We start from the raw sequence: 72,089 nt of genomic DNA on the forward strand, positions 1-72,089 counted from the left end.
GGTATATGCTGTATTTCCTTCATTATTTCATGTTGCAAACAAGGCTATAGGAGAAAGGCAACTTCCATGAATGGTGGAAGCACACGATGCTGTACTGCCAGAAAAAGCAACTGGAAAGCATTTCTCTGGAGTGTTTTGCACCATTATAACTTACCGCCTCATCCAGAGGTGATATTGACAGAGAAAATGTCAATAAAATACCACTATTAGACAGTTAGGAGCCTATCAAGTCTGAAGTCCCCAAAAAGGAAGGTTTGCACCGCTATATGGGACAACTCTTCCCAATGTGGTGGTTGGATGTGGAACTGAGGATGCTTATGTTTGGTCAGAGGAGCAGGACTGTGTTGTCTCGCGCAAAAACAAGTGATCAGAGGCTGGGACAACAGGGACTCCAGCTGAGTTTTGGCAGAAACGGGAGCCACCACCTTGCAGAGCATCCAGCTGGGCTCTTGCCTCCGTGACCACCTCTGGTTCCTGCAGAAGAAGGCCACATGGTGCCATCCCAGCTCTCCAGTGGCCTGTGTGGCAGGAGCCCTGCTCGAGAGGCAGGCCCTGGTCGGGGTGGCCCCAAGTGCTGGGGTGGCTTCTGGCCACATGCACTGCCCAGCATAGATGGACACGTACCAATCCACACCAGTACTTCCCTGCCCTAAGCCTCACCCCTAAGTAGGGAACACCTTCATTTTTGTCACGTGAAGGATGTGCTTTTGGGACAGAATGAAGCATGCAGGTCCTGATTGCCTCCAAAAGAGGAGCTAGACCAGGACGAGCTCTAGTCTGGCCTTCTGTACTTCATAGGACTTTACATTCCACCAGTTTCCTCCTGCTCGGTGTTGTGTACTTGACTGGCTCTTATCTCCCGAAGTCACCCAGCCTGGGTCACAAGATAGTTGACGGAGAAGTCAACCACTCAACAGCCTGCTCCTCTGGTTGCTCAGTGACAACAACAAAACACGCACTTGACACTCTGATTTGAACTTGTTCAGCTCTCAAACAGTGGTTCTTATGCCCTCCCCTGCTAACCCCAAAACTTACAACGTTTTTACAGGCTCATCAAGTCACTGCTTAATCCACTTTTTGATAGGCCAGGTGGATCAAACTCTTCAAATTCATTATCCGTGGCATTTTCTTCCCGCTTCAAACGTTTTTACAATTTGTTTTCTAGGCCCTTCAAAAGAGGCCAAGACCTTTTACAACATTTGGGCTGCATTTGTAGCATTTCCATAGCATGCAGGAGCAGTGAGTAAGAAGCAAGATGACTTCTCCCCCCTCCAGCCCATGTGCTGCCCTGGTCGGAGAGTCACGTAAGAAACCTGATGTGGAGGAGGGTGAAACTTACAGCGAGGTGGGGGTTCAGCCACCCTTCCCTAGATTCTGGCTTTAATCTCTGCGGTTTAGGTTCAGGCAAGTCCTCGATTGTTGGGTACGGAGAGTTGTTTCTTCACTGCAAGCACTGAACATACATAAGTTATGGCAGGACACAAAATTCTCAAAACGGCTAAAAGAAACCCTTATCTTCTAGACTACAAGGCCGGGAAAATTGAGATCTTGCTCTTAGTCCCCCCCCCAGCCTCCAGGCAGCACATCCTATCTTTTAACTCCCTGGCAACAAGAAATATCAGTAATCCTGATTCAGTCGACAATTCACCAACGCTGACGAAGTTCCAAAGCCTAATAGGCAGCAGTGCTTCACCCCGATGGGAGGAGGACCCGGTCATTACCGCCGCTTACAGCAGCAGGCTCAAACCATCCTCCTCTCTTCGCTGCTCTCTGACGTCCTGTTGGAAACTTGCATGCTGATAGCAGAGGCTGAGAAAGGGAGGATGAAATTAAGAAACTCCTCGGAGCTCACGCTGCGATGGTATCGCAGGCTGCGTTATTCTTATCTCCCTCCGCTGAGGCTGCCAAGTCGACTCCAAGGAGTTGTCCCTGGCATTCAGATATTCCACCGACCCCGAGCGCTCGTGCTCCGCGCCAGAGCTGAGTACTGAGAGTTGCAAAGCTTCCTGTTCTCACACTGCTGGGCTAATATTTACCAAATACCATTCACGAGCACAAATTTTTCGTTTTCAAGAAGCTCTAAACCTCCTAAAGGTTCTCATAAACCTGGCTGATAACCCTGCCAGCCCTGCGGACTTACACTGACCAATGCTGTACCATCGATGCCATTCTCCTTCCCCACAGCCTCTATTTAACTCTCAAACACACAGTAGTCAGGCAAATCCTGAAGATTCCCACTCGTGGCACCTCAGGTCATCTCTTCACAGCTAAACCTCCCCATTCCACCAAGCTGGGGAGGGGTCTGGAGAACAAGTCCTATGAGGAGAGGCTGAGGGAACTGGGCATGTTTAGTTTGGAGAAGAGGAGGCTGAGGGGAGACCTCATTGCCCTCTACAACTACCTGAAAGGAGGTTGTAGAGAGGCAGGGGTTGGCTTCTTCTCCCAAAGGAATAATGACAGGAGCAGAGGTAATGGTCTGAAGCTGCAGCAAGGGAGATTCAGATTAGATATTAGGAAGAATTACTTTACTGAAAGAGTGGTCAGGCACTGGAACAGCCTGCCCAGGGAGGTGGTGGAGTCACCATCCCTGGAGGGATTTAAGAAACGTGTAGGCATGGCTCTTCAGGGCATGCTCTAGTGCCCAAGATTATTGGTTTGTGGTGGGGTGTAGTGTGTGGGGTTGTGGGTGTGAGGTTTAGTTGGTGGGGGGGTTTTGGGGGGGGTTTTTTGGGTTTGGTTGTTTTTTTTTTTAATGTGGTTGGACTTGATGATCTCGGAGGTCCCTTCCATCCACTAAGATTCTGTGAGTCCTGGGAGAGTCCCCAGGGAAGCTGCCAAAGGCCACCTCCAAGTTGGAGTAGATAATCTTAAAGGTCCCTTCCAACCTGGACAATTACGATTCTGTGATTCTAAGAAGTAAACATCATTAATAAACGTGTCGCCAATCATTGAAGTGTACATTTCTTTGCTTTCACTACTGTAAAAAAAACAGAGCAATGTATATGTAAAAGGGGATGAGGAAAAAGTCCCTCTCACCAAAATAGGACACTGTTGCATCCTTTTTTTTCCTGAGGAGACCGAGAGAAAAAAATAACCTGGCAGATGTTAGTCATTTTGCTTAATGCACTCAGATACTGTGGCGATAAATGTGGTAGGAGAGCTTGTACAGAGTAGAATAAATGGCTTCAGCGAGGTACTGTCAAAACAGTAAAAAGAAGATATGTTTCCTATTAAAATAGAGAGGGAGTAAAAGCAAATGTGTTTTGAATGAGGACGGCTGATATTAGCGATGCTAAAAATAAGGGGAAGCGAAGGGGAACACAGCCCTTACTCCACTGCCAAGAGAAAAGGGAAAATTTTGCTGTCTCTAAGGTGAAATTGCATCCCTCCCCAGTCTCTTCTTTTCTGGATAGCTGGTTGGTGTGGCACCGTGAAGGACATCCTTGGCAGAAATATCTCCTGGTTCCTGAGGTTCCTACGCCCCCCACCGCTCCCCCAGCCAGCAGCGACGCCCCAGAATTTCCACTGAGAAGAAGGTATTTTGTGCAATCTTCTGGGTTTGTTCTTGGTTTGTTCTCCCCCCCCATCCAAAATGTCTCTCTTCAGAGAGGATCAGGAGGAGGTTTCCTGGTACGGCCAGTACCTCCCCCCACAATTGTCTTCTTTCCTCTGTGCCCTCAGTTCAAATGGCTTTGTCATCTCCTCTCCTCTCCCATAAAGGCCTGGGTACCAGACTTGTCATCTCCTCTCCCATAAAGGCCTGGGTACCAGAAAAAGGAATTCAGATGAAAATTGATGGGAGGCTGCAGACTGTTAGGAGATTAATAGGACAGTATGGAAATGGGGGAAGGAAACTAATACCCTCAATACTGTAAGAGATCAATGAATTAATTAATTGGGCAGAATGAATGAATGTTTGTGCTCCTACCTCTGTCCTTTGCTGCAGCTGAAATAGCTGAAGAAGCTCATGTGTATCAAATGCAGGGGAGTTAAATGGGGTATAACAGATGCTGTCTGTGCTGCCCTGGTCAGGCAATGAAATTGACACCAGAAATAGGATAATTGTCGCTTTTCCTTTCCCGAGCTGAGCGAAGAGGGACAAGGTGCAGGGCAGGAGCTCCATCCCTGCTTAGCTTCCTTGCAGTATTATTAGAAACCTGTTTGTGAGAAAGGCACGAAACAGCTCTCTGTGCTGAGAAGGATGGGCTTCCGAGCCCTTCAAAAGTTGATTTGGGAGGCTGGTAATAAGTCTTTTCTCTCTCACTGTGATCGATTCCCAAAGCGTGCATGTAAACAGATAAATATAGCAATCCAGGCAGACCAGCTTCCCTACAAAAGATCATCTGGCTTTCCCTGTGAAAAGGGCAGCAGCATACTAAACCACTGAGGCTCCTTTTATTGATTTTATAATCTCCTAAAACGCAGTGTAGTTTTTTTAAACACAGCCTACTTGTCCGCAGCCCTAAAGCAAAGCTGAGGACGGGAGGGAACCCCCGGAATTTCTCATTGACAAAGCAGCGTGTGGGTGCAGCTTCCAGGGTGTCAGGAGATGGGAAGTTGGACTAGATGATCTCTATGGTCCCTTCCAACTCTAAAATTCAGTGAAATTCAGTGAAATTCAGTGTGGAGAAGATGGCACAAAAGGTTTTGTCATAGTCCAAAGCCAATGAGGATAATTCCATGGACCATTTCTCCTTCTGAAGTGAGTTTGAAAAGCAGAATGTTTTGGTTAAAGACGACAGCCTTTCAGTGCAGAAGTGACACTACAGCACTTCCCGGGATGGGAGGCTGAGAGGGCTCAGACTCCCCTTTTCCCTATAGACTGGGCTCTAGGCTGGGAATCAGGAGAATTCTTAGCCCTGGGCTATGTCCTGCGAAACAGAGGTAACAGCAGACAAAAATATCAGCAGGAAGGTGGATTATTTTGTGCCATTTTGGAAAAGCTGGGTGTTCCCATTGATGCAGTTCAGGGTTCTACACCTTTCACACCAGCCCCAAAAGGGACCCCCTCAACCCCTGCCCCCAAGGGGTGGGTTTTTAGCTGGGAGGACAAGACGAGACTGGTTCCTTCAGGCAAAATATTGAGAAAGGAAGAAGCTTCTGTCCCTCAGCTAGTGGGCTGCAGCTTCTCCCCAGCCTTCTTCCTTGTGTACTGATCATGCTCCTCACTCCTCTTCCTCCCCCTCAGCCGCCCAGTATGAATTGACAAGGCTGTCAGACCCGGAGCTGATTCATATGACCGAGCCTTTTATCAACCTCTACGTCCCCGAGAGGGTTCAAAGTGACAAGTGGTGGTCGGGGTCACAGCTGCCACCTGCAGAGAAACCTGCTGGTGAGTAATCCCAGCCCTCGTGGTGAGGACTCGCCGCCTGGCAGCCGAAAACCCAAGCGTCGATGCATCCAGCCCAGTTTATAAACCTGTGGGAGGGAGGGGTGGTCTGTTGGTTAGATGTTGATGAAATTCTGTAGGAAAAAATAGCCACTAACAATATTTTTCAGCTCATGTCTTGCATAACAGCTCAGGCTGGAAGGTCCTTGCATTTTATGAAGGAACCAGCTGAAGTTCCCTTTAATAAACCGATCTGATCACAAGTCATACATGTGACAGACGCAAGAAATTAAGTGCTGACATTAAAGCATTCTTCATCTGTTGGGAAATGTTTGATTTCATAAGGTGTCTGTAATCCAGCCACTAAATTTAATTAAAAATTAACATTTTACAGGGAACAGGAAAACAGGTTTACTTTGAAATGAATATTAAAGGCTCAACACCAGTACGAAACACAGGTTTAAGATCATTTATCCTCAAGAGGTAGTTACAACTACTAATTTCAATGAAGTTTCAACCCATTATCTCCATGGGCCTTTCTCTTCCCATTTTCCATAGAGGAAAATAATTATTTTGGAAATTAACATCTTAAACTTGTTCATCTACCAAAACCCAACCAGACACAGCCCGGGGCAGCCCAGCCTGTCTAGCCCTGCTTTGAGCAGGGGGTTGGACAAGAAGATCTCCAGAGGTCTCTTCCCACCCCCGCTATTCCATGACTCCATTCACCCTGTGGTTCTTCTGGCAGGATGTTTGCAAATCAGCAACCCAAACTGGATATACGTTTATCCAATTAATCTATTCTGCACACCATTTCCTTACGGCTGCTTAGGAGAAATCATTTTAAGTGATTTTTAAAAAGCCCCAGCTATTGCATTTTATGAGATTTAATGCCTGTTTTATTCTAACATGGACCTCACTGCCTCACCATTCCTCCAGGCAGAGTTCCAAGCCTCCATCCCAAGGTTCTGGGGGCAGTGATGCTCTGGCTGGAGCAGGTCCCATGACAGTAACTGGGGGAGACACATCCCAGTAACTGCTGGACAGGTCCACAGTGATGAGACAAGCCTGACGTGAAACCAGTCCACAGACTGGGACCAGGCTGAGAGAGTTGGAGTTCTTCAGCCTGGAGAAGAGAAGGCTCCGGGGAGACCTTCCAGCCCCTTCCAGTCCCTAAAGAAGGGGGGCTTCCAGGAAAGCTGGGGAGGGACTCTGGATGAGGGAGGGGAGCCCTAGGAGGAGGGGGAAGGGTTGGACCCTGCAAGAGGGGAGATGGAGCTGAGCTGTGGGGAAGAACTTGTTTGGTGGGAGGGTGGTGAGAGCCTGGCCCAGAGAGCTTGGCCAGAGAAGCGGTGGCTGCCCCATCCCTGGAGGGGTTCAAGGGCAGGTTGGAGGGGGCTTGGAGCAACCTGGTGTGGTGGGAGGGGTCCCTGCCCAGGGCAGGGGGTGGCACTGGGGGGGCTTTGAGGTCCCTTCCCACCCAAACCATCCTGTGATTCTGTGATAGCCATGGCCATGTGCAATGAAGCCACAGACCAAGAGCTCCTCCAGCACAGCCCAGGTCGGGGCTGGGGGCCCGGGGCTGAGCTGAAATAGATCCCTTACTTTTCACACATACCTTGCAAAGTGTTTTGCTCTCTCTTGCTACCAGGAAAAATGACAAGAACCACATTGGGGTCACTCTCTTCCATAAGCACGAGGCATGTCCAGCAGTCTCATCCCACCTTTCACACTGTTCCACGTAAAGAAATGGGTGCTTCTTCCCCAGGCTTTCGCCTCCTTTTTCTGGTCTGGACTGGCAAGTGTGACTCTAGACAGATGTCTGCAAACTGGCCTGTGACACTTTGTCTTGGAAGACATCTGGGTGACAGGTTCCTACTGCTTCACACTTCTTTCCTCAGCTCTCGATGTGTTTTGAGAATGTTGCTCCTGAAGAACGGGTGGCTCCAAATGGCCTGGTCAGAGCTACAATTAGATTTGTACATTGCAGTGTTTTTCCTGAGATAAATCCAGCAGGAGGACGAACACATCCCCTGTCAGTGCTCCCAAGCTTCCTATCCCTTTATCCCAGTTGTTCATCTTGACTGATGACATCATTCTCCTTAGGAATCGTGGTCTTTTGAGGATTTGAGCCAACCTTCTGCTTTTCCTCTCCCAGGTCACTAAATGTCACACACAGGGCACGGAGCACTCGGGGCAAGCCTGACCAACCTGCTCCTCATCTGTCGGTGACACTGGCTACAGGAGACACAATCTCTGGGGTTAATCTGGTAAAGCCACCAGGAGATGACTTTTCTTCATGTGAGGAGGCTCACAAAGGTAAGGTCTTATTCAGCTTTCTTGTTCTCATCTAGGTTTTTCATTAGATTTAGAAAATCCTGTCCGAAAAAAATGTGTCTAATTTGGTCAGGGTACAACTCCGCTAACGTAACCCATTTTACCAATCAGTTAATTTTCTAGGCTCAGCAAATTAACATCAGCTCTCTAAAAACATGCCAAAGCAGCAGTAGCCGTTTAGACTTTAGATTCTAACCCTGTGATTTTTTGGAGTGTGAAAAAGAATGTCAAATTGGCAAGAAGAGTCCCACTGACTTTCACGCGCTACGTTTTGCCTACAAAAACCAGCAAATTTTTAAAACAAGAAAACCTTCTGTGCTTTAGCCTGACAGTAACTGATCCAACAAAAAGAAGTTAGAAGAAAATGAGATAAAATAAACAGCAGCTGTTTAGAGCACTGAATGTCAGCCATACTTTAAGGGCTGGCACGACAAGCTTCAGGTTGTGATCTGAGTGGTGTATATTAAACTCAATTCTCATTTTTTGTTTTGCTGATACAGAATCATAGAACTGTCTGGGTTGGAGGGGACCTTTCAGGTCATGGAGTCCAACCACCAACCCAGCACTGCCCAAACCCCCACTGCCCCATGTCCCTCAGCACCACCTCTGCCCGGCTTTGAAATCCCTCCAGGGATGGTGACTCCACCACTGCCCTGGGCAGCCTCTTTCAAAGATTCACAGCCCTTTCCAGGAAGATATTTTCCCCAGTATCCATCCTAAACCTCCCCTGGGGCAACCTGAGGCCGTTTCCTCTTGTCCCATGGCCTGTTCCTTGGGAGAAGAGACCGACCCCCCCTGGCTACCCCCTCCTTTCAGGGAGCTGGAGAGAGCAATAAGGTCTCCCCTCAGCCTCCTTTTCTCCAGGCTGAACACCCCCAGCTCCCTCAGCCGCTCCTCACAAGACTTGTATGGGGCCAGGTGGTTTATGTCCATGGGTGATGGAGGAAGCAGGACGGATGGTTTTAGAAACAGATGCAGAATTTCCATGGTCAACTTAGAACCTGTGGGGCAAAATCTGTGCTTCCGAATCATCATCAAAGCAGAGTTTTTCCTTCCTTTGCCCATTTCAGCTGGGTGGGCTGTGAAGAGCTCCTTTCTTGCTGCCTTTTGGCCCTTCTCGTTTGAATCGGACGCCGATGCTGGCCTGGTTGGTGCTTCTGGTCGGTGTCACTGCTTAATGGTTCTGGGCAGCACCATGAGGGTGTCACAAAGCAGTGCTCGCATTGAAATATTACCTTCAGAGACACGGAATTCAGGCCTCTGCAAAAGCTGGGGCAGTTTTAACCTTGTTAATGCAGCAAGGCAGGAGCTTCAGCTGGATGGCTCCAAGTGGTTTAGAGAGCAATCAATTAAAACCCCAGATAGGAAATTGGACGTTCGTCATCGCAGAGGGATGAGGACAGGGCTCCTAATTCAACAGCTATTTTTGGAAGGGACCTTTTGAGCCCTCCCCAGTGGGGCTCTCCCATGGTCCCAGCGTGGAGGAGAGTGGAGGCACAGCTGTACCAGCTCTTCAGCTGGTGTTTTCCCAACCAGGCAACCGAAAGCAGAGGGACGGCAAGCTGTTCGAGCAAAACAGCAACTTGCTTTTGACATTAAGGCAGGCAGAAGACCAAATAATTATTTCACTGCCAGCATCTTCTGGCCCAGATCTTTAATCATCCTTTGAAGCTTGAGATAAAGTCTCTGAGTGTTTCTTTCCAGCCTGCGCCGTGTCTCCTGCCCGCCCGTCTGCCAGTCTCCCAGCCTGGATTTGGGAGAATTAACAGTGAGTCTGCTCCTTGCCTTTCCCATCACATCCCTTCTTCCTCCCAAAACCACATCACTGACAGCCTGTTGGTTTTCGATATTGAAACGGGTCTCTCTGCTGACAGAAGCAGCTTTGTAAAAGTAGCACCAAAAAGTTTCACATTCATTATCTGTCCTTAACGCGGTGCTCGGGTTTAAAGACATAAGTGGGTGTTTTAAAAGTCACTTCCAGGGACGGGAGATGAGCTTCATTTGCATTCAGAAAGGACCCATGTAGGACTATGCAAAGAGGTGCTGTGCATGGCTGGTGGTAAGAGGGGCCAGACAAGACACTCTAATTACAGCTGAAATGCAAACAGAAGTGTGCGCCGCCGTGACCTTTACCGTACACAGGCCCCACGCAGCCCAGAGACCTCGCTGTCCCAGGCTTTTCATCCACATGAAAAGCCCCCCCAGGATCTCCTTTCCTCCCTCTCTCTTCATCATTTGTTTTTCCATTCATTCCCTACCAGCGGGACGCCGCAGTATTTCATAAGCCATCAAGACTGATTTTCAGATCTCCTAGCGAGAGTTTCTCAGTGCCTTTCCCCGCTTTGCTGATGACAGCTCTTGCGTAAGAAGCTCCTGATGGGTAGTAATTAATTAGAGCCTCACACAGACAATGCGCTCTTCTTTTGTTTAGGATAATTAGGGAACAGAATGACACCTGCCAAAACCGAGCGGTTTCCCGTCCACGAGGGGTGCTGCCTGGTTCCAGTTTGGCTCTTCTTGAAAGGAAATGGTTTTTGTGGGTCCTTTTGGTCCTGGTGGGGCCGGGTGCCAGCAGCGTGGTGCTCCTTTGTGAGAGCCACCGTGCCTTCGTCAACGGCAGCATCTGGCCACGGGGTCAAGCGCTCAAAGCTCAGCAGTTTATTGTCACGCAGCGGAACAAAACCTGTGCACACACCAGCACCTGTGGATTTCATTCTGGCCCTGACAAAATTCATTCCTGTTGCTTTCCCAGCAGAAGGAAGGCCAGAGGAATGGGATCCTTCCTCTGACAGAAGTTCACACCACAAACCTGCAGTTTAACTCCTTTTTCTGCACAAGGGAACACGTAAACTGGACTATCCACAGCAGAACCGCAGGCTGGGTACTGCTGGAAGCGTGTGTTGCTCACTTCTCTATTTTTAAATCACCTCCTGATCACAGCCCAGGGTGCTGGAGGGCTTCCTTGCCCCAGGAGCACATGGTCAACTTGGTGTCCCCCAGGTCCTTTCTGCAGAGCTGCTTTCCACCTTCTTGGCACCCATCCTGTCCTGGTGCTTGTGTTGGGGGACGGTTCCTCCCCAGTGCAGGACTTTGCATTTTTCTTGGTTGAACTCCACGAGGTTCCTGTTGTTTCTCCATCCCATCCTGGTGCATCAGGCCCTCCTCTGTCTGTAGGATGGGAGACCAGGTGATACAAGGGCTGCTGAGCTCTTCATAGAATCATAGAACGGTTTGGGTTGGAAGGGACTTTAAAGGTCATGGAGTTCCAACCCCCTGCCACGGCCAGGGACATCTCCCACCAGACCAGGTTGCTCAAAGCAGAGAGAAATGGGGTCTCTCCTACCCTGTGTAGATTTAGGGGGCAGGAGTGTCCCATGAGTGTCCTATGAGGCTGGTGATTTTATTACAGAAAAATAGTTTTGTATTATTACTGTAAAACCCTGAGTCACACGCTGAGATCATAGAATCACAGAATGGTTTGGGTTGGAAGGGACCTCAAAGATCATCTAGTTCCAACCCCCCTGGCCCTGGGCAGGGACACCTCCCACTAGAGCAGGTTGCTCAAGGCCCCATCCAGCCTGGCCTTGAACCCCTCCAGGGATGGGGCAGCCACAACTTCCCTGGGCAACCTGTTCCAGTGTCTCACCACCCTCAGAGTAAAAAATTTCTTTCCGATATCTAATCTGAATCTTTTTTCTTCCAATTTAAAATTTAAGATTTAACCAGACAGGACAGATCTCACCGGTGGCAGCGAGAGAGGCAGAGCTGGTGTCTCAGAGAGCTGCAGAGATGCTCTGCGAGGAGGTGGGGGGGTCTCCTCTGCCCCCCAGCTGGCGGCGACCCACGGAACAGAGAGGAACAGGGGACATTTCTTCTCTACTTGACGTCGCCATCTCCTGGCCACCAGCTCCTCCTGCGCAGACCGGTGGGGTGTGTGTGTGTCATGGGTTGGCGAGGGTGAGGTGCAGCCTTGGCCAAAGCAGGTTCCAGCACAGAGGAATGGAGGAGATTGAAGCACAAATTAATTCCGTGCGGGGAGGAGGCACAGAAATAGCCCTTCCCACCCGGCAGCTCGGCCCCAGCTGGTGCCCGCAGGGTAATTTCCCAAACTTGCCAGGGGATGGAAACCTGCCTGTGGCCGGTGACTGCCCGTGTCCCCAGGTGTCACCTGCTGGGCTTCTAATTATAAACCTTTGCAGGAAGGCAGGAGACCATGCACTTTCCCGAAATCACGCTCATTACCCCCGGAAATGCCACGCAGCTGCCACGGTCCTCGTGCTCTGCCCGGACCCCCTTGTGTCACCATCTCCCCACGCTTGTCCCTCGGGATAATTTCTGTCAGCGACGGCAGGAATTTACTGCAGTAGAACTAGAATAGAGCAGGATGAAAAATGCAACTATATTATATAGAGTATTACAACTTAAAATATTCAAATGACTATAAAAACAGCAGACTGTAGCATTACAAACAACCTTAGAAAACTCCAAAAATTAACACTCCTGCCCCAGCACACGTATTGTTTGGGGTTTTTGGGGGGGTTTTATTTCCTGGGGGACAGAGAAAAGGAGTGTGTCCTGTCTCCTCCTGCCTCCTGCTCCCTGTCCATCCACTGGCTCCCCAGCTCCCAGGCACTGGGAAGGATGGAAGGAGCTGTGGGTTCAAGTCCTTTCCCAGGGAGACAGCGGCCTTAAAAGAAATACCCAAAAGAGGTAATTTTACCTCTTCTGTGTTTATTTAAAAGCAAAAAGGCCACCAGCCAGTGACAAACCAGCTACATATTTCTTAGGGAAAAAACCCCACCTTTCAACCTCTCCATTGCTGGCTCCATCGGTCCCTCGTCCCCTCCAGCATCCAGCTGCAAATCCAGCTTCCCTCGTAGGACTTTCCTTACATCTCCAGAAATAAGTGATCCATTGGTCACCTCCACGCTTCACCACAGCTCTGTGGTGCCCACAGGGACGAGACAGTTCCTGGGGGGTAGACCCATTCCTAAAGCAGGACTTTTGCTGCTCAGGGTGGGCGAGTGGACAGGGCAAAGAAACACCCAAGGGCTTGTAGAGTTCCCTTGGGGTGGGGACACGGGTCTCCTTCCCCCCACAGCCCCACACCATTGCTCCTCAGGGAAGGGGAGATGGGGGTAACCTGGCTCCTGTGGGACTGGGTGGCTTTTCAGGGCACCCAAGGGCTTCATGTTGGCATTCCAGTACCTGAAGGGAACCTACAGTAAGGCTGGGGAGAACCTGTTTAGAAAGGCCTGCAGTGACAGGACGAGGGGCAATAGCTTCAAGCTGGAGGGGAACAGATTTAGACTGGAGATGAGGAGAGGGTTCTTCACTGTGAGGGTGGTGGAGCACTGGAACAGGTTGCCCAGGGAGGTGGTTGAGGCCCCTTCCCTGGAGATATTCAAGGAGAGGCTCGACGAGGCCCTGGGCAACCTGGTCTAGTTGGGGGTGTCCCTGCTGACTGCGGGGGGGTCGGACTAGATGGCCTTTGGAGGTCCCTTCCGGCCTGGGCAATTCTATGATTCTATGATTTCTGTCCTGAATGGGGCTGCTCATGGCCATGCCTTTGTCCACTCGCTCAGAATAACCCCTGCAGCACCTCATTGCAGGAGAAGGTTTCACTGGACACAGGGAAGGAAACACCAAAACGCAGAGCAGACACCGAGCAGGTGACACGTGTGGTGGCAGCCACACTAACGAGGGAGGGACTCGGGCAGGGACAAGGACAAGTAAATAAACTCCTTGCATCAGTCCCACACCTGGGAGCGCGGACACAGATGGCCCAACGAGCCAGATGATGGGACCACGGAATCATTTAGGTTGGTTCAGATCCTCCATCCCAGCACCTACCCCCCCAAATCCGTCGAGCTCTGCCCTGTGTCTGGCCGCACGGCGTGGGACGCTGCAGGGTGACCGTATGTCACAGCTCAGGAGCCAGCTGATGGCAACGCCATGTCTTACACAGCGACTCCGGGCTCCTCCAGCTTCCAATAAACTGCAAAGAGAAACTCTAAAGATTTTTCCCCATTTAAAAACCCCACCTCAGGGATGGCATTAAGGAGTCCCAGGGGGGGCAGGAGGGGCTCTCTCCTGGGCTGCTGGCTCCCGCGCCAGGCAAAGGCTTGCAAACACCTATTTGACACCAACCACAGACAGTTTATTCACAAAATTAATTACAAAATGACTCTGACGCTGTTGGAGAGCGGTGTTTCGCGTTACACGCTCATCAGCGGGAAGTAATTACCACAAACGCTCCAGAAGTAAAAGCCAGGAATGGAAAGGGAATTAGTTGGCAGTTTACACGTGGGGAGAAGAAACCCCCCCCAAATCTAGTTGGCAGTTTATGCACGGGGAGAAAAAAAAAACCCCAAATCCCATTTTGCTGTGGACTCTGAAAGCCAAGGCTGATTGTGCAGATCCACAGCTCAAAGACAGACCAACAACCTGCACCCCAACGGAACAGGGACATTCTGGCTGCTTCCAACAACAATTAGAGTTTAAATTAAAAAAAAAAAAAAAAAAGGCATTTAACTGTAGCTGCAAGCGACATGTTAAAGGAAACATGACACATTTGATTAATTTTCTTAGCAAAACAAGCTATAGTCCTGAACGCTTTTGAAAATTAATTTGCAAGAGCTTAATATTAGGGCTAATTACATAGGTCAGAAGCTGCACGTGGTTCCTCCCGAGTTGCTTCTCTAGTTTAAACTGAAGAGGCCTTTCCTGGTGGGGTGGAGCCATGGCCAAAATAAGTTAAAATCTTTGCAAAATGAGCATATTTACTGGGAATTGGCACTGGATTATTTGTAGCAAAGGCAGAGGGGTATTTATGGGGAAGCATCAACAGTTTCACTATCAGAAGCAAACGGACACCGTGCAGGGTTGCTCCCTCAGCCAAGCCCAGGCTGATGGTGGCACCACACCCTTGGGATGCTCCAAAATGTGTTTCTGCAGCATTTCCCTCCCCACACCGTGCTCAGGAGTGGCCCTGGCTGGAGGGGACCATGTCAAACAGGGACAATGATGAAGGCCACCAGCTGAAACCTGTTTTGCCCCCAGCAGCTCTCTTCCTCAGGTCATGGCCTGAACCTGGTCCCAACTTTCTCCCTGTTCCTTGGGAGGGATTTCCTGGGTCTCTGGCCAAGGTGGGTCCAGAGCCCAGGAGAGGCACCAAGTGTGGGCTCCCAGCTCCATCCTCCTTCAGACAGCTCAGAGTACGCAACTCCTGAGTTTGAACCTCTTCCTCCAGCCCTTCACTGGGCAGAATAGCTGTGTTCCTGCGCACCCAGCACTGGGAAGACCCTCCAGCCCCTTCCAGTCCCTAAAGAAGGGGGGCTCCAGGAAAGCTGGGGAGGGACTCTGGATGAGGGAGGGGAGCCCTAGGAGGAGGGGGAAGGGTTGGACCCTGAAAGAGGGGAGATGGAGCTGAGATGTGGGGAAGAACTTGTTTGGTGGGAGGGTGGTGAGAGCCTGGCCCAGGTTGCCCTGAGAAGCTGTGGCTGCCCCATCCCTGGAGGGGTTCAAGGGCAGGTTGGAGGGGGCTTGGAGCAACCTGGGCTGGTGGGAGGTGTCCCTGCCCAGGGCAGGGGGTGGCACTGGGGGGGCTTTGAGGTCCCTTCCATCCCAAACCATTCTATGATTCTATGATTTCCGCAGGGAGAACAACCCTCCAGAATTACCTTAGGAAATGCCTTTGCTCAGCACGTTCCTGCCCATCGCTGTCTCACCAGCAGCAAGCAAAGGAGATGTTGCTCCTGTGTAAATCTCACGTATCGGCTGCCCTGTGAAAGGAGGAGACCACAGAATAAGGAGACACAGAATAAAACACAGAAAAGAGTGTGGTAACTGAGCCCAGCTCTTCATTTCCAGCTCCCCTGTGGGAGTGGCTGGAGCCACCGCCGTAACCCCAGAGCAGGGCAGAAGCAGAGGCAGCAGATGGAGGATTCAGGACATGCACATTTCAGCTTCATACAGGAGCGAGGAGAGGGGAGGAGCAGGACTGAATGTCCATTCCAGTGCCAGCCCAAGAGCCAGTTTTGGGGAGTATTTGTTGGCTAAATTCAAACAGCCATATCCCAGCCTTCGCTGTGGGTGGGGACCTGGGTTTACCTGCTCTGTCAGAAACCCAGGGCTCGGAGATGTGGTGTGGAGCTGCTTCAGAAAAGGCACAACGACATCAAGGGATTAAATGGCTCGGCTCTACAGCAACCGTACTTCAAATCTTCTCTTCTGTTTGCTGGTGCTGAAGAGATCAGCCAATATTTGCAGTATTTCTTATTCACAGCAGGGATTTTTATAAATACCCTATCGATTTGTGTTTCTAGAGGGAACCACTCGCTGTGACCATTAGGAAAAGACCACAACTGGGATGGCAGAGGCACCCAGGAGGTCAGGCTGGACTCCAAAGGTGGTGATATCTGGATATCTACCAAATTCCACGGAGGGAGGCCCATTCTGCACCTCTTTTTTCCCCATCTCAAGCCTGGAGCACAGCTGTGGGCAGCACAGAGAGTCCAGGCTGCCACCGCTCTCCTGCTGCCAGCACCAAAGCACGTCAGGGTCCTGCACAACGGGGGACAGAAGAGTAACTCTGGAATTTCTTCATGTTCCCAGGAAAGCCTTCACTGCTTCACTCAGTTAATGGTCCTCCTGTCCTTACAGAGCTACTGGATGAGGACTTTGTACGGTAAAATCAATGTGAGATTTTCATTTCTGAAGAAAGATCATCTTCAAACGCAACTAAATCATTTTTCTGGACACTGTAATTAAATCCAAACCTCATGAGGAATAAACCTCACGCGTTTATTATTCCAGTCTACAGAGAACCGTGCTGCCCTTTACACTTGGACCTGCTGTGGGGGCACTGGGAGGGGAGTCTGTGCTCCCAAGAGATGGTGACACAGTTATACTATGGCAGGTGTCACAAAAACACATCTCAGCAGGTCACATTTCTTCTGCAGCCCAGGGTAATGAGGAGGTGGCTGACGTGCAGGAATCCAGCTCTTCCAATCTCAGCAGGTCACATTTCTTCTGCAGGATAATGAGGAAGTGGCTGACGTGCAGGAATCCAGCTCTTCCACCCCAAATTCAGTGGATCCCCATTGCGTTGGCTGGAGGGGGCTGGTGGGACAGCCACCTACACCAGCCTCCCTGCATCTTCAGCCTTCAGGAGATATTGGACCTGGTGGACACACCATCAGGAGTGGCAGAATCCAGCACCCGAGTCTGTCCCCGGGGCACTCTCAGGACCTGCAGGTTGTGTCATGTCGAGCTCACACACTGGCAGCAGTGAATTTCTTATTTTCAGATGAATTCTAAGTTGAGCATCCACCAGGGCATTAATCCCAGCTTCACTCCTGGAGCTCCACAGGAACGTTTTCAAGACTTCAGTCCCTGCAACCTTCAATCCCATTTTCAAGTGACGAGGAATTCTGGACACTTACACAAAACAAGTTTTAATTCCTCCCACCATACATAGTATTTTTGAAACAAGTACATTAGATTTGTCATATTCAACATCAGAAACAGAGAGACCCAACAAGAGCCAGGTTAGCAGCTGGTCTGAGAAAAAAAGCGGTGGGTTTTTTTTTGGTAAAGCTTGTCTTAAATTCAAAGTGTGGATAAATACTTGCTTTGGTCCCTTTTGCTCCATAGAATTTCTAATCTATAACATATTTTTTCCACACCTCTCCTACCATCTAGTATCATTGCTGGGTTTTGCCCTTCTAATTACCTAAGTTTTACATAAATTTAGCTTTGGAATACACAATATATTAATCTTTCTTAGCTCCTCAAAATAGTTCTTTGAAAAGGCACATATACAAAAATATTTACTAACTATGAAGTAGAAAAAAATAGATTTGGCTTGCAAATAAATGTGGTTTTCTTTACCTGCTTATTCCAGAAAATACTGTTGAGATGTAAGATGTAATTTTCCTCCCATCTGAGGTGTTTCAGCCGAGCAGAGCCGGGCTCGTGAAGACAAACCAACTTCTCCAAGCCCCTAGAGATGGCTGTGCTCACCAAATAACAAAAATACAGGATCCTTGGATGGAATTACTGCTTTTTCTAGTGGGGGCTCTTAGGAGAGGGCTTTGGAAGAGATGTTTGTTTAACATCAGTACCATTTGTACTAGAATCTCACTTCCAACAACAAAAATGTGGAGGTTTGACGTCCAAGTACATCATTTTCCCCAGGCCACCAGAATTTAGATCCTCTTCCTCCTCTTGCAGCAAGATAAATCTTTAGCTACTGGAACCATCACTCCTTCAGGGAGCATTTCATACCCTGCTCAGCATGTCACTGACCTCACAATTTCTCTTACACCTCTTTGATGCTACTGATGAATATTTTCTGTTTACTTTTTTTATATAAAAGAGATCCCAGAACAGCAGCTACATTCACCATTGTCATTGGTCAGGGCCTCCCTTTCACCACCTGAAATGGAGCCTTCTGACTGCTTTTCCACCCAGACCATCTGTGTGTATTCACAGGCTCAATTTAACCCAGATAAATACAATAAGTACATCAGGATTTTGGAGAAAAAAAGCCTAACAAATAGATTTGGTATTTGTACCCTGCATCCATTTACCAGCAGTCCAAGTGGACAGGGATGCACTGTACCCTGGCAGCCTTTCCCAGCATCCAGGGGCTGCGCCGCATCCAGGTCGATTTGGTCCATAGCACTCAGTGTCCCAAATAATTCTCACTGAAGTGACACATTTGAGCTTTTTCCCCCTCCAAAACACCACACAAACGTATTTCAATCCACGTATTAGGTCACTCCTTTCTGTCTTGCCCTTGGGGTCCCCAAGCAAACCCTAAAATAAGAAAAAGCTCTTTTGACACCCAGTTTGGGGATGTGTTTGAAGAGAAGAGATACTTTACTCCTGAGCAGAGAGAAGAAAGGTGTGTGTGGGTCTGAGCTCGCCCCTGTGGAAAACACGGTCACACGTCTGACAACACTAAACTGGGAAAAGCCACATTGGGACTGCGAAGGGACAATTCAGCAAATGCACGAAAAAGGAGCTGTGCCCATTTGTGGGGTGTTGATAGAATCCTTCCCAGCCCTTGAGGAGCGTTTGGGAAGCTCCACAGCAAGGCCTTGCAAAAGCCCTGACTCCTCCCCCTCTCTCCAGCTGGAGGAAGAATCTCTTGTCCCCACTGGAAGGTGCTGTGATGTGATGGCCGTGTAGGTTCGTGGTAGCCAGCTGTGGCTATAGAGGGCTTCCAAACCTGTGGAGAGCTCTGACCTGGGGACAGACCACGGCACAGCACAGAGCCTGGCCCAGGTTGGCCAGAGAAGCTGTGGCTGCCCCATCCCTGGAGGGGTTCAAGGCCAGGTTGGAGGGGGCTTGGAGCAACCTGGTCTGGTGGGAGCTGTCCCTGCCCAGTGGAACTCTATGATCTCCAAGATCCCTTCCAACCTGAACCATTCTATGATCACATGTTGGCAGAGGCAGCATCTTGGATCACATCCCATCCTCTTGCCTCAACACCTACGGCACCAAGTCCAACTCCAAGTGCAGTTATTCACGGAGCGCTCAGACACACACCAACAGGCACCAACAATAGGTAATTTGGCAGTGATCAAATCTCTAACAGAAGGCCTCACATTTGAAAATTAGGTCAATAAATAGAATTTCTTCCTACTGAAATCCTGGCACTCAAATACAGAACCCGTTATCCAGCTTCAAAACAAGATAGCTCCTGAAAGAAGTTAGGAGAGGGGAAAAAGAGGGGGAACGTATTGACATCTAAAAACCCAAACGTTAAGAGTATGAAATTATGGTGTGACAACTTAAGAGTTCTTCTCTATGGTCTCCTGCGCCTTGGCAGCGCTCATCTGAAACTGCGGCACATAGGGCACAATGGCTTTATACTTAAGGCTACTTTGGATAAAGGCATCGAAATTAGGAGGCGTACGCTGAAGAAACCCCACGTCTTGGAGTAGATCTGTTGTGTGCAACTGACACATCACCCCGGAGCTTTCTGTTAAAAAAACGTGATTTTCTCTTTTTCCCAACGACGCTATCCCAAGGTAACACAGGCTCCGCTCGGGACTGTCCCCGTCTGGGAAAGTGTCATCCTGATCTGAAGGCTCTGAGAATCCCTCTGAGGAAATAAGGGAAAGGGAAAGAGTCTTCCCAGGTGGATCGGGTAACAGGAGGAATGCCCCTTTTCCCACCTCCCAAGAGCTGCTGGAGAAGGTGCCTGTGACTAAGGGATCCTCAGCTGGGAAGCAGCTGTCAAATAAACTTCGTAGATTCAGTTTGTGTTCGTAAAGCCCACTTGATCTGGAATGACTGATAAGTGTAGCATATTTAATATCGGACTGCCTTGGCATTTCTCTGCTGGTTTGGTCGTCGCGGGAGCCCTCGGAGAAGCTGCTACTGTGGAAATGGCTGCTAGAGCAAGCAGAGTCCCGTTCAGAGTCTTGAATATTTGTAAACATGGAATCAATCACTAAAAAATCTTGCGTGTCTTCTTTTTTCAAGGCTTTAGTCACACTGATGTCTTCCAGCACTATTTCTGGTTCCAGAAGAAGAGGCTCAAACGACAGCGCTTCCCGGTGCTTGATGAAAAGATGCTCAAAAGTTTCAGGCTAGAAGAAAAGATACGTTTTAATGCTCATCTTTTAGTTACTTAATAGCTTTATTTCAGTATGAAACTACTGATTTTAAGAATCACAGTCAAAAGCCCCATAGTTTTAGTAAGAGTATACAGTTGGAAATCCTCAAAACCACATTTCTTGATGTCTGTGTGTAGATGAAAACTGAGGGACAAGACAAGAAAGTAGGGATCTGTTTGCCAGCAGCTGAATGAGCCCCTTCATTTCAACATTAATAAACACACACATATCATTAAAAAAAAGTAAGTGCTTTACAAGACAAAGGTCTTACATCCACAGATTTCCTTGGGTTTTAATTAGAGTGTATAAACAATAGCCTTAAAAATGTACATGTACAGATTTCCTTGGCTTTTTAATTAGATTGTATAAACAATAGCCTTAAAAATGTACATGTGAACTAAAGTAGCTTTCCTCGTTAGGATTGGATTATTTAGCATCAAATTCAGCCTTTCCATAGTGTTTTTAGAGCACTCCCATCTGAACAGCAGCTGGATGTTTGAACTGCACTAAGAGAAACACACATTTATTTTGGAGAAATGTCTGCTTTGCTACTATCTAATATATATGGATATAAAATACACAACAGAACTGACAGCAAAACTGGCACTCCCAGCTACAAAGGAAAATTCACTTGAAAAAACACGCATTTCCTAATGAATTCAAGACAAAACAAATAGATACAAAACAGATTTTGTGTATATTAGCAAACCATATTTTACGGCGGGAAAGCTGCCAAAACAACTAGGAACATGTCAAAATACTGAGACTAGGATACAATTATAGAAAAGAGTAAACTACCTTGCATATCTCAGGCGAGTGCTTTGGGCTAGATCAGCTGGCACTAACGCCTGTGCCCTCGCCTGGCACAGCTGGTCTCCCACTGCTTCTGTACTTGCCCTACACAACTCCATCTTCCCACACTGGAACCAACCTGCCCACTTCCCACTGCCTCTGTGCTTGCCCTACACAACTCCATCATCTTCCCACACTGGAACCAACCTGCCCACTGGAACCTCTGCTCCCCTTCAAAATGGTGTCAGAAACCACATATAAAATTAACCAGTTACTGAAATGAGCCGTAGGCTGCTGCTGTGCTGCACGCATCAAGCCAGAGTAATCACAATTTATATTGCCTGGTGAAAGCTCTCTATGTTTGAATTGAAGAGGATGACAGATGCTGCGGTGCCAAAGAGAACTAATATTCAGTATATTCATCCAGTGTACACTGCCCACAGCAGCAGTTTCAAACGGAAATCTTTCAGGAATCTTTTTAACAACCAAAAAACCACGTTTCCTCCTGATACACCTGCCCTCCTACAACCAGCAGCTGGTTTATCCCGAGTGGAGATGGTTTATGTTCCTTCCAAGCTCAGCATCTGAGCACCATGGAAAGCATACAGATAATACTGCCAGAGAAGATTAAATACATAGAATCATAGAATGGTTTGGGTTGGAAGGGACCTCAAAGATCATCGAGTTCCAACCCCCCTGCCCTGGGCAGGGACACCTCCCACTAGAGCAGGTTGCTCAAGGCCCCATCCAGCCTGGCCTTGAACCCCTCCAGGGATGGGGCAGCCACAACTTCCCTGGGCAACCTGTTCCAGTGTCTCACCACCCTCAGAGTAAAAAATTTCTTCCTGAGATCTAATCTGAATCTTTTTTCTTCCAATTTAAAACCGTTTCCCCTATCACATGCAAAGGCAGGTATTTCTTTTAGAAATAACAGGCCAGAAAGATTATGAGGTTATTATAGATTATTGTCTTAAAGATTATACAATGTCAAACTCTGGGACCATGAGAAACTTTGCTGGTACAAAGTGGGTAAAGCCCAGCAAAGACTCTGCCTTGTCACTGCCCATCACATGGCAGCTCCCAATTCACGTGCCCAAGGGAGAGGCAGCTTAGTAACCGGCAGAGATTTTGGCCTTTGAGACACACGTGGTACTGACTGTGGTGCATGAGCAGCACACCTATGGGATTCTGCAACTGATTTATTAATTGCCTGGAAATTTAAACACATCCCCCCTACATTCCAAAGAGGTGTTGGGGTCTGGTCCTGACCCATTTCCAGATATTTAGCTTTTTACTGCCAAAAATTTAAACACCCCCCCCACATTCCAAAGAGATGTTGGGGTCTGGTCCTGGACCATTTCCAGATATTTAGCTTTTTACTGCCAAAAGAACCACTGTATTGGTAATTTCAGAGGCTCCACGGTGCTTTGGTCAGTAATTCAGTACAAATTCAGTAACTCAGAGTTCAGTACTGCGCAAACAGCAGCCAGACCCAGGGGCTGTGGGGGAAGAAACATCCCCAGGCAAATACCCACCTTCTGAAAATTAACTCCTTGCGCCCAGGAGCAGTTCTTGGGGTTTGGAACATCTTCCCAAAATAGTTTCTTCATTCTGAAATATGAAGGCAATTCTGGAGTTGGTACCATTCTCCCAGATTCTGCACTGCTGCCCTTTGCTTTTGCGATGTCAGAAAAGGAATCTACGCCATGTTATTTATCCAGAAACACTATGACAATGAAACAACCTCCCACGAAACTCAGATTTTTTTTCAATTGGCTTTTACTCCAGCCCTTAGTTTGTGATGACAATTAAATATGGAACTCTGTGTGCACTGAATTTGCAAAGCACTCTATGCTCGTTAACTTGGCTGCCAATCACTCTGCCAAAGTAAGGAATATGCGGTACAGGCTGAAGTGATTCTGATGCAGTGTCTTCTTCTAAAGGCCACCTGGGACTTCAATATGACAATGACCAAGTTACCTTTGGTGCGAAACCAGCAACGCTCCAAGCAACAAAACTGAGGTTGAAATAATTATTGGCAGAACCACCGAGAGGCTGGCGTTATTCTCATCTTCATATCCACCTGGAAATGAAAGGAATTCAGATAATAAAGCAGTCAAATAATTTGTTGGTGAACAAGGAGTTTGCAATAGGGAAATAACAGAAACAACAGCTTAAGCACACCAAAAACTTGATAAACAGTTTTATTGCACATAACAGAAACAACAGCTTAAACACACAAAAACTTGATAAACAGTTTTATTGCACATCAACAAGCCTTTACCTTGAGAACAATTAAAAAGGAAGGAGCTATTTTAAATACTGAGGTGACTCCTCCTCCACCCCTGTGGGAGGTGCTCACTGATCCCTCAATACTAAGAAATGAAATCAGAGCATATGAAATGAAAGAATAATCCACAATTGGAGAATGAAGAATCACAGAGACCTGGGATCTCAGCTGAAGTTGGATGCATGGGAATTCAGGTCCCTCACTCAACTAATCCCAAAAGAGTTTTCAAATTAAAGCAACTGAAGTCTAGATCGCTGTTCACAGCTATATTACCATTACTTTATTATTGACTTTTTTTCCTGATAATATACTGAATTCTGCATTTGAAGTATACTTTTACAAGCTCCTATTTCATGAACAACAGAGAGAAAGATCCTGTAAGTCACCTTTGGCAAACTGATCCGTTGCTCTGGATTTGCCAACCCCTCCAGCAAACACAGGGTACAGGCTGAACTGGTACTTCTCAATCAGAATAAAGTGATCTGGAAAGAGGAAGTCAGATTTTTTGAATCAAAATTATTATCCTCCTTTTAAATAATTACCTCCACAGAGGCTCAGGGTCACATACCAGAGTTCAGATCAGCCCACAGAGAGGGGAATAACGAAAGCCATTTTTTATAGATACATGCTTTAATATCAAAAGATTAAAATTAATAATCTATACTGGATAATCTAGCATTATTCTATTCTGGAATTCACACCTTTATGGAGCTACTGTAAAAATTTCTAAGATTAAAACCAAAATGCAAATGGAATGCGCATATTAATGGAGACAATTAGCTAGTGCACTCAGTATTCCAGAACTAATTTTATTGCATTGCCAAAAAATGAACATACTCCTGAGCTTCTTTCTATGTTAATCTGATTATTAATGCAAGAGTCAACCCTCTAACCACAGTCAAGAATTGTTCTACTGGTCCTTAACTGAAAAGCCATCAGGGACATAGAGGGGGAAAAATGACTCCAAGAGGTCAACAACGCTACATTTTTGTGTTCTGTAACAATTAACATAATGTATTATATTTTTAAGTGCACACTCACCATAAATATAATATTTACTAATATTTGGAGGAACTCGCACCCATTTCATCTCCTCTTCTTTGTTAAGGTTCTTCCATTCAATAACAAAAGATGTTAGCACATATATTGGAGGTGAAAGTGTCCAAACCAAAACCACACAAGTGCTGTTCACGGGGTAAGCACTTTAATCTGATTATTAATGCAAGAGTCAACCCTCTAACCATAGTCAAGAATTGTTCTACTGGTCCTTAACTGAAAAGCCACCAGGGACAGAGAGGGGGAAAAATGATTCCAAGAGGTCACCAATGCTACATTTTTGTGTTCTGTAACAATTAACATAATGTATTACATTTTTAAGTGCACACTCACCATAAATATAATATTTACTAATATTCGGAGGAACTCGCACCCATTTCATCTCCTCTTCTTTGTTAAGGTTCTTCCATTCAATAACAAAAGATATCAGCACATGTATTGGAGGTGAAAGTGTCCAAACCAAAACCACACAAGTGCTGTTCACGGGGTAAGCACTGAGGGACTCCACTACACTCACTGCCAGAACAAGGAGAGAGCAGCCACAAATTACTTGCACAGGAATAACTGCTGTGGTTTCAGCACTTTATCATTTACTTGCTTCATTATCTTCTATAAAACAAGGCCTGTTCTTCAGTTCACATAGGCAGATGCATTTCTCTTTAAGCCAGCAAAGCTCAGTTTACACCAACTAGTCCCAAACATTAAATAAATCAAGTTTCTTACCAGACATCAAACAAATATCCTGATTCTCATGCACACCTCCTTAATTATTGCTCCTTAACTAAAAAAAATATCAACAGCTACTGAACTGTCAACATTTAGCTAACAAAGCACACACTCAGAGCCTTTAAGCTAAATCCTATTGAATCTAAGTCATACACCAAGATAACAATCCAGTCGGACAAACACTTCCCATCACACCTGCTTCCAACTCCAGGGTTTCCAGAATATGCTTCTACACAGCATCAGAAAGAATTGTATCCATAAAAATGCTTTAAAAATTGCATTACAGCAGTACGGTTCCAAGAAGAGACAGCACTAATGTCTCCAGAGCATAAATCTGCATATGAACGTTACACAATTCAAGTATTTAAAATAAAGTTTTGCTTTTGAAAATGTATTAGTTTTATTAATTTGCTGTTTTATTAATAAAGCAGAGCGCAGCCGAATGAGTGAAGAGGCCGCAGAGGAAGTAAAGCCAAACCTCTGAAAACTATGTACTCTGGCAGCCCATCAGGTGAGCAGCCAGAGAAACAAGACCACATTCCATTTTGGAAACAACAAAACATTCCCCAGCAGGAATGCTGGGTGTTCCCACGACAAAATAGATGAAAGATCAGTTCTACAGGAAGATTTTAGTTTTATTTGATTAATTACTTTCTCTTCTGTCGGTGGAAGGAAGAAAGCCCAGTTAAAGACAACTCTTTTCCCAACCCAAAGATCATTAAGATTTTCATACGATGGAATTTTCATTTTTCAAATAGCTCTATTGGCAAGATACAGAATCTGTTTCCCAAATACAGCTGAATGAATCATCATAAAACATTTTTTATTCTAACAAAGGGAATTTTATTACAAAGAAGGCTTTGTCCAAAAGCATCACAAAGATCCCTAGCAGTTTCCACATCTCCAAGTAGTTACTGAGCAGTGTTCTTACCTGTGCTCATTTGCTTTGATAGAGTTAAATTAAAATTAATTGAAGAAACTCCAATGGAATTCATGGCTAAAATTGTAACGGTGTGTGTGTCTTCAGTCCACGGAAACGAAGAGGTGGTGCCATTATCAACATCCTCTGACCACGTGGTGTTTCCTGATGTCTGATGCTTTATAACGTACCGGCTCACGCTGCACAGTGAGCAATTCTTCAGCAGTGGCTGCAGCAAACATTGGCATTAGCTCATTTCCCAGGCTTTGATTTCAAAAAGCAACTGCTATTTGGGCAGAAGGCGCCGATTCAAATTTAAGAAAACACAACCCAATCAAGATATTCTATAGGCTGGCTACTGTCCTTTAGCAAAGTCCATTTAAAGCCTTAATTTCTTCTGTCACCAAGAGCTGACACACTTCCTTGCTAAGGGAGGGCAGGGGGGGAAGACGGAAATACAGACTTTCTACTTTTCCTGTAGGAACTCACTGTTTTATATTAGTATTTTTCAGGACTGAAAAACCAGAACAGACGACTCTGCATCCTAAACACGGACAAACAGGAGCAGGCAGGCACTGATGTACTTTTTTTTTTTCTCCCCTCTGTCCTGTATTCACCTTTTAACACAGCTTTGCCCAGTTTACAGGCAGTTGCAGTGGTGTTTATACAGGCAGCTGCCCGGGAGTCGGTGGCACATCCTGCTCAGAGATCTTGGCAGCTGAAGAACACATCTCATTGTAACTTACAGTTTTTGATTCCGTGTTAATCTTTTTTTCTGAGTATTAGAATAAATTGCATTTTAAGTCCCTGTTTCATAGCATTTGTCTAACTAACACTGAAGTGAAGGGAGTAAAGTACCAGACAGGCTGACTGAGCAAAGAAGACAGAAGTGTCTCACCTGGTATCACAGTATTAGGATCAATATTCACCAAAAAACTCTAGTATTAGCCAAGGAAGAGGCAGGAACACCAAAGAAGTCATATCCCAAATGCCTTGCCTACAAAGTCCCAGAAACATCAACTGCTTGTGCTTATCATACTCCCTTTTTGGCAATTTCCCCCATGTATTTTGGATCAAAGTGAAAGACCAAGATGTAATTGTTCTCACCTTCCACAGGAGCGTAACGTTCTTCTGCCTCCTCACCGGATCTTCAATAACAATCCTCCAAAATTCAGGGCCTTGTAAGGGAGCTGTAGGATTACAGAGTTGTAAAAGAACGGTGGCACATCTCAGCCTGGCACTGGACAGACCATCAGAGCGTGCTCTGAGACCACACGTACCTTTGATATCTTGTACCAGGGTGTAGGCTGGTCTGCTCCAGTTGCTCCAGTAACCCGGGCCATCCAGTTCTCTGCACCGCACCTGAACAACATACTCCACGCAGAGTTTCTGAACTTTTATCACAACTGATCCTTGTGCATTTGAAACCTCATAAAGCTGTAACAGAAGTCAAAACACTCAGAGTAAGAACAAGGAATTCTTCTTTAGGAAGAATTACTTTACTGAGAGAGTGCTCAGGCACTGGAACAGCCTGCCCAGGGAGGTGGTGGAGTCACCATCCCTGGAGGGATTTAAGAAACGTGTAGACATGGCTCTTCAGGGCATGCTCTAGTGCCCAAGGTTATTGGTTTGTGGTGGGGTGTAGTGTGTGGGGTTGTGGGTGTGGGGTTTAGTTGGTGGGTGGTGGGTTTGGGTTTGTTGTTTTTGTGGTGGTTTTTTTGTTTTGTGGTGTGTTTTGTTTTTTTTTTAATGTGGTTGGACTCGATGATCTCGGAGGTCCCTTCCAACCACTAAGATTCTGTGATTCTGTGAAAAGGCTCAGTTAGGCATCTGTGAAAGCCAAAATTCCTGAAAATGAATCGAGTGAGAAAGTAGCCTTTCTATTAACTATAATTGGTAATATTTCTTTGCTAGATAATGCAAATGAACATTTGCAAGTGATTCACAATCCACAAATTCCACCAAAAAACAGCCAGCACACCAAATGCCAACACTGCAACAATTCAGGCGTCGACCCAGAGGCAAAAAGACAGTACCTCCCATGAAATTTCCTTCCTGTTCAGGGCGTACCGAATCTGAAATTTAAGCTCGTTGTTTGTAAACATTGGGTTTGTCCAGCTCACGTTCAGCAGCCCCACATCCCTGGTGATTTCTGCTTTGACGTTAGAAGGAGGAAGCGGCTTCACTAGAAAATTGAAAGAAAAGAAAAAAAAAAAAAAAAAAACCATGCTACTTATCAATACTCTTTTTTTTTTTTTTTTTTTTCAAATAAAATGATTATTCCCTAAGAAAATTTTGATATTTCACCTAAGGGGTTTTTTTTTTTGGTGATTTTAGTTTTGGTCAAAATTTGAACAAATTTTCCATGACCAAAAAAAAAAGCCATGGGCAAGTTTCAGTCCATTTAATTTTAATTTAAACCACAATAGCTTACATTGGTGCTAGCACTTGGTACCTTCACAGTGCTAACAGAGAAAGATGCAGCCTGTCACTAAGGGGTGCACCACTGTGGGAAGAAGTGGCACACATGGCCCAGAAAAGCAGCTCCTATAAAGGATGGTGACAGACATTCTGCTTAGTGACACGGTTTAGTGATGGTTTTTATCAGAGTTAGGTTGATGGTTGGACCAGATTATCTTAAAGGTCCCTTCCAACCTAGACAATTCTATGATTCTATGAAATATTACATTACATTTTTATTTTATTAATAGGAAATTCCACCAAAATTGAGCTTCTTCAGCAGATTGCACAGGAACGTCACAAAGCCCTAGTTTGTTAACAAAGTTAGAATCAACTTATTTTGACTAATCAGATGGTGAGCGAGGGGATAACAACAAAAAGAAAATGAAAAAGGCTTTAAATTGTGCCCACCACAGACCAACGCTACAGCTGCCAGGCTGACAAGGTGCCAGGATCTCCTGGCAAACGGTCTAAGTGGCAGAAGAAGGATCCCTACCCACCAGCTCTTGCACTACCCTCCTTTCTGACACCCAAGGCCCCCAATACTCCTCTGATGATCAAAAAGGCACAAACAGCTTGCTCTGAACTAGACCAGAGCAACCTTGAAAACCACAAGGCCACTAACTTAACAGTAATAATAATTCCAATACCCCACTTAACTACGACACACTGAACTTTGCCTTTCCTTCCCCTGACCTTCCTTTTTACTTACTCTATTTAAACTTTGACATGCAGAGGATAACTTGTTTTCATTTGTGTTCTCTGCATGTATGTTTCTCCACACACATAATAGATGTATTTTATTATTCTGCTTTATTTCATGCAGCACTTCTGCGGTCTAGCTCTCTCTACATATGTCCACATTTGTGTCCAAAAAATACACAGTCCAATGAGTGCTCTGAGTCATCAACCAGACAATAAGAATTGTTTTGCACATTTTGCAGTGTTTGAAAACACTCAAACACTCTTCTTGCCTCTTGCTTTTATACAAATTTAAGTGCTTTATGTGAAGCAGCTTTGCAAAATCAGGAACAGTCCCTAGGGTTTTAAATGAATATTTAACTGTGTAAGTAATACATATAATGCTACGCTGTATCAAAGTATAAGCTTAACAACTAATCAAAAGCTTCAGAAAAAACAGATAACCAAGGACCTTGAAAATAAGAGTCTTTTTAAATATAATACTTGCATTTTCTGTGGATGTCTATGCAAAACCCACAAGAGGATAAACATGCAAGACTGGATGTTTCATTTCATAGGTATTAGCTGCAGTTACAATCTGCTCCTGCGCTGAGCAAAACGTATGGAAATAACATTTAATCCAATGGCTTTTAGAAGACAATACCAAAGCTCTTATGTTCTTGTGTTCTTTCCACAATCTGATTTATTTGAAATGCTGTGAAGTAGTACTGTGCCTACACCATATAAGGAATGAAATCCAAGGTCACAAGTGAAGAAAGACGTGCATGGATCTTGATTTACCCACATCTGCCGGAACGACACAGGTCGGTGAGGACTCAAGTGTTCCCAGGAAGTGTTTAAACTCTATCCACATGGTATAGCCAGACAAAAGAAAAATAGGCTGAAACATGCACTCATAAGAATGATTCTTCTGTAAATGGCATTCTTTCACCTCTGATTTTGGAGAAGTACTTGGAAAGTCAGAACAATAAATTCTGCTCCTTAAAAGAGGAAAGGAAAAAAAAAACAACGTTCAGTTAATACCTTGCAACTACAACATTGCAATATAGAACTCTGAAGGTAATTAAAATAAATGGTGTCACTGGAACCATTGGGGGGGGTTTGATGATTGTTTGGACAGATCTTGAACTCAAGCCTGCACTAAATGGATAAATAACACCGTGGCGTTAAAGCTTTGGCTTTTAGCCTTAAAAAGCAGGACATGGAAGGCTCTCCTTAGTGCAAAATCTCTTGATAACAGATTAACCACAGGAAGGAACAGGTAGGCCAAGAGCAGGCACCTCCAGGACGTGCAGGGATCTTGACTTACCCACATCTGCTGGAACGACACAGGTCGGTGAGGACTCAAGTGTTCCCAGGAAGTGTTTAAACTCTATCCACATGGTATAGCCAGACAAAAGAAAAATAGGCTGAAACATGCACTCATAAGAATGATTCTTCTGTAAATGGCATTCTTTCACCTCTGATTTTGGAGAAGTACTTGGAAAGTCAGAACAATAAATTCTGCTCCTTAAAAGAGGAAAGGAAAAAAAAAACAACGTTCAGTTAATACCTTGCAACTACAACATTGCAATATAGAACTCTGAAGGTAATTAAAATAAATGGTGTCACTGGAACCATTGGGGGGGGTTTGATGATTGTTTGGACAGATCTTGAACTCAAGCCTGCACTAAATGGATAAATAACACCGTGGCGTTAAAGCTTTGGCTTTTAGCCTTAAAAAGCAGGACATGGAAGGCTCTCCTTAGTGCAAAATCTCTTGATAACAGATTAACCACAGGAAGGAACAGGTAGGCCAAGAGCAGGCACCTCCAAACACTCATAAATCAGGTTACTTGAGTGGTATGGATTAGCAATACACGTAGCAAGGCAGATGTCCAGCCAAGAACTTCCTCCTGCCAGGAATATGACTTTCAAAGTATCAGCTGGTGTCCAGGGAAAAGCTGCCACGTGGACCAATTGGACATGCCCAGAGAAGTCTCCAGGAGATGGAAATCCCATAAAAACAGCAGTTCTGGAGGGTGGTATGAAAATCCCACATACAGCCAGTATCAAATCTGGCAACAGAAGGGAGGAGACCTGGACTCTGGATAAAATGGCACCGGATATCTTATCGGTGATGGAAATTTTTGCAATTTCTCCTAGTTTCTGCTAAGCTTGTGCACAGCTCAGACTTGTGGTGAGAGCAGCCAGAGAGGGTACTAGTTATTCAGCTGAACCACAACAGTTACGCTCAGCTGAATCTCTCCCTGTCAACGTAAAAAATACTGATTAAACTGGTGCCTTGTGCTTTGAAGGTTTAGCTCCCCATTCTCTGTTTTTCCAGCGTGATTCTGTTTCTGTTGGCAGCACCGACTGCAGAGGAAGATGAAGTAACAACCCAAGCAAAACAAAACACCAAGAGCAAAGCTATCACACCAAATTACTGGAGAGCATTGGATTTCACCTGCAAAATGGAGTTGCATCAGTAACTGAGAAGAATAGCTGCCCGCTCCTGGAAAACCCAATGCAACACAAACTTCCAGCTTTCATCCTGACGACCTGTCTCTGTCTAAGCAACTCCAATGTATATATGGTGCCTCTTACAATCAAGCTTGGGCAATTAAATCAACCATTTCCTTTGGTTTCAAGTTTGTAAAACATTCAAGTCCTTTCTGTATTTTTGTTCCCGATATGCAATAGAATGTTATGCAAATGATACTGGTGTTTTCAAAACTATAAATTTTTTAAATGTCTTATACTTTAACTTTTTAGGAGTTGCTGCATTCATGTGGTTCCCCATGATTTATTGTTTTTATTTTTTATTTTTCCTCTTTCAGATCCTACTATTAACAAACACAAAAAAAAAGAACAGAAAGAAAGATCACAATAAATACTAGCATCTGGGAAGCATTTTCAGCCTGTATGAATGTTCACTCTTTGATCTAGCAGGGACGCTGTAACAAATGCGCAGATTATCACCTCCTATTAGAAAAAAAAACATTTCTAGCTAAACCTCAACAGTAAAAAAAGTGGGAATAAAAACTATGGCAAGAGAAGCATGGGTTTTATTTCAAGCTCCCTGCCCAGCAGTACACTTATGATATTCATATTTGTGAAGACAGTTGAAACAAAACCTGCCTTAGCAGTCAGCGAGTCACTAATCCTGCCCTAAAAGTCTCCCTTTGAAATCTCAAACATTCCAGTTCTTACTTTAGTCCACAAAATCCTGAGAAATATTCACCTGGGTACTATGATTGTTCAAGACTTCACCTCCAAGAGAGAAGACAATCCAACTCTCCAAAGAGGATTAGGCCCTCGGGGCTGATTTAAGCTTGTTGGCCAAAACTTTCACATATTCAGTCCAGCAGAGCAGGAAAACTCAAGATTTTTTTCTCAGGAAGGGTTGTCTGTCTGTCTGTCTTGTTTATAGAAAGAATAACACCCTTCTAGGAAACTCTCAAGCTCAATATCCTAGTAACTCTAAGGGGTTTTTTGGTTTCATGGTTAAACAATACTATCACAGGCAATATTTGTGTACATGAATGAAAATGAGGATGATCATAAACCGATTTAATGATCAGTTTTGTATTTTGCAAACAATAATGTGTTTGCCCCACAGCACACCCCAGCTCTCCTGCTCTGGCCAGAAGACAGACAAAATTAAACCAACCATCTGAAAACAAGCTCAGCCAAAACCAAAAAAAACTGAGAAATGCTCTAGCCACCAAAGATGCCACCTTCATAAAGCAATAATCCCTTTGTTGAGCTAAGATTTTATTCTCTCTTTATAAGCAAGATTTTTTTCCATCTGGAATTAATTAAATTCCATCCCTGTATTTTTATCTGCTGCCTGCACATAGACAAAAAGATACAGCATTAGAGAAAAAGCAAAGATTGAATGGAGACTTCAAGAGGTCTGAAGTCCTACCCTCGACTCAAAGCAGGGTCAAGCTAAACTTAATTAACTAAATCTGAATTTAAGTCAGATGAGGCTGCCCATGGTCTTGTCCAGTCGAGATCTGAAAGTCTCCAAAGACAGATTCTACCACCTCCCTGGTAGGGAGTGCTCACTCTCACTGTGAACACTTTTTTCCCTTATTTCCTTACAATTTGTAGATACGAGCAACTAGATGAAAAATTTTTATAACTGATCCAGGCAAACACATCTTTAAGAAACTGGCTTCCAAACTGCATCTACAGGTTTTATAATGCTGAAAAATGTGGTAAATAGAATTCACATTACATACTCAGGTATCTGCGGTCCCCTTTCTGCACATGTAGTTAACACCCCTGGAGCTCCCATTGGGAAAACAACCAGCTTAAAGAAACCAAGCACATTTTGTATTTCCATCTATTCAGAATTGTTTGCTGTAATAGCATTTCCAGAGCAACACCTTCCAACCATAGAGAAAGCATTAAAAGCTCTACATACCTGTAGTATCTTAACTGCAAGGAACTCCCCAGGAGCAACGTGTTTGGGTTGGCAGACCATCTGCAAGTCATTTTAGTTAAATACCCATCCGTTTCACATGTGATATTAATATTCACATCTAATTAAAACACATTGAAAGGTAATTAATAAAGATATGATTGTTTACATGAAAATATGCATTACAAGTCATAACTGCTCAATAAAAGCTAACTGGAGTTTAAAATGGAAATATTCTGACCTGACTATCAAAATGCACCAAAATTATAATTCAAAATCATCTGGAATCTTACCTACTACATATAATTCAGCGTATCTATGATGACATTCCCTATTTTGATGACAACAGTACAATGCGTTATAGAAGAAACTTCCTCTAGGTTTTGTTGCTTTCAAGTTGAAAAGAGTAACTTTGCTTACGCGATCATTCACAAGCGTATACTGACTTTCTGGGATTTCCTCTACTAAATTCAGCCACCAAACAATCTTCTTGGACACTACAATCTTGGTTTTGTTTTTATAGATGCAATGAAAGGAAACGTTAGAACCAACACTGGTCAGTATCTTAGGAGGGAAGTACAGGACTTCACCTACACAGAGGGGGAAAAAAAGGAAAAAACATCCATTGAGATTAGAATCTGAACAAAAAAAACGTAAAAGCACATGTCAACAGAAATATATTATTATTATTATTATCATCACCCAGTTGTATTTCTATATTTCCTACTTCTTAATTCCTATTAACAACTGTAAGGGGAGAGGGGCAGAAAAGAGCCTTTGACTATCTCCCTCCATAACAGGTATTTGTAAATTCTGATTAAAATAACCTTTAATATCCCCAGGCAAACAGGAATTAAAAGAGCAAAAAATCACTGGAGGGTACAGGGAAAGCAATACACAGCAGCACAAGGGAAACAGGGAATTATACGGGCTCCTCTAAATTAAATCTTGGGAAACTAATGCTGCCTTTTACTCAGCCCACTTTTTTAAGGCATCAGGTCAGGTTATTTAAATACCACAACAAGTACTTGCAATCTATAAAGGGTCAGCTTCTGTAACTCATCTCACAAACACATACACCACAGATTTTTAAATTGTCCTCAGGTAAAAATGAGAGAAGATCCAAGTAAGAGAAGAGCTATGTTTAGCTTTGGAAAAAAAAATAAATAATCTAACTATTTGAACCCTGCAAGGATGTTGAAATCACACACCAGCTGAAGTGATATTGGAATGCAGATTTTGAAAGAATTGCTATTCAGAACTGGAGGAGAGGGGACTGAAAACAAAATAAATTAAAAAAAAATAATCAAGCTTTCCAGTAGTTACTAATCTTGCTCCTACTGAACCCGGCAAGAAATGAGTGTCCCAAAAACTTGTTTTACAATCTCAGCGGTGTCCTTATTACCAAATAGTAGCAGTGATACGTAAGTAATTCACCTAGGAATAAAGACACTGAATTTGCAATGCATGTAAACAGGTCAGGTACTATGGGAAGCTCCAGGTGTTTTATACCTGCTGAAAAGGAACAGTTTGCCAAAGATCCCTCTGTGCTGCTCTCGGGTTTGGCACAACAGGATTATTTTGCTGGTGAGATATACCTTTAATACAATTACACATCCCATAACAGGATTGATAAAAAATAATCTAACAGGATCTGTGGCTCCTGTTTTACATCCATATTTCTCACCACACTCATAAACCCTCTCTGAAAATATCAGTATATGTGTATGTGAGAGAGAAAATGTGTATTTAGCCCCCAAACATTCTGAAAGCTATACAGTTATATGCAAACATTTTTTTATTATTATTTTTATATATATAGATATAAATGCAAAAGCCTAAGGGCCAGTTAGACCTCTAGTCATATAACCAGGCATCCTGCGCTTCACACATACATTTTTTTTATTTTTATATATATAGATATAAATGCAAAAGCCTAAGGGCCAGTTAGACCTCTAGTCATATAACCAGGCATCCCGTGCTTCATGCTTGATTGCTATGAGGGTCTGTGTATTTTCAGCTTTCTTGGAAGAGTGCTACTTCTGCAAAGTTTAGTTATTTCCTTGGTACTTAATTTAAAGACATACATTATACTATGTAGCACACGGCGAGCAGGGGTACATGTAAGTGACGAGGTAAAGCATTAGCACTGTCATGTAATAGTTCAGAGGACACCTGTGACAATGCAGACCAAATCACAAGAAGGGCATGGAAAAATACAATGTAAAATATCCCAAAATTTTTAGGCTGACTCAAAACCAATCAATCTGGGAAGCAGATCAGTGACCCTGATCACTGACCAAGGACCTGCCCAGCTATATTTCTTTCCCTTCCTATATAGTCTGAATAAAGACCCTGAATAAAGAGCCATTACGATCTATCATTTTAGCAGGTGCTATGTTGATATAAACAACCTCATTAAATCATTCCCTTTACTCACTCTAGGAGAGCTCTTACCACGTGCAGTACGTCAGGAATTCACCCAATTTGGGTGGTAAATAGATTACAGCATATAAGATTATATGCTTAAACCTAAAGCTACACGCATTGAAAGTGAGTGACTGGGGCTATCACACAGTTTATTATTGGGGCTCAGCATTACAAACCAGGATGGATTATGTTAAATCTACAACCCCCAAACTGTGTTCTGCACTTTTAGTTCCGCTACAAAGCCTCACACTAAATTAAAAGTTAGAGAAAGCACATTAGGAGAAAAATCTTCTACTGAGTAGAAGTTAGATGTTGCCAACTGTCTTTTGAAGTGGAAAAACTCTTAGAGAAAGAGCTTTTTCTGGGTCTGAGCAGGTGCTTGGTGAGCAAGCAACAGGGCCAGACAAGGAGGTGTCACGGGTGTGACTGTGCAGAACTCTTTCAGTGCACATCTTGTACCAAGGAAGGAGCAGAATCTCGGCTAAAAGTTAGAGAAAGCACATTAAGAGAAAAATCTACTGAGTAGAAGTTAGATGTTGCCAACTGTCTTTTGAAGTGGAAAAACTCTTAGAGAAAGAGCTTTTTCTGGGTCTGAGCAGGTGCTTGGTGAGCAAGCAACAGGGCCAGACAAGGAGGTGTCACGGGTGTGACTGTGCAGAACTCTTTCAGTGCACATCTTGTACCAAGGAAGGAGCAGAATCTCAGGCAAAGCCACGCAGAAGGAGAAAGAACTTCCACAGGATTTTTCAGCCCAACCCAACCCATACGTAGGGTACCTCCCTGGATAACACACGCTCCCAAATACTCGTTCCACAAGTGGAATCAAACTGGGAAACCAGTTCTATTCCACTGCAGGGGGCAAAGCCAGGCAGAAAGAGAAGCAGAAGGGGAAAGAACTTCCACAGGGTTTTTCAGCCCAACCCATGCACAGGGTACCTCCCTGGATAACACACGCTCCCAAATACTCGTTCCACAAGTGGAATCAAACTGGGAAACCAGTTCTATTCCACTGCACATACATGACTGTGCGTGACCTACCTCCCAGGTTATACGGTGTGCTCCACTCACTCCAGAACCCTGGACCCCCATGGTTCTTGCACCGCACTTGAACTAAGGGTGAAGAATCAAGTAGCGCATTGTCTATGGCCAGTGAGGTTTCTAGAGCCACTCGAACCATCTGTGGGATTATCAGAAGCTGTTGTTGTTGTATAATGAAACAGGAAAAAGAAAGAGACAGAGGGAAGCAAAACAAATACTCTACAGTAGCAAATGGGGTAAAAAAAGCTTTCTTCTGTTGGAACTCCATGATCTTTGAGGTTCCTTCCAACCCTAACCATTCTATGATTCTATGATACTGTAAATCTGAATATGGTAGAAGTTGCATACCCCTGTGGAAAACATCTTATTTCATTAAGGACTGCTAATTAGCAGTTGCTTTTTATTCCAGAGCCAGTTGCGTGGTAACAACAAAAAAAAGCAATTCACTCATAAAAGCTATAAATATTGAACATATACGTATGTATCATGGAATTTGGGATTTTCTGAGAGGAGAGGGCTTTGCCTTTAGACTTCACAGAACCTAGTATTTCATCCAAAAAGAAAGCTGGGAGTTTGTTTGTGAGATCCAACAGGAGATGGGTCTTTCATCATTGTGTAGCGGCTTTCTCAGAGTAACAGATGTGAAGTCCAGCTCACCAGTTTAGCTGGACACACCAGCTCAGGAGAAACCAGTGTTCCCTGCCCAGCTCCACCAGACCAGCCACGCTGCTCAGCCCACCAGCACCACTGCCCAAGGAGAAGGAGGGTGGTGAGAAACCCTGGGCTCTGGAAGAGACCCACTGACCCGAACCGCAAAACGAAGTGGGCAGAACAGACTCACCTGCCAACCATTTCCACTGGAACTTGCAGAGATCCTCACTTCATACTGGAGTGGGTATGGCATCAGCACAGGGGCAGACCAGCAGATCTTCAGTTGACCTTTCTCTGCCATTTCTAGGTGCAGGTTCAAAGGAGGTTCAGGCTTTACTGCAGACAAATGAATTAACATGTTTACCACTAACCTTATCATCTACAACTGCTGGCGGCGATGGGTTTTTACTGATTCACACCTTTCCTTTCCACTCAGTTTCCAAGAGCTGCTCTACAGCTACTGCGTGACAGTGTAATATCACTGTAAAAGCACACCCTGGCAGTGTTATAGGGTTAGTTATCAAGACATGTGGTTTGACCTAACGTTTGCCTTAAGACTACATTAATTTCTTGCCTTGGGCCATGATTTTCCCCAGTAAAGCACTAATTTACTGAAAAGAGGACAGAGGGATGGGAGTGCTGAGCAAAGCTCAGCTCCTCAGGAGACAGGAGATAACGTCCTCATATTATACACAAAGAATTTCTAAATATTCCCATCCCCTCCCCAGTGATTGTGGCTACGAAAGAAGGTCTCCAGGAGAGCCACTTTAGGGCAAAGTGAAAATGGAGGGTTTCAGAAATTTCCCACAATGATAAAAAGAACTCTCTGGAGAGGGAAATGGATGGGCAATTTAGAATGGTGGTTAGGATTACACCCACTCGGCCTCAGAAAATGGCATAGGTTTTAAAACACAAGTCAGTAACTTCCACATCACACTTTTGTCACTCGTACAATTCAAATGATGTCTGTTCTACCGATGCCACCTGTTCTACTGATACCATCTACAAGCAAGTACAACTCTACATTTCACAAGTACTCGCAGCTTTACTTTCAAAATAGTTCTAATTGAGCTAAATCTTGGCAGAACATACACTAATATTATGCATTTTGAAATATACTTCACTAAGCAGAACAAACTAATTATGTAATTTTAAATACTGGCAGCAGCTCTGAATTTTTAATTTTTTCCTGGAGCATAATTTAAAAGCAGCATGATGAAAAATGCAACCTCACATCTTCAAAACTAGCCCACCCAGAGACTTTTAACTTACTCTGTCTGCAAAACACATCAGTTAGGAAGTTGATAAAATTTCTATTTTTTTTTCCCTACAGCTGACAGAGTCCCTGCCTTTTTGAAATTTTCCAAGATCTGCAATAACTGTGCATTTTGGATAACACCACATATCAAATTCATAATGTCAGTACAGTTTTAACTTGATTAAACACAGTGGAATGTTTTCCAGCTTGGAAAAAGCTGGTATTGTATGTGTAAGGAGTTGCTTGAGAAAAGAGGTGGTTTTATTTGCTAAGTAACTTTAGGAATAGATTCTTTTCCCCCTCACTTGTTAATTTAAGTCCTCAGGAACACAGATAAGCTCCACCATCATGCCAGACTCAGGCACAGAGAGGTCCCAATTAGAAAAGAAAGCTCAGGCGTGTTGACAGCCTGGCCTTTGCTCAGAATGGGCTTGTACTAGAGCCCAGACAGGCATTAGGCAGCTCCAAAACGCGCACAGCACCACCCTGAGCAAGTGAGACAGCACCAGGAAGCCTTTTCCTGTTCTGTCTGTGCCCTCCTTTTCCAGCAGAGACATCCCGCTGCTGTTCTCCATTACAAAAAAAGCTTTAAAATATACATTATACTTACCTATGTCTACGGGTTTGACTGCCATCAAAGGTGACCACAGAGGTGTTACATCAATTGTCATCTTCAGCCACATGATGTAAGTGCAGTTGAGTCTCGGAGAAGGCACAGAGCACTCACACTCATCGTGGTCACTGCAGTCACACTGAGCCACCACAACAGTCCCCTTCAGAGAGCTCGAAGATACATCTCCCAGTGACAGCTCGGATCTACAAAGGAAAAAAAACCCAAACAACAAACCTTAAACCAAAACAAACTAGTATTTCTTTCTATGAAAAAAAAAACAAACCATAAACCAAAACAAACTAGTATTTCTTTCTATAATCTCAATAGAGGTGGCTTACCCATCTGGATAAGATTTAAAAAAAAAAAAAAAAAAAAAAAAAAAAAAAAGTCAAAAAGGCAGTAATTGTAACTAATTGCTTTTACTTTGCTGCTTCTCCCTTTTTAAATGTTTTCCAAGGAAAGTAGTTAAGAAGATTTCATGAAAAGTATTCCTGAGGTTTGACTTCAAAACAAATGTGTTACAATACACCTGTAGTTTAGTCAGACTGGTTTCTCATTCCTGCTGGTAACTATTACTAGATACTTCTCAGGCACACAAAATTAATTTACCTTGCAGGAGACTAATTGGCAGCTCTCTGTCACCCCCGTGGAGATTATGTTCTAATTCCTATTCACGAGGTACTGAAATAAAATCTAAACAACTTAACATTCCTTCCAGCTGCTGCTACAATTAAGCATTACAAGTAATATTATTATCAAAACAATTATTCAAGTGAAAAACAAGTTTGGAATAACAAAATGCTTAACTCCACCATTGAGAACATATTTTAGTAGTCATTTACAACTTACAGTACTTGAAAAATGTATATATATATATACACCTGTGTCCTCCAAAAGTCTTAACACTATACATTTAATTCCAAAATAAGGCTTTAATTATTTTCTGGCCCAGCATGTTTGTCTGAGTACTTGAAAAATGTGTATGTATATATATATATATACCTGTGTCCTCCAACAGACTTAATATTATACACTTAATTCCAAAATAAGGCATTAATTATTTTCTGGCCCAGCATGTTTGTCTATCAGAGAGTCTGATGTTTCCTAGGAAAGCAGATTATTTACTCACACTCATTACTACTATTGTCTGGGACAGGCTCATGGAAAGTCTTCAGTAAGTAATTACTGCGTTTTGCTTTTATTGCTTCTCAGAGTAAAGCTCATGGGACTATACTGGATTGAAGGTTCAGATTTAGTTTCAAGGGGAGAGTTGCCTTTTTTTTTCTTCCTTTCTTGAGAGTTTAACACTCATAGGTTTTGATCACATAATCCACTGCAAAAATTGTATGGTCTAAGATAAACTTTGAAAGTTTTAAACAACTAATAGCTGCATGAGAATAATATGTGTTTCATAAAGAGTGTAACTAGATTTTCTAATAATATAATTTCAATACACTTTGAATGAAATAAATGACAAAGTAGCATACAGTGCTGGAAGCAGTCATGCATGGACTTTGAGCAACCTGGTCTGGTGGGAGGTGTCCCTGCCCACAGCAGGGGGTTGGAACTGGATGAACTTTAAGGTCCCTTCCAAGCCAAACCATTCTACAATTTTAAGATTCTGTTACTTGATGCTAACAAATGTTTTATAGGCTATACATTCATACTGAAATACAGACCAATCACATTTAGTTTATATCTCTAAAACACATACAATTTTCCCTGGGTCAACTTCAAAAAGCAGCACAAAGAAGACCCATACTACTTCCCATGTACACTGCAGTACACAGATGCTTTTCAAATATGTTTTACAGGCATTTTTAGATAAAACCTCATGTGTATGATTACTCTTTTATACTTGTTTTCAATCTCCACTGACTTTAGTCAATATATTCCCGATTTATGAAATAAATACCACACAAGTGGGCAAAAAGCTGCTTCTATTCTGAGAGCAGCCAACAGCTCCCATTCTTCATTCTCATTTCTATTCCAGAGAAATTCTTTAGGCTCTTTCAAACACAAATAAACATTTATGGTACAATGCAGGTATTCAGTGACACAGGTCTCCTTAATGTACTGCATTTCATAGTGTGAATATTTTCTGGCTAAACTTCTCACAGCAGCAAAGCCAAGACAAATCCTGACAGTTAAGCCATCCTGGATTCTTTCCTGCTTTTGACATTTTATCCTTACCAAAAGAAAAAAAAAAAGAGGCAGCTTATGTTTTGAATTGTTTGAAGTAATTTTGGAATTATTTCTGTATAGTAAGGGGTTTGTTTTACTAATTCAAAGAATGAAACTGAACAGAATAAGAACCTTTCTGTAAAGGTTTTTAATAGTTATATAGTTGGTATGATTGATTGTAATACTTGAATTCAGGGAGGGCACAGAACTTTATGTTAGAGGAGGAGAAAGGACAGGACTTTCTGCTTTTTTTTTGTTTTTAGTCAATTTGGTAACTAGCACATTTAACTGAGGAGCACAGGGGAAATGATTCACTGACCCTGTTACCATAACCTGCCCAATTTAAAAAGGAAAAGGTCAAAACCTGAGGAGTGGTTGGGAGCAAACAAAGTGCTGATGAATTATGGGGAAGAGCGTGCTAATCACACTCTCTGGAACTGCCAGGGAACCCACTATGTACACACACATAGATCTCCTCCCTCATCAACATACACTTATTATGCATCCACCCTGTTTTTAGGATACACTTAGAAGCTGGTAACGCAAGGATTTTCAATACCATGTCCTCACAGCAGCTGCACTCTGCAATAATGACCCCATAAGCTATGCAGTTACGTATCAATATGTAGTTTACATTTAGTAGTGCTAGAGTCAGGCAATACTGACATTCCTGAAATAATTTTTACCAGGACTCACAGTCTTTAGGACACAAGAATTATGGAACATTATGCTAATGGTATCTGGCATCAGCACACAGGATACAGCTTTTAAATTACTTGGAATATTTTTGATTTTATAGTTGTGGCTCCCCTCCTTTTCCTGAATTTCCTTTCAAAGACTTTGTAGAATTTTCTTTTAAGTTTTTCGGCCTTCTATTGTTGCTCACAGATTTTATTAGCCTCCAAAACCCCACAATCGGTCCATAAGAATGCAGTCTTTTCATCAAACCATGTCTTTGATCTATCTGGAAAGCTGTAACCACCCTCCTCCATCTTTCTCCTAATCATTCCTGATAACTTTTTCCATTTTTAACCATCAAACTAAGCTTATTTGCACCCAGAAGAGACACGTGTACAGGGGGAAAAGATGCTAGAGAGCTCCTCCCCATGTTGTGTTGTGCCAGTATTGTGTTCAAAGGCCACTTATTTGGGATTAAGCAGGCATGGGACTGAATTTGGGATAAGAGAATACATTGATGGAGGACATGATCATGAGAGGGCCCCACATCAACTTACTCCAAATTACCAAGCCTGGGCTAAAGGTATGAGACCCGATTACAAGAAAAACAACACAAAGTCAAAGTATTTTGGAGAATGTGGCAGCCTGGGATTACACGAGCAGCCTGTCGTCTTCAGTTTGGCTGCACATGGATCCAGTCACAGAATAACCAGTTCCTGAACTGGAGATACTGACTTCACAGGAGCTTATGCTTATAAATCCCTCACAAGTTCCAACAGAGGTCAGTGCCTTCGTTCAGCAGAATGAGAGAGAAATTTTGGGTAAAGTTAAAACAAAGCAAGGGGCTATTAAAAAATATTAGACAGAAGCTATAAATCATGGCTCAACAAGCACTTTACATCAGGCAACACTGATCAGACCTAAGCCAGATCCAAACTGTGGTGGGGGGAAGGAAAGAAAGAGGGCTTATAAAATATATACTATGTCCTCATTTGGTTTTATAGTGCTGGCTGCTGGAAAGGGAGAGATTTGTCTTGGCAGAGTGAGGAAGGCAAAGAGGAGATCGGTACAAAGCAGATGAAGTTCTGTGAGCAGATTACTGGAGCCCACCTCTGATATTCAACAGAAAACCAGTGAACTGGACTTCAGTTTTATCAGTTGGCAGAGAAGGGAGGGACAATGCACAAAGACAATGGGACTTCAAGCTGGAAACACTGGACTAAAGCATAAGACACTGCAGAAGAGGGAAAAGAAAATAAATACTGCATGCCCTGAACCACAGAAGTAATTAACATTGCAACAAGGGCATGTGTCCAAGCTTACTTTTCTTTTCCATTCCAAACACTGCACTTTTCAGTTGTGCACAGATCGTTCTTCTAGTCAACACCTTCACGCCTCCTAAATGTTTTGTGTTTTGGTGCACAATTCAACTATACTTCAGAAAGTGTTGTTACTCGTGCTAAATTAACCTGTGGCCCTGTGGTGAAATTTGAGACTTTAAATTAGACACTGTAGAATGTCTTTACTGAATGTGAATCAATTTCTTGCAATTGGAACACCTAACCCAAAACGTCAAAGTTGTTTTAGGAAGAAATACATTAACTTCAGGAAAGGTACAACATAACATTTAGGTAGCTATGGGGCATGTCAGAAATAAGGTCACCATTGTAACTCTGGTTGCAGTATTTCTTTATACTGTGTGTGTGCAAGCACTACCTTCATTAAGAACTGATGGAGCAAAGCTCTCTGGGGTTCTAAGGCTTTTCAATAATTATATCTCAGTGTATCTGATATATAGCAGCTGTAAGACAATGCTTATTTGAATAAATTGCCCCATTAAACTGCAGAACATCTGATGGCTGCCCAGCTCAGGAGAGGGTAAGTCTCCAATGACAGGTTAATGGTCTCCAGCTGAAGAAGGCTCAATGGATAACTGATGCACTCAACCGAGCCACCGGTCCTGAGGCAAAGTGCATGATTTATCCTTAAAAACACAGCAGCCTTAGCCCAGAGCTAAAGGAAAGCCTCACAGGTGCTTCAAATAGGTCAGAAATATGAGTACAGCCTATACATCACCATCTGCTGAAAGGGCAAATCATCATCGGTGCTCAAAATTAAACTGGGAGCATTCATCTGTGTCACTACAACAGGATCCCTAAGGCTAAGTGATTTCAGTTAATGTAATTAAGCATCAGGGTATACAGCATTCCTAGAATACATACAACTGGAAAGATCATTCACTTTTGGTAGACAATTAACCTAATTTGTCTAATTAAGTTTCAGAATACTCCTCCTCCTCCCAAAGACGTGCTGGTAGGGAAGGTAAAAGCTCCATCATCGCTCTTGCTCGAGCCTCTTAGAGAACCCTCCTGTCATAGCACTGTTTTGGAAAAAACAAAACATTTTCTATTCAAAGTAACTTGATATCATTTACAAGCAGGAAAACTGTGGATGTGTAAAAGAAGAGGATCCTTCTTTAATGCTGAAAAAAATTCAAAGCTGTTGAGGACCCAGGCTTTTTTGTTGTAGATTCTTCTATGTCATTATTTTTGTACATTGCCTGTCCTATATGTGAGAACTCTGGCTTCGTCTCCAGACTCCCTGGGAGTAACACATGCCAGGAATGCATATTTTTAAAACTGGGAATGTTGTCAAGGTATTTTGGCTCATGTGAATAAAATGTTAAGGTATCAGCAAGCCAACCAGGAAAGCTGTCACCTTACCAGAATTTGAAATGCTTTGCTAGCTGTTCCCCCAGAACACAGGGACCCGAAAAGAAAATGATTAATATGAAATCTGGGGAATGAAACAAGTTTTCCAAAGTCAGGGACTGCACTGCATCTCGCCTTTGCAGAAAAAAGTAGTTCAATACAGAAATACCACGAGGATTCTAGTGAGGCTATGGGGCCTGCATGACACTTACTGAATTCCCTTCAAAATACAAAGAACCTCTTCATCCCAGCTGGGACTCAAATCTGTTGTTCCATGGATGTTAGGCGTAGCAAAAAAAAATTCAATACAGAGATTACTGCACTAGGATTACTGGCAAAGATTTTGCTATTGCATTTGAGACTGGACAAAACAGAGACAAAGTCAGATCTAATTCTTCCACTAACACATATATAATGGTATTTCAGAAATTAAAGTAATGAGGAACACTGGAAATGGGAACCCACTCAAAATCTGATTTCAGCTTTAATCACAGAATCGTTAGAGTTGGAAGGAACCTTAAAGATCATCCAGTTCCCCCCTGCCCTGGGCAGGGACACCTCCCACCAGCCCAGGTTGCTCCAAGCCCCCTCCAACCTGCCCTTGAACCCCTCCAGGGATGGGGCAGCCACAGCTTCTCTGGCCAACCTGGGCCAGGCTCTCACCACCCTCCCACCAAACAAGTTCTTCCCCACATCTCAGCTCCATCTCCCCTCTTTCAGGGTCCAACCCTTCCCCCTCCTCCTAGGGCTCCCCTCCCTCATCCAGAGTCCCTCCCCAGCTTTCCTGGAGCCCCCCTTCTTTAGGGACTAGAAGGGGCTGGAAGGTCTCCCCTGAGCCTTCTCTTCTCCAGGCTGAACCCCCCCAACTCTCTCAGCCTGTCCTCCCAGCAGAGGGGCTCCAGCCCTCCCAGCATCTCTGGGGCCTCCTCTGGACCTGCTCCAACAGGTCCATGTCCTTCTGATACCTCCTGCCTCCAGCTCTGAGGCCACCAGTATCTCATTCTCCCTTTGCCTTCTGCTTGGATGGTGTGGTTAGAGCACTTGCCAGTGAAGACTGAAGCAACACAATTGTTGAGTACCTCAGCCTTCTCCATATCCCAGGTGACCTGGTCTCCCCTTTCCTTCTGGAGAGGGCACACATTTTCCCTAGTCTTCCTGCTATCACTGACTTTTAAAGTATTATGTCAACTAAACAACTGTATTTAATAATAGTTAATACACTTGCTTTCTATCCTGACTACAGGGATAATTTGTGGCCAGTGATATCTGGCCTTTTAAGTAGAAGTCACCACCTGTAAATTCAGCTAATTCAACTGTTTTATGCTTAGCCTGTTTCCTAAGGAAATTTGGTCAAAAGCACAGAAGAGACAGAATCAAGGTCATAGCTTTAAAATTAAGCAACTGTAACAGCAAAGATATTTGAGCAAGTCAACACTGGTTTCATCAAAGCATTCTAAGAAACATGGGAAGGACAGAGGAGGGGCACCCTCCATTCCAACCATTTCTCATTCAAAGAAAGAAAGATAAACTTTCCGTATTTCCAAAGATTACTTTTAGATAAGACAAAGGTACATAAAATACCATCTGCTTGCAAAGCTAATGCTACTGCTGTGCTACAAGCCTGAGAGGCAGCTTGAGAGAAATTTAACAGTGTGTACTTACGCAGCATAGAAAAGATTAACCTTCAAGTCGGCTCTCAAGTACAACTTCAAAAACCGCAGGCTACAAACCAACAGGTCCAGCTTGCCTTTAATCCAACATTCAATGTTCCAATTTGAATCTGAACAAAAGAAAGGGATTAAACATTTCTGAACTATATTAAAACAAACAAACAAACAAAAAAAACTAAAACCAACTCAAGATCCAGGATAAAATTCACTCATAAGGAGAGGACAAGCAACAGACATTCATGAAGGTGAGACCGGACCACAAGTGTGCAAATATTTATAAATAATTCTTGCTGAATTGGGCACCAGTGTCTGTCCTTAACACTGAAAAGGTTAACAACCTCATTGATACTGCTGCATTCTCATTATGACAGAAGGAATATATTTCACCCAGCTTTCCAGACAAGGCCACAAAGGGAAGAAAGAAATTAAGCTGCTGCTGAAAGGTTTTGCTGCTGTTAACTGGTACAGGCTCTATGTGGCTGTGCACTGTGACGTTGTGCACACACGTGCAGCTGTACTGCATACACAACAGCAACAAATTAGCGTGGCAGTCTTTAACGGAGATTTATTTGTTCCACTGGACAGTTCTTGTAAAATGAAATTCTACTCTACTGAGGTCAGTGAGATTCCTGCTGCTGATAGCAGTATGCCAACAGGCCGGTATGCTGCTCACAGACTGGCTTAAAGGAAGAGAAAAACAGTGTAGGAAAAAATAGTTCAACTCTAATCCATGTACAGATATTTATTAAGGCATCACAATCCAGGCAGAAAAGATCTCCTCTGCTTCCTGAAGGAGTTTAAAGCCCATATCCACAAAAATATTTAAAATACTTCTCATAGTGTCTAAACACCTTTGAAGATCTGGGCTAACGTCCTCGTATGCATTGGTACATATTTTATTCAGAATTCCCCAAGGAAGACAGACAACTTTATTTTTTCCGCCTTGAAACTTTGTTATACAATTTCCTTCAGCTTCCACTACGGACTTCTGCGATGAAGCATTTTACCATACTATGTTGTCTGCTCTGGATAAAAATGAATACCCATTAATACAACCCAACCCACCAACCCTACAAAAAAAAACAATAATTTTTTCTAAAAGTTACTTTTTATGCCCCCAGATGGAAAACCTACCTATTTCCTGAGAAGCAGAGATATTTATTTCTGAAGGAATAAACGTCCTTGCTCGCATGCTTGCTCTGTACAAAGAACACTCAATGTTGTTATCACTCCAAAGGCAACACAGGAAACTTTCTTCATTCATTAGCAAGGGAGGCTTGGTTTCAGGTGTTCCACGCTCTCTCCTCAAACCAGACCAGCTCTCTACAACTTCAGCAGAGAAAGGATTCAAAAATGTCTCATTTAGCAGCATACAGGGTAATGTAAAGTTCCTGGGAGGAATCTGATGGACCATACAATGGGCAACTGTCGTTTGAAGGAAGTCTGCAAATATAAAGGCAAAGATATCTGAAAAAAAAAAAAAAAAAGTTCGTTTTACTTGTCAATGGAAAGGAAGCAGCTGATGTTACACAGAAACACATTCATTACTGAAAAATCAGACTATTTCCAGGGACTGTTCTCCTCTGAGTTGCAGACAAAATTACTAACAAGGTCCCCTCTGAACTGGTGTCAAAGCTGACAGGTGCCAGCCTTCTCCCCCTGAGCAACTACATCCAACTCTGTTTTCTTGACCTCTTGAAATAGGTCAAGACCAAGACTGTAATGGAAGCATCTCTTTAGGGTAAATTGGCTTATATTAATTCAAAATACAGTGAATCCAAAACCTAAGTCCATGCACTACACAGGCATGAGCCTCATCTCCTCCTGCAGTGCTGGGACGTTTCCCATCCAGCTCTTATAACGTGGCTAAATTACTGTAGAAAAAATAATCCCACTGTAAATATAACACATAGTCACATTCTAAGTGTTAAATACCAAAGAAGAGTTTTACAAGAATACACGACTGGATGTAACTATGCAGCCCCAGGGCATTATCTGGGAAATGAGATGTAGGAAAAGAATAATCTTTTCCATCAGACTTAGATTCTTCAAAATAAAATCGCTCTGGCCACATTTTTAGCTCTTGTTGGTAAGTCATAGCTTGAATTACGCTAACAATGATTTTTGAGAAAGACGGTTTTGGAAACATCTTACTGTAAAACACTGCACGAATTTCAAAGATTAAAGCTCTAGTTACAGAAAGGCATGTGGGTCATTTGCGCAGTCTGCATTCAGCTTTTTGCTCAGTAAAAGCATAAATATTTTAAGCAGTTCATTAGATAGAAATTAATTCATGCTCTACGCCTTGCAATAGCCAAAATTTGAGAAACAGAATTTCTTTAGCACTGTTTGATTAATAGCACATAAGCATAAGCTAAATCATATAAAAACACAAAATGTAAGCTTTTAAGAAAATTAGGTGCGTGGTACCTTAAAAGCAGCCACTGTTTAACTATGCAGTGTGTTACAGTGCTTCATTTTCTCGTTACAGAGAATTTGGACTGGGGATTCCTGACAGATTCTGCTCTTTCCTCCTCTCTCATTTCACAGAGTTTGTGCTCTATCAGCTTCATTATGCCTCCTGCCCGCACGAGGAGGATTCAGTTGACCAGACTATTAGTTCATAATACTAATTTGTTCTTTTTTAATCACGTTAAGTGCCACGGCTGCCTATGAAGCAGGACAGATAACTAACATCCTGCCCAAGTCACAGAGGAAACCGCAGGGTGGGAAGAGATTCCTGCATCTATTTCTCTGAAAAACAGACTCCCCCCCCTCGCATATCCCACCAGACAATCTCACAGGATTAATTAAATCCTATAAAGTCAAAATGCGTGCAGCCACTTACAACTTCTGCAGAAGTGCTTAAAAAATAGTAATACTTTACAATGCAGAATGTTTATCATAGGATTGCTATAGCCCATTAATAAAATGCAGCATGCATTAAGAATGTTTCCAATCAGCAGCTTATTTCATGTCTGGGTTAATGGGGCTACAAAGATACCAGCCATGGCTATTTGAGAGATGGCCATAGTTACTTCCAGTCCTTACAGGCCATCAGATGGTGACAAACTGCTCCGAAGCATAGCGAAAACTCTCAGAGGCATCCAGGTTTTGTAATCAAAAGGTACACAGTATGTTTAGATTATGTAAGGTATTTAAAAGAATGTCAACAACGCAATAGTTGATACTGAGTGGATAAAGGTACATATACAGAAAAGATAAAGATCTATATGTATACAGAAAAGATATATATATAAAAAGATGTATATTTATATAGAAAAGATATAGAAATCTAATTATTGATTCATCTTTTGTGAAAAATATAAGATGATATAATTTTTGAAACCAACTTCACTGGATTACAGCATCTGCTTTCTCCCTAAGCATCATCACCAAAAGCCTTTAGATACTTCTTATTTTAATCAAAAAAATTAAAGGCAAACACCAGCTCTCCCTGGTATTTGCATACACCAACATTGTCACAGACAATTAGAATTTCCCAACTAGAAAACCAGTTTATTATATCCAACATTTGCAGTTAATGGAGCACCCCTTATCAGCACTGAGTGTATGAAAGCAGGAACATCAGCTGCCTAAAAAAGCAGAGCTCAGACTCAGAAGTGACACCCTGGCTACACTGAACTACACCGAAACTTTGCAGTTCTGATGGAACTGGGGTTTTCCCTTCTGCTTTTGGACCTATTAGGGTACAAAAGCAAACTGCCCACGAACTTCTATCTTATCAAATTTTGACTAGGGCATTTATTTGAATGCATGTTGACCCACCACACACTTTCCACTGATACTTCCTGATCTTAAAAGTCAGTTGCACTGCTTTTTGGGATAAGACACATAAGCACAACCCTGAGGGTTTCCACATTTCAATTATAGAATCATAGAATGGTTTGGGTTGGAAGGGAACTTAAAAATCATCGAGTTCCTGCCCCCAGGCAGGGACACCTCCCACCAGACCAGGTTGCTCCAAGGCCCCTCCAACCTGCCCTTGAATATGACACCAGGTCCTTTGTCTATTCTAGTGATAAGACACTAATGCAGTAGCATGACTTGAAAACATCACTGTAAAACAGAAATGGTATTTACTCTTCATTCTGCATAATTTCTGACAGACTTATTTTTTTAGTAACTTACCCAATAGCACAAACGTGGTCAGAATCATTTGCCAATACATCTTGCTTTGTAGAACTGATCTGAAAAACATAGAAAACTGAGAGCTGATAATTATCAATCTATTAATTCATTAGGGTTTCATCTTGGTGCACTTCAGTTAATTTGATACTCACAATTTTGAAAGCAGAAAGGAAGAAGAAAATAAGAATGTCTTTTGAGGAAAAAAAACATTGCTTAGAATATCAACTAAATATCAAAACAGCTCTTCTTTCATTATTAGAGCTACATAGTACCTAATTTCTCCAGACTTTTGCTGATCATTGTTCACCTTCTGGGTTAGGTCATCTGAAAGGCACTAGAAATCCAAACCATCAAAATGTCCAAGAGATAAACTCAATTTTCAAAGTGCGGGACACACAAAAGCACTCGGGCACCCATTTCAGCACTGAAGACTTCATTAAATTTTACAGTACTATTTCAATACTGTTCTTTCATTTCAGGTACTTCCTTCTTTTTTATTTTCATCCCACAGTTACATAAATTCTGTTAAAACCCAAATATAAGCATTTTTATACTTTAAAAAAAAGCTCAGTGAGGACATCAGAGTAAAACATACGGAGTTTGGTTGCCACTGTAGTTAACCAGAACTGAGTGATTTAGTAAAAGGCACAGCTCAAGTCAGATGGAGAATGCTGGGGCAAGAAGTAAGATTTAAGGAGTGTTCTCCTAAGTGTTCTTCAATATTTCTGAGAACAATTTCCTTGAGAACATCCATGCTGCCAAAAGAACTGGCATCAACGCTATTTAATAAACTGGCCTTTCAGTTTGGGGGTGCACGTACTGTACTATATATAGAGAGATATACTTTATGATACATACAGATTACAGCAGTGGGAGAGCCTCTGTACTGGCTACGCAGTCGGAAGGAAAGCGTGTGTGGATGCAGAAGACCAGAAGGAGAGAAAAAGGGCGATTCCTTCCAGGTTTTTCCCTCTTCTCAAAACACAGTGTGAGTACATCCCTGTCGTCTCACCCAGGGCAGCGCCTCAACAAGCCAGCGCAGAGCAGAAGGTCAGCCCCACACAGGAACCAGCAGCTGCTAAAGAAACAAAAGGATTTGGTTACAATAAGGAAAGCCACCCTCTGCTCAGAGCTATCCCTCCTCTCCCTCAACAGAGACCTTGATAAGATCACCCAGTGACCGTGAAGCTGAGGTGATTCAGTAGCCATAGCGGTCTACCTGAAGCAGCAGACACTTCCCCAGTGAAAGTAAAATATTTCAGTATTCTTGTCCCCCTGCACACTCACCCACAAGGAAAGCACTTGCAAATTTAGCTGTGGCTGGAACCGGAACCAAGCCACTTCTTCAGCACAGACCATCTTCATTTCAGCCTGCAAGATGAGTCAGTCCCATCCGTTCTTCTCCCCATTCACCCAGGTTACAATCAGAGTACATTTTAAACTACATTTTGAGCAATTAAAGAGGAAAGCTCAAAATTTCAAAAGCAGTGCTTCACAACCCCTATTTCAGAGGAAAATTTGCCTCTCAGCACAGCTTTTAGGAGGCCAACCTTACCTGCACCTCTTCCATTAGTCTATTTCCTAATAGGTGAGCCATGAAGGCCAGAGGCATTATCTTGCTACAACCTTCTATTAAGTCTGTCGTTTCACAAAGATACAGCCCAGGATTATTTCCAAAAGCCTATGATCAAAGTTATCTATTTTTTTTTCCCAACTTTCTAACTGAAGAAAAAGAAATCTTTTAAGATAATGTACTTGACATAAGCATACGCTTTTCATGCTATTAAATGTATGAAAAACAGTCCATGTTCCTCTTTTACAGGTGCAACAAAAACGTTATAGCTCAGCAAGAAACTGTCAGAATCACTTCCATATGTTGTACAAGACAATCAGACACATATTTCAAAGGCTTATAAAGTCATCAGTATGTCATGGATGTTACAGCAAATGCTTTAAAGCTCTGACTTTCAAAACAGGTGAAAAATATCCCCCATCAAGAGCTCTAAATAAGCCATAAAGTCCATCACTTGCTCTCCCATCAAAGGCAATGCAAGAAGCAAAGGCTGTTACCCAGATATCTGAGCCCTATAGCTTCTATATGTTTGAAGGAAAGAACCACTATTTCAGTAATTACACATATTTCATTGTATGTTCAAAGCAGAAGATGAGACACCAGCCCTCATTTGTTCCTGGGAGTAAGGCAGCAAATGGTTAATTGTGTTAATAGCAGCTGCTGTGTTAGTTTCACCCTGCAATACCTACTGTAGCCTCAAAAGAAAGCAGCCACAGAGCCCCAGAAAAACACACACCTCAAGGAAGGAAAGTTATAATTATGTAGTCTACTGAAGAAAGGCATTTTTCACTTCCTGCTGCCATAATAGAGCAATCACAGAGATTCTGATATCAGCACTAATTGAATCATAATTAACAATATTTGGACCAGAAGGTAAAAATACAGTTCAGTCCAGCTCGAGATATCTTCTCCTCCTACTTCTATTGCATCCATCTCGGCTGCTTTTCACAAAGGTGTTATTTTTCAATCCTGGTTCCAACAATATTCATGAACAAAAAATAGTGCTGTAGACAATCAAAAAGCATTGTGAGCAACATGTCACCAGCATTCACTCCTCTCCTGTTCAAAGGTCAGTGTTGCTCATGTAAACTTTATACAGGAATTGGGTAAAAAGAGGTATCTACAGAGAACTCCCAGGACAAGGTGAATGTGCTACTGGACGAGACACGACTACCCAGTATATTTTCTAGGGAGAATACTGAACTTACCAGAATTCCTAACTTCATTATAAGAAAGAATACAAGTTTTACAAGAACAGTTACAGGGAATGGGAAGTTAAATAAAAGACAATTATTAAAATTTCTAACTATAATTCCATTCCAGAAAGAGTAAGTTAACACTGCATGGACAAATGGCTTTATGTATGGCTGGGAGGTATCTATACAAACGGAAGGAATCAGGGCCCATTTTAACACATCTGTCTCAAGATACTGCATTCTGAAACCACCAGCTTTGCTCCTGCTGCATACAATAAATTTTCCAATTCCATTTGTAAATAGTATGTTCCTCTCCATGCTAACCACTGTACAAAAAACTTCAACTAGAGTCCCTGCCTTGACAGAAACATCTGATTAAAAACAAAATACAGCAGATAAGACAAGCAAGAAGGACAAGAATGAACGTAAGATCATTTTTCTTTACAGGATGGATGAGAAATCATACTATCCATTGGCACATCAGCACGGGAAACGTTTTCAGCACAGCCTGGAACAAGCACAGCTGACCCACAAACACCTGCTCACTGGGCACCGAAAATGTACTCAAAGTTCTCCTTTTCCTTCAGGAGCTGCCTCTTTTTTGTTGCTTTTTACCCCAGTGTCTTGTCTTTGACAACTTACATTTCTGCACGTCTCCTTCCTGAAACATAAAAAGAGGGTTGAAAAGAGGACTGCAGTGAGGCAGGTCTACCTGTCCAGTTTGAACACCAGTGAACAGAGGGTGGCACTGGTGACCAAGAGTGCCAAGTCTCCACGACCCGTCCTGGGCACAGCAGAGCAGCACAACCCTCAACACCACTAAACTCAGCTGCAAAATTCTCTTTACAGGGAGAAAGAGACTAGATGAGCAAATGTTGCAAGATGAGAGCTTTACATATTAGCGGTTTCCAATGAGCAATTTCAAAGCCTACAGAAATTTATAGAAACTCAGCTGCCAGAATCTCTTATTTTTCCTCAAGTAATGTACACACACATACAGGGTCTGGAGCTCTTTTTTTTAATTTTCCTCCCAAAAAAACAACAACAGCTGCTAGTTAATAGGAAACAGAAACATTATACTGCAAGCACACAAACTGTCCCCGACTTTTGCAAGCACTCTGCTACAGCTGTTTTTAAATATTTAAAAGATCTCTATAAAGCATACAAATATTTCAGTAATAATGCCTACGCACAGCGCCTTCTGGCCTGCTCTTTAAGGGTGCTGAGGGCTTTCCAGTCCTGTTGGTTTTGGCAAGACCAGTGGTTCTTGGTTAGCCCTCCTGGACATGGAATTTCATTGCATTTGTTTGTCATTTAGTATATTAGTAAACATTATTAAACAGGCTGGATTGGGCTTTGAGCAACCTGGTCCAGTGGGAGGCGTCCCTGCCCAGGGCAGAGGGTTGGAACTTGATGATCTTTAAGGTTCCTTCCAACCCAAACCATCCTATGATTAATAAAGAGCTCAGAGTAAATGGAACATACAAAATAGCAATGAATATGGCTTGCATTGAATAATTTTGCTTCCTAATACTAAAGCTTTAACCAAGGCAACCCAAGTTGTATGTGCCCCCACACACCAGGTGCAGTAAAACCAGAGCTCCCCTTGTAGCACAGCTACAAAACCAGGCTCCAAGTCTGCGGAGGGAGCCTCTCTGCTGAAACTCAACAAAAAAACGTCCCAAAGCTTCCAACAAACGTACAAATCTTCTTGATTGTAGTGCAACAACCCCCTCATTTCGTGAACATCCACAGGTTCACCAGAGGGAAGGCAGGGATCCAGCAGGACAGCGGTCACATCTGCTCCTGCATCTCCAATACCACAGCACTGAAGTTTGTGCACCCTCACGACGCGCTATTTGAGACTGAAGAATCAGAGATATTCCTGCTCTTACGTCAGCAATAAAGAAAAGCATTTTTAATACACACTTTTCTCTCAGTGCTTTTAACTGATGACCATCTATTGGTTTTTCCTTACACGCAACTATAAGCGAAGCTCCTGCAGTTACCTGGCACTTAAAGCTCCTTTGTATCATAGCCACACTTGGTAGTTAAGGGGCCCTGAGTGTTTTCATTATAAAGTCTATTTATAAATGCTGTGTCAATAATTAACATCAGATTTCCAAAGTGCTCTTCTGTCAGAACGGACTATAATGGCTTCTGCAGCATCAGTGACTCACAACCCACATCGGAGAAGATCTCTTCTTCTCTTTTGCTTCAGACACTAAGCTTCAAGAGAAAACAAAAATCAAAAAGGTTTGATTTGGGTACACTATGCCAACCTCCAAAGTTGTTCTTTGGAGAGCCGATCTGCGAGGGGACACACCACGCTCAGCCACGAGCTCCGTTCTGCTTTTAACGGGGATTTCGGCAAAAACCAGCCGGTTTTTACCTCAAGCTGCCCCTTTTTCCCCACTTTCAGGATGGAGGGAGCCGACCCCCACGGGTGAGAGGAAGAGTCCCGTCAAGCCGGGAGGGAGGAAGGGAGGGAAGCGGACAGGACCCCCAGCCCCACGGCTGTCACTCGGAGAAAGCCGCAAATTAGAGAAACGAGCGAAAAAAAAGTAAATTCACCCACCTACTCCGCTTCATTCCCGGAGTCTTCACCGGCAGCCGAAGTCACGCCGCAGCGGGCATTTCTCCCTGCTCCGACGGGCGCCTTCGCCGGCTGGAACGGCCCGGCCGGGGAGGTGGACGAGGAGGAGGGTTCCCTCCTCCGCCGCCCGTTCCCCTCAGCAGCCCCGCCTCGTCCTCCCGCTGGCCGGGGCGGCGCGGCCCGCCCTGCCCGTCCCCCCTCAGGGCCGGCCGGTAGCGGGGAGGAGCCGCTTCCCCCTCATCGGTCCCCCCTCGCGGTTCCCCTCACACACAAAATGGCGGGGGGGGGGGTAGGTCCCCCCTCTGAGCGCGGCGGGAGCCCCCACACAGCGCGGGGTAGCGTCCCCCTCTGCGTATTTTAATTTAATTTCATACAAATAGCACATCGCTGAAGAAAATAAAAGTTTAAGCCGTCAAAAAGGTGGCAGCCGGTGAGGTGGGACACGTGTTAAGCTCCTCACATCCCACCAGCACGGGTGCCGGGGGGTTTAGCTGTCAGCACTTCGCCCCGAGGAGTAAGTTAAGTCACACGGCATCACTTCTCTCTTCTGTAAAGTCCATACGAATAAAAGTGTTTTTACAAAAAAGTTTCCACACATCCCTGCACCTTAAACCTTGGGTTTCCCTGCCCGGCCATCCTGACTCGGCTGCCTGGCGTGGTGGGCCTTGAGGGAGTTTGTCCAGGGTGAGTTCAGGGAAAACTGACAGAGAATAATCAAAGTTTTCCACTTCTAATAGCCTAACACATTATTATTAGAATAATAGAAAGAAATTTAATGACAGTTCTTACCTTCTTTTTTTCTTTTTTTTTTTGGCAGAGTGGGACTGTTTTACCTAAATAGAGAACCTTCAGGGAACAATTGGAGCTGTCTGGATCCACAGAAGCATTGGTTAAGAATTTAATTAACGTTCAGTTTAAATATTCCAGTTAGTGGTTTTAACAGTGGAAGCCGTACAAAATATCCAATTGTTAAAGTAAAAGGTGACATAAACCAGAAGTATAGGGAATGCTTTCTGGCTATTAAGCCAATTCATTATATTTCCCAAGGATCTCTGAATTGTTACAAAACCATAAACATAAACATTGTGAATTACTAATCATAACACAACCGTGCCTACTCGTCAGTAGAAGGACAAAGATTAGTGTTTTAAAAAAACTGATTCAGATATATTTCTTTAAAAAGGTACATTAAGCAGTGCTGTGCAATTTGGTTGTGGTAATTTGTTGAATTATGTGCTAGAAAATTATTATAAAATTTGGTTATGAAAATCCCATTCTTTGAAGTTGTGAAAATGCTAATATTAGTAGCAGAGAAAATAAAAAAAATCTACATAATTTATTTTCTTTTTAGAATTATGATATTAAACATTAGAGCTATTTCCTCAGAATGCCTATATTTCCAACTGGAACTCATTTCTGCATCATAAAATTGTCAAAGATAATGTGTTTTCATTAACAAAAAAAAAAGCACTAGGTTTGTAACTCAGTTATGAGCTATTCAATTGAAACACAGATAATTATTTCCCATTATTTTGTGAACAATCTGGATGCAGAGAGACTCTTTTCATCTCTTTTTTACTATGCTACTCTGCTATGGCTAATGATGTTTTAATACCAAATATACATTAATTGCTTTCAGAAAGATTTTGTTTAACTTAAAAATCCTCAGCCATACAAAAGAAAATGACAGTGAAATAAATGTAAATCCTGACCTTGAATTGCTGAATGAGGTTTTCAAGTATTAAATTCGTGAAGACCATGTCTGAAGTTGGAAAAGGAAACAACATCCCCAGGCTATACAAATAGGTTCTAAATGGACAACAAATACACTGTACCGATCTGTACTTCTCCAAAAAGCTATACCATATGTAGCTTAGAAGCTACCTCCACGTGGAAGTTAGAAGTCCAGTTACTAAGATTAAAAATGCCACTTTTTTTCAAGGTTTGTTCTTTTTTCTAACAGATAGCTGTGAGCCCAGTTGCATACACAGATTTCCAGCGTGGATCAGGCTCACAGAACAATATGCACCCAGAGCACCTTGTCTCCAACTGTGGTCCATGCCAGGTGTCATTAAAGATATGGCACGAAAAGGAGACCTGGAAAAAATACTAAAACAAATGGCAAAACCAGAGATTAAGTTACAGATTAGAGATAACCCCCCCCTTAAAACAAACAACAAAAATAGAGATTACAGATTTGCTATAACCCCACGTTAGATACAGAATCTCCTCGGTTTGCCATAAAGATAACAATGTTGAGCGTTGGCAACAGGAGCAGGAGGAATAACAAAGGGGCGGATTTGCTATAACCCCGTGTTAGATACAGAATCTCCTTGGTTTGCCGTAAAGATAACAATGTTGACCATAGCAACAGGAGCAGGAGGAATAACAAAGGGGCAAGGAAACTAAAATTACTCTAGCCATTCTAACACTGAAAGAGTTTAATATATGAAAAAACAGTTATGAAAAAATATCACATGAAATTGCATGACCCAGGCACTGGTATTTTAACCAAATCTGTTAAGTAGTAGTACAGTAAGAGTTAAAAAAAAAATATAAGGTGTGATAATATCTGATTTCTACAACATACAAAACTTTAGAACAAATCAGGTGTGGGGAGGTTGAGCAGTTGGGGAGTAAACCCAAAGGAGAAGGAATTGGGAAGTATTTAAAGCAAAGGACAATTCTGGCAGTAAGTCGAATGGTTATAAACGGGTGTGGGGAGGTTGAGCAGTTGGGGAGAAAACCCAAAGGACAAGGAATTGGGAAGTATTTAAAGTAAAGGACAATTCTGGCAGTAAGTTGGATGGTTATAACCCTGCCACAGAAACATTTAGGCCTGTTATTAAAATCTGAGTCTTGGCCAATAGAAGACTTATTTCTGGAACAATTTTCTAATGGGAATAACAGGACAAAAAAGAATTACTATAGAGGTTTGTGCCTCTAATAAAAAGAAAACTCAATAAAATAGAGAGAATTTTCTACCCTCACGTTTCTTTGCTACCAATGAGAGTTCCTTGAGTTATGACCAATTTCACCCACAGCCCAAACCACTTGGCACCACTCCCCTTTCCACACACCCAGGTTTAAATTCTTATACTACCTGACAGTCAATTGTCTCTCCCTCTGTCTGTTTGTATATACCTTTTCTCACCCAGCAGCTTGAAATGCAGCTACTCTTTATTTACCACTTCCTCACTTCCACAGCTGTTTAAGGCTTGCATGGTATCCCCTCCTGTGGGTTATTTTCTCTTAATGAGATCCATTCATTCAAATCTCCCTTAAAGACCTGCTTCTGCTATAATATATGTATCCATTACCTGCTGGCTCTCTTTTAATTTAAGACAAGCAGATAAAAGCCATGCTTTACTCCACAAGTAGTGGTGTAAATCACATTTTCACCCTCTTGCAGTGTTTGTGCTTGTGAATAAAGAGCTCTTTGAGAAAAGAGCGGATGCGTATGTAAAGCAATTCCACTTATTTAACAGGAATGTCCAATTAAAAAAAAACCACAGAAATTATATCAAGGAACTGAAAGGGAGGACTAAGCCCCGCTAGAAATGATACACTTTTAATCTTGCTTGGGCTCATCTTTTTTCTTGGAGAAGGCAGGAGGGGTTCAGAACAGGGTACCAGAGACTGATAGGTCCTGGGTATGTGCAACTGAGGGTTTTTTTGCAATGTTTTTTCTTTTCAGCAATATTATTTTAAAATAAATGCAAAAAGGGTATCTCTGCTTCATAAGGTATGAAGAAAACTATTTTTGTTTACCTACTGCAAGCTCTTCTCAGTCAACAGACCTGAATGTGCGATCATACTATCTTCTATATTGTGTAAATAGTTCCACCACGGCTGCACAAACAAACCCACTGATTGGCTTTTATTTATTTATTGACTTTCTGTAATTCATGAGCCATTTCCTCAAAGCAGCATCAGCCAATTTCGCTCCTTATTAGAATAACCACCATTTCTGATTGATAAGTTCTATTTTTAATATTTCTCTATTCTAATATGACAGTTTGGGAAATCAGACTACGCACAGCTTGTGTGTGAGGTCAGGAAGCCATTGAAGTTTTTATAGTATGACAGTTTGGGAAATCAGACTACGCGTAGCTTGTGGTGAGGTCAGGAAGCCATTGAAGTTTTTATATCCCACACTTCCATAGCATAAGCAAAAGCTGTCACAAGCTGCCCAGTCTGCCACCTCCCTGCCAGGTGAGATCCAAAGAGGGACCACTAGAAAATCGTTTTCTATTTAGTTTAGAACATCTTGAGACAAACGTTTGACAGAGTAAGTTTTTCTTCCCCACGTAGCACTGGTGTTCAGTGGACCAGAAAAAAAATCCCCTGCGTAACCTACACTAGGGCATATTTATTTTTAAAGTTTTTTTTTCCTCCCTTAATCACTAAACTAAATCTTCCTGAAGTTTAATCCTTTTACTTTTTCAGATACTTAAGAAAGACAGAAGACAGGTAATTCCTTCTTTCAGAAGTCCTTTGATGTATGTTATATTGTTGTCTCATAGTGATCGTACTTTGTGTAAACTAAAGTTTAGGGCAGCGGAGCTGGTTTGGGGTCTGAAGCCCAAGTCTTGTGAGGAGCAGTTGTTCAGCCTGGAGAAAAGGAGGCTGAGGGAGACCTTCTCACTCTCTACAACTCCCTGAAAGGAGGAGGTAGCCAGGGCTGGGGAGGAGTGTCGGTCTCCTCTCCCAAGGAACAGTCCATGGGACAAAAGAAAACGGCCTCAAGTTGTGCCAGGGGAGGTTCAGATGGGATATTAGGAAACATTTTTACATGGAAAGGGTTATTAAGCCTTGGAATGGGCTGCCCAGGGAAGTGGTTGAGGCACCATCCCTGGAGGGATTTAAAAGACGGGTTGTCATAGTGCTTAGAGACATGGTTTAGTGATGGTTTTTATCAAAGTTGGACTAGATGATCTTAAAGGTCCATTCCAACCTGGGCAATTCTAAGTTCCAGTTCTTTCAGCCTTTATAGATCTCCTTTTCTGGAGCCCTGCTAAGGATAACCGAGCTCTTTGCGCTTATTCCTGTTGCTGTCTCTTTTCTGAAGAGCAATGCTCAACCAAAGTCTTGGCAGTGCTATTTAGGGGGAAGAAATATCTCACTTCTCACACGAGACAGCCCTGTTGACACATCCCATAAGGATGTTTGCTCTTTCCCCTCCCGACAGCGCGCCTGTGTTGACTCAGGCTCTCTTTACGCATCTCCCGACCCTCAGATTCTTCCTGCAGAACTTTTGTTTGTGCACTTGATTATTTCTGGGTTAAGTGCCTTGCGCTTGTCTTGATTGAATTACAGCCTATTTATTTCAGACCACTTCAGCAATTTGTCGCTTTGAATTCTAATGGTGTTCTCTAAAGCGTTTGCAACTGTTGCTAGCATTTTATCCAAAGAGTTAATATAACATGCACTTTTCAATTACTTAGGGACTTACTGAAAATACCCCTAAATGTTGGTGCTATTTTTTGACAAGTCCTCTTCAATAACTTAACCTGGCTTTCAACTCCAACTAAAGGTTCACATTACTGAGGAAAATGTTATTTGCTCCTCTCCTAACTTTCCTACCTTTAATTCGCATTGGAGCAGGTGCTTTCCTGCCTTTAATGTATTTTTTTCCAAGAAAATGCCAGCTCTTCTGGGCAATTCTTCTCTTTAGACTTACTTGCCATTTGATATTCAGTATAACTGAGTTTATTGAAGTCGTCTTTCTCAAATCCTTCTGTTTCTGTTCCACATTTCACCTCAGATTTTCTCCCTTGAAGCATAACAGAAATAACAAAGGTCCAGGAGCCTTTCAAAGAGTTACACGTTGAAGAACAACAACAAAATGCCATAGAATACCAAGTCCCGAGTGTTTTTGCAAAGCACGTGAGAAGACTTCAGTGACCTACACACACACTTTGCGATGCACTGAGAGCAAGAAACCTGTGGCTGTAGATGAGGTTCCACTGATGGAACTAAAGAACTTAATGTTATTTAGCCTTGAAGGTTTACTTGTTAATTTATTTTAAAAATGCAACGTTAAACCAATTTCTTCCACCAGTCATGCTGAAGACAGTCTTATAGTCACTGTGTTGACAGATAATGATGGTACCCTGACCTCTTACAAATAAAACCATCTATAATCTGTACATCTATAGTCTCCTGCACAGCTTTACATTTATATAGGTGTGTATTGAAATGTTAATCTTTCTGCCATGTAGAACTGAAACCTCTTCTAGGTCTGTAGAAAGATCTGCAAACTTCCTGTGCAAGAGCAAAAAAAACCACCCCAAAACTCCAAAAAACCAAGTATTTTTCCTCCTGTAGTGATGAAAACTGCTACAGCTGCCTGTCCCAACACTGACAGGTTAGTGACAACATAACAAGTCTCAACAGAACTTTTTTGAGGTTTCCAGTTCGGAATAAAGATGCAGGACTCTGAACCATCCTAACCTTAGCTACTTGGTGCAACTGAGCGATTATGCATCTGAAAGAGCTAGAAAAAGGGTTAGAAATTCAGCTTCAGTTCTGCCAGGTTAAATTTGTCATTTCTGAGCACAACTGAGTTCCTTCTGGGTTCCTAGCATGGGTTTCAGCATTTTTCTGGGGTTTGTTTCCCTTCTAATCCATCCAATTTGATTCATGCCAGGTTAACCAGTTTAAATATAAACAGGTGAAAGAAACGAACTACAGAACTGCTGCAGAAAAATCAAACACTGTTATTCTATATAAAGACTAGTCACTTGTATGTATGTATCAGAAATTTTTCTTAATCATTTAATGACCAGAAGTTTGTCTGTTTTCAGTATGAAGTTAATGCAAAGATGGGCTCTGCCTCCACAAGGGGAAGTGTTCAATAATTCATTTTTGCTGCTGCAAGAATGTTTTGCACTTAATCTCTCTGCACCTCTTTACCAGCATCCAAGCTTCATCGGCAAACCAAAAGCTTGCTACTGTGTTAAGAGCACCAACAAAATTAACTTTTACTTTTTGTACACCCACAGAAATGCTCTCTGCAATCCACATTGCAAATTATAAATAGCAGAGGTGATTAAACACATTCTGTGGGAAAAGATATGTTCTTTCCCCTGAAAGATTTGTGTTCCCCACTGCTGTACACATATTACAGTCCTGTACTTTGACTGATACAATAAATTGGCATCTAATACACTAACAAATTAAACTTTTAGTCACAGAATCAATAAAAGAGAATATAATGAGAAGAAAGGACAACTGAGTAGACATTAAAACTTATCGAACATACCATTATCAAATAGAATTGGTTAATTACATGTATGTTCCTCCTTTGCTGGAAACCCGTGGCAGCTGCGTGCTCAGGTTTCTTCCCCAGACTGATGCAGGTATAACTATGTTAATTTAGAAAGATAATCCAAGAGACCCACCTGTCTAATTTAGAGCAGGACAATTCATCTTTTTTATTCAGAAGGCCCTTGTTGATTTATTTTTTTTACAGGACAAAAAATTATAGTGTTGCTTTGGACCAGAGAAACCATTGCAGCTGTGGGAGCACACATGTTTACCTTCCAGGACAGAATAATTCATCGTTAGGTCTCTAAACCTCATTGACAGCGATTCACCTTGGAGGCACAGGGGAATGAATCACATCTGTTAACAGCAGAGGTGCCGGCAGCAAAATAAGGGTTCTTAAAACGTTGCCTCACTCGCAGACTTTTTATGCCATCATCAAGAGAAACTTTTGAACAAGGTGAAGTATGAACAGACCTTCTCTTTTTTACAGAATCACAGAATTATCTAGGCTGGAAGAGACCCTCGGGATCATCGAGTCCAGCCATCCACCCTACTCTAAAGTACTCCCCTACACCATATCCCCCAACACCACATCTAAAGAGCTGCAAAATTCATCTCTTTTCTCACATGATGGCAGGGTAAGACCAGTTTGTCTGGGAATAGTGGAAGAGCTGAACCATCACGTCTCCAGAGCAGTTATCGCAGAGCGCCCTGGTTACATGCTAGTGAGACTCCCACTGGGAAAAAGAGAAGTGGGATTCCAAATCCATGTCTTTATATGAAAGAATAAAATTCACCTCTCTTTCTGACACAATGGACAAGCACCTTAGAGGGAGTGGATCCTACTGTGAGAAACAAATCCAGGTGAAATTACTGACAAATAGTTAACAAGTTCTGTCTTTGGGGTTAAATTTAATATTAACGAAAAACGTTCCTCACTGCAGAATTGTATTGACCTTAAACCTTTCTTCCAAGGAACTTTGTGCTTCAGATATTCTACCAATGCACTATGAGAAGATGCTCCTTGTCCTAAAAAGCCTGCAGGAAACAACAGGATACCAAGAGAAAGATGAAAAGCTTAAGAAATAATAGGCTAATATTCAACAAAGCTTAGATTTAGAACTGTTTGGCTTTTAACTATAGTTCCCCTAGCACAGGTATCCTCCTTTAGCACTGGCTGAAGGAGGTCAGTGTCCCACCATGGACATGGCAACTCATATTGAATCTAGTGGTGTGTTGCTAAACACCTGATGGAAACACACAGAAGCAAAGGGAAGGAATCCCTGCCAGGCTAATGTATTTATGCTCAGCTGCATATTCTAGATGCTCAGAAATGTGTACATTCAAATATTCTATTGCTAATACATAGAGGAAAAAATGGAGAGAGACCTAAATATGTGTAGATTGTGATAGAAACTACTATTGCCATCTTAAATGGAGGTTTTTGAGGCAAGAAAATAGTTGCAGAAGATGAAGTAATTTGTGAGTCAGAGGGAAATTACATGGAGCTGATAAGTCTCTGAGGATAATAGAGACTTTGAAAATTATTCATGAGAGAAGTGTAAAAAGTTTGATTCATATGTGACAAATTGCCCACTTTTGCATCAGGCTTTTTTTCCCCACATTAATAATTCAAGTTGATAGACACATCAGGTTTCTAGATTTTTTTTATGTTTCCTGGTGCTTTTAAGCTTCTGTGTTACTTCTGTTAACCATCTCAGTTTACCGTATAAGTCTGTCTCAAGCATCTATACCAATAATACCAAAATACTAAAAACACTTACGAGCAGCAGTCATTTTTGCAGGAAAAACCATGTCATCTTCTGGATGCATCAGCACCAAACTTGTTCTCAAATTAGCAAGTAGAGAACAAATTCCTGTGGGGAGGTTATCAAAAAGACAGGACCAGCCTCTTCAATGTGGTGCATGGTCAGAAGATAAGAAACAACAGGCATAAAGTGAAATGAGAGGGTTCAGAAATGATAGAAATAAAATCTTTCCCCCCCCGTGAGGACAGTCAAGTAGTGGAACAGGAAGAGCTCTCTCCATCCTTGGAGGTTTTTAAGACCAGATGGATAAAGGCCTGAGCCACCTGGTCTCATCTCACAGCTGGCTCTCATTGAGCAGAAGGTTGTTTCAGAGTTCCTGAGGTCCTTTCTAACCTTAAATACCCAGTGGTCCCATCATGCTGTGGGGGTTTTATTTCACTATCCAGAGAAATGACAACTTAGTCAATATATCCTTAAAAAAAATAATTGGGAAAGCAATTAAAACCAAAAAACTAAATATTTTTCTTCCTTATGGATGCACTCCTCTGTCTATACTCATGCAAAGATGCATTTGATGTTCTACATTACCCTGAAAAAGGTTTTCCCAGGGCAGCCACGCTTGTAGGGTTTAAGTTGAGTTTGTAGCTGTGATTGCTCACTGGCAGGACAGCCCAAAAGGCCAGCTCTGACCACACTAACTGGTCCTGTAAGCCCTGGAGAGCAAGTCTCCTTATGGATGCACTCCTCTGTCTATACTCATGCAAAGATGCATTTGATGTTCTACATTACCCTGAAAAAGGTTTTCCCAGGGCAGCCACGCTTGTAGGGTTTAAGTTGAGTTTGTAGCTGTGATTGCTCACTGGCAGGACAGCCCAAAAGGCCAGCTCTGACCACACTAACTGGTCCTGTAAGCCCTGGAGAGCAAGTCACTGCAGCTCTGCAAGTGCAGCCCCAGGAGAACTGGTCTGTGGTGGGCCTAGACCCACACTGTAGATGTGCATGGTGTCCTGCTGGCTGTGTGGACTTGTCAGCCAAGGCCAACACTACTTCCCCCGTGTTTATGTAGATTTGATTAGTTTGATCCTGAGTCACTGGGACTGGTCTGAGCCCGTTGGTAATACTGGCAATTCTTGTCTTGTCTGCTAAAGGATAATCTCCTCAGGGCAAGTGATTTCCTTTGGAAACGCTCGTTCATTGCCCATCACAGTGAGTCCTGATCTCAGCTCCTCAGCAATATCAACGCAAGAGCTTTAACTCACAGCTTGAGAAGGATGGCCACTGTCAGCAAGCAAGACTAAAGCTGCATCTACATCATAACCCCGTGCGCTGACGCACAGTAACATTGATTTTTCTCTGGGCCAGCTCAGGTTACAGACACTGTACATATGATTTTTCTCTTGCCACAGCCAGGACACTAACCAGACAGGAGAGTCCTCTGTTCCTATGCAGAGCAGCATCTCACTCTCCCTCCATCCCATCACAAGCTGCATTAAGAGTCTTTCCCTCCCTGTCCTGGCCAGGTGAAGTGCATCCAGATTCTCCAGTTTTCTGCTTTCCACTGCTCTCTCTCCACTGGTGACAGTCTTACAGTAAATTTGAGCCCTCTTTCCCAGCTTCAAGCCAGTTCTTCCCATTTATAAACAGGCTTTGCACCCATTTGCTCCTCACTCTTGGCTCTCAGTCTTTCCAGTCCTTTGTGAGGACTTTGCCTTCAGCCTACCTTGGGGCTCAGATCCTGTTGGTGACCATTCTAAAAGCTTATCTAGGAGGCTTCTTCACATCTCCTTCCCCAAATCCTACCCTTCCCAGAGGACAGGAACCCTGCAGGACACACCCCACGCGTTTAAAGCCTGAAGGGTGTCAAAACCCTTCTGAGAACGTAGAGCTGGCAGATGTAAAAATTGTATCCCAATCTCTTTGCAAGAACCTGCCAAGTTTGGGATGTTCCCAAATGCTTCTGAGCATGATCTTTTAGGAAACAAACTGTCAAATACAGAACAACATGGGGCACTTCCTGACAATCAAATGCATCAATGGTGTAACCACAAAAGCCTCACTGTCCAACACAAAATAGATAAACTGTCAAATACAGAACATGGGGCACCTCCTGGCAATCAAACTTAAATGCATCAGTGGTCTAGCCACAAAAGCCTCACTGTCCAACACAAAATACGTTAATACCAACAGCTCAAACACCAAGGACCCACTCATTCATCTTTCAGGCAAACAACTAAGCACAGGGAAGTTTTCAAAATGGGAAAGATGAGCACAAAAAGCACATGTCCTTGATGTTCGTAAGATACGAGTCTTCATTTATGCAAATCTGTAATTACTCTCTAATCAAAGCCTACCATGCAAATTTGAGACAGCAGAGGTGACAGGTCAGGGGACGGTCAGCGGGAGTGGGAGGAAGGAAGGGAGGCAAACAGAGTGGCACTGAACACTGGGTCCTCAGCTGAATCCGTCGAACAGGAGGGAGGAATATATAATATTTCATAACATATTCTTAATTCTTTACATAGTTAGGTAGCTCTAGCTGTTAGGAATAAGCTTTCAAGGGAAGCAGAAGGGAATGGTCTACAGAAAATTCACCAGAAGGGATTTTCCTCCTTTTTTTTCAGCCTTCGCATGGCTGCGTGAGAGGTCCCAGGTAATTAGTGCTGTCACCATGAGCGAAGCCCGTTTCCCGAGTGCCAAAATGCAGTTGGCAAGAAGAAAACACTGAGTGCATTTGCAAGGGGGAAATTGCAGCAAAAATGTGAGTTTGGCAAAAAAAAAAAAAGTGTTCCTTCAACTAGCAGGCTCTGCAGTTTAACTTACATTTTGACAATTTATATGGGTTTGATATGTCTATTTACTGGGCTTTTAAATAAAAACACTAGTTACTATAGTAACATTTACATCATAGGTTGTACTTATGCTGCCTCTGAGATACAGAAAACCAATCTGCCGTGTTAACCTTTGTACTTCACTTCTGCAATATTTTAAACGAGAAACCTGTTTTCTGATAAATTCTCTTTTTCTCTAATTATTTGACTTCTCAGATTATAAATTAAAATCCGTTTGATCTAATTTTCTTTTAAATGACTAAGCCCTGCGTGTGGGAACACGAAACCCGGTTCCAGGGAGAACAAGGAGGCTGTAAGTAGAAAGAGAACTGCAGTGTGGGGAAATAGGACAAATCTTGCTTTTCTAGTCCTGCTGTAATTTAGTTTCCTCTTGTAGGAATCATGGTAAAATGACAGATTATTATTTCTTCGGACAAATAGTCTTCTCTCTGGAGCTTTTATTTTAGCTTTTTAGAATAGCAAAGCAGCGTGGCCCATTCTGAGCTCTGCCCATACTGTCCTTTCCACTCTTTTCCCAGCCTCTTATCAGTTGTTTATCATTTTCAAGTACATCTGCTGTATTTGCACCCCTGCATAGCTATGGGTTTACTTTATGAAAATCACAGTGAGCAGTCACAAGATGCAGAACACAGATGACCTTGCTCAGCCAACTTGGTTCTCAGGGATCCCCTCTGCTTGCAGTGTCCTGATTTAGTGCTGGAAAACCTCTTGAGGTCTCCGTGACATCTTCTTGCTGCAAGTTGGGAGGCTCTACTCCGTTCTGATTCCAGAGAAGCAAGATATTTAGATAGCAAAATGCGACCCTCTTTGGCAGATGAGGAAATTAAACAAGGACATATAATACTAGAGAAGAGGTGCCTGTGGCTGCACCTTTCCATAGTGTGTATCATTGCAGGCAGGAATCGAGATTGAAAGTACAAAGGAATGATCTGAAATTAAACAAGGACAAATAATACTAGAAAAGAGGTGCCTGTAGCTGCATCTTTCCCTAGTGTGTACCATTGCAGAATCGAGATTGAAAGTACAAAGGAATGATCAAGTTCCAATAAAAGCAATTCTTGAAGGCTTCCTCTCAGAATCACAGAATTGTCCAGGTTGGAAGGGACCTTTAAGATCATCTAGTCCAACCATCAGCCTAACTCTGACAAAAGAAAACAAACAAACAAAAAAAAAACAAGCCAAAAAACAACCCAACACTAAACCATATTCCTGAGCACTATATCAACTCATCTTCTGAACACCTCCAAGGATGGTGCCTCAACCACTTCCCTGGGCAGCCCATTCCAATGCTTGATAACCCTTGCAGTGAAGAAATTTCTCCAAATATCCAACCTGAACCTCCCCTGGCACAACTTGAGGCCATTTCCTCTTGTCCTGTCACCTCTCACATGTCCCTGTGGTGGGCAAAACAGAAACAAGCCCTCCACACCTTCTTACATGTTGATTTCTGTCCCTGAACTCTTCATCTCACCGCACTGAATGCGTTTCCAGCTTACAGCAGCAGAATGAGATCCTCCATGATTTCTCCCCTCTGCAAAGACAGGCTCAAACACTTACCAGGGAAATGCTTTTGGGGGGCAAGGGAGTGGATCAAAAAAAAAGGAATAAAAAAAAAATATAAATGCAGCTTGACAGATCATTGGTGTTTTAGCCAGGGTTCTCGATTCCAGTAAAAATGCTTCCTGATCACGCATTTACCTAACAGGGATGAGCAGCTCTGATATACAGGGAGCAGAGGATAATGGAAAGAGTGAAGGCAACTCACGCAGGGCGATCAGACACCCCTCCAACGGGCTGACATGCTTTTTCCTTCTATTTTTCTGAATTCAGACTGTCGCGAAAATGTGCACAAATGGGACTGTAGCACGGCCAAAATGCTGCTGGTCACGTAAAATTACTCTTCGCTGATGTCATAACCATGGAAAAAACCACCATGATTTGCTTTTTTGGTTCAGAAGAGGAGCATTGTTTAGTCTATTATCCCGTAATCCCTGCCAGGATGAGAGCTCTATTCAGCTACATTTCAGTGAAAAGTAAACACCACTACTTTTTCCCTAAGGGGGAGGTGGTGAAAATCTATCTCCAGAAGCGCTTTATAAAAACCTGGCACCAATCTGAGCTTCTCGAGTGTGTCATCTAGCACAGAGGAGATGAATTCACAGAATAGAGCTGGCAGGAGAGATAAATGGTGGAGAAAATGAGGAGGTGTTTTGAAAAACTTAATGAAAAAAAAAAAATCTAGGCCTTTTACCGAATTAAACATTTCTAAACCTGGCAGAAGTATAGCACGTTGGCCCGTGTGACATTTGTTAGAGAATAGGTACAAGGATCTTCACCCACCTTGTCCCACCATCCCAAAGGGAAAAAAAAAGTCCTAAACAGGAGAGAATGTCACACATGTCTTTCATGGCTCTTTTCAGATGCATTATTATTCCCTAAAAAAGGAAAGGATCATTTGTCCATCCGCTATAGCTTCAGAGGCCTTTCTCCAGGAGAACAAAAAAGGCAGCCCAGAAAAGAAGCAAATCTGCCAATGTTTTTTGTTCAGTTTTGGGCCCCTCATGACAAGAAAGACATTTGAGGTGCTGGAGCGGGTCCAGAGAAGTAAAAAAGGCAGCCCAGAAAAGAAGCAAGTCTACTGACATTCTTTGTTCAATTTTGGGCCCCTCATGACAGGAAAGACATTTGAGATGCTGGAGCGTGTCCAGAGAAGGGCAACGGAGCTGGTGAGGGGTCTGGAGCACAAGTCTTGTGAAGAGAGGCTGAGGGAGCTGGGGGTGTTCAGCCTGGAGAAAAGGAGGCTGAGGGGAGACCTTCTCACTCTCTCCAGCTCCCTGAAAGGAGGGGGTAGCCAGGGGGGGTCGGTCTCTTCTCCCAAGGAACAGGCCATGGGACAAGGGGAAATGGCCTCAAGTTGCTCCAGGGAAGGTTCAGATTGGATATTAGGAACAATTATTTCCATGGAAAGGGTTATTAAGCCTTGGAAGAGGTTGCCCAGGGCAGTGGTGGAGTCCCCATCCCTGGAGGGATTTCAAAGCCGGGCAGAGGTGGTGCTGAGGGACATGGGGCAGTGGGGGTTTGGGCAGCGCTGGGTTGGTGCTTGGTCCTGATGATCTTAAAGGTTCCTTCCAACATATACCATTCTTCTTGATGACCTTAAAGGTTCCTTCCAACATATACCATTCTATGATCCTATATGAAGCACTGAAACAAACCCTGCATGCATTCATGACACTAGTAATCCCTACTTCTGATCATAACTACCTCTAGAATCTGGTTACAATCCCAGGACCAGCTGCAGAGCACTGCTGTATGATGCCAAGAAGAATATTTGAGGGCCAGCAGAACTCACCCTCAGCACAGCATCCAGCGTGATGTGCTGGGCAGCCCCATGTACCATGTTCCTCGTGTTACGTACGACTCCGTGCACGCAGGAATTCAACTGCTGAAGACACCAGGTGTCTTAAAAGCACCATCCCGTGTTTGCTGCTTCAGTTTAGCAACAATCGTTATTTTGAGTGGTTTGTCAAGCAACTATTAATTAATTTCCTGGGGCTTTTTGGCAAGCAGCCCTTTGCCGAGCTCTCTCACCCTTAGAATCTTCTTCAGTGTATCATGTTTGGATCCATTTCATAATCAAGTGCCTACTGAGAACGTGGATTTTTCTCTTAACCTCTAGAATATTGTGTCATTTGCCCCAAAGTAGCTGCAACAATGAAAAATCTAAAAATTTGATTATGTCACCTAAATATCGAGCGAAGTCCTAGCATAGTGTGTCCAGTTTTAAACTAT

The 72,089-nt window shown here is 43.2% G+C and overlaps 1 protein-coding gene across 1 annotated transcript; it reads right to left on the bottom strand.

Annotated features, from left to right (window-relative positions):
- Positions 1-19,240: 19,240 nt before the first annotated feature.
- LEPR (leptin receptor) lies at positions 19,241-56,490 on the bottom strand. Its single transcript, XM_014937133.1, has 20 exons — positions 56,390-56,490; positions 51,901-52,120; positions 51,043-51,101; positions 48,025-48,357; positions 46,883-47,000; positions 39,645-39,850; positions 37,967-38,112; positions 37,126-37,264; positions 33,951-34,247; positions 33,661-33,778; positions 30,556-30,755; positions 28,121-28,269; positions 27,365-27,521; positions 27,192-27,274; positions 26,097-26,313; positions 24,773-24,955; positions 23,770-23,865; positions 23,074-23,176; positions 22,629-22,704; positions 19,241-20,274 (listed from the first exon to the last, which is right to left on the bottom strand). The coding sequence occupies exons 3-20, from the start codon at positions 51,080-51,082 to the stop codon at positions 19,471-19,473; spliced, it is 3,465 nt and encodes a 1,154-aa protein (XP_014792619.1). The 5' UTR covers positions 51,083-51,101; positions 51,901-52,120; positions 56,390-56,490; the 3' UTR covers positions 19,241-19,470.
- Between the last annotated feature and the right edge of the window lie 15,599 nt (positions 56,491-72,089).

This window comes from Calidris pugnax, unplaced genomic scaffold (assembly GCF_001431845.1).
Source record: "Calidris pugnax isolate Ruff unplaced genomic scaffold, ASM143184v1 scaffold29, whole genome shotgun sequence".
NCBI lineage: Eukaryota > Metazoa > Chordata > Aves > Charadriiformes > Scolopacidae > Calidris > Calidris pugnax.

Coding starts and splice junctions, on each gene's coding strand:
- LEPR (XM_014937133.1), bottom strand. CDS start 51,082: ATGTATTGGCAAATGATTCTGACCACGTTTGTGCTATTGG. Junction 48,358..51,042: donor GACCACGTTTGTGCTATTGG/GTAAGTTACTAA, acceptor TTTTTTTTTCAG/ATATCTTTGCCTTTATATTT. Junction 34,248..37,125: donor CACACCGTATAACCTGGGAG/GTAGGTCACGCA, acceptor CCCTCTGTGTAG/GTGAAGTCCTGTACTTCCCT.